This window comes from Ixodes scapularis, unplaced genomic scaffold (genome assembly GCF_016920785.2).
Source record: "Ixodes scapularis isolate PalLabHiFi unplaced genomic scaffold, ASM1692078v2 PGA_scaffold5__190_contigs__length_132052651, whole genome shotgun sequence".
In the NCBI taxonomy this organism is placed as follows: domain Eukaryota; kingdom Metazoa; phylum Arthropoda; class Arachnida; order Ixodida; family Ixodidae; genus Ixodes; species Ixodes scapularis.
Window position 1 is genome coordinate 111768016 of NW_024609880.1, and position 72089 is coordinate 111840104.

At 43.8% G+C, this 72089-nt stretch overlaps 2 protein-coding genes across 2 annotated transcripts; both read right to left on the reverse strand.

The window, feature by feature from the left end:
- Positions 1–4840: 4840 nt before the first annotated feature.
- LOC115312195 lies at positions 4841–14846 on the reverse strand. The gene is made up of 5 exons (XM_029971102.2): positions 14751–14846; positions 13884–14044; positions 12193–12278; positions 8811–8891; positions 4841–4986 (listed from the first exon to the last, which is right to left on the reverse strand). Exons 1-5 carry the CDS (start codon positions 14844–14846, stop codon positions 4841–4843), a joined length of 570 nt encoding a protein of 189 aa, XP_029826962.2.
- Positions 14847–20763: 5917 nt separating this feature from the next.
- On the reverse strand, positions 20764–41788 carry LOC115312203. The gene is made up of 5 exons (XM_029971109.2): positions 41690–41788; positions 39748–39905; positions 33788–33873; positions 26833–26913; positions 20764–20897 (listed from the first exon to the last, which is right to left on the reverse strand). Exons 1-5 carry the CDS (start codon positions 41786–41788, stop codon positions 20764–20766), a joined length of 558 nt encoding a protein of 185 aa, XP_029826969.2.
- Positions 41789–72089: the final 30301 nt, after the last annotated feature.

The following is a 72089-nucleotide window of genomic DNA, read 5'->3' on the forward strand; positions in this document are numbered from 1 at the left end:
CTTTCGGTTTCGCTTTTCAAGCACGTCGCGCACTTTGCTTAATAAATGTTGTTGAGTTGATTAAGCTTAAGTGGCAGCGAAGGCCGCCTGTGACTCCGGCTCCCCAGTACAAAGGTGCGGAACATTTTGGCTGCATTGCCGTTTTTACCCTCTAACTTTGTCAAACGAGGAAACGAAGCCGCTAGAAACAGCGAAGTTCCGGAGCACTGCCAGCAGCGCTACGTACACTGGGCTAAGATGGCCGTCTTTGGATGGCGGACCAAGGAGTGGATGTTAACGACGTTATGGAAACCGCGGAAACTGCTTCCAAGACAGGCAGGTTTTCCTGCCAGGTGACTCGGTGCCTGCTGGGCTGAGTCCGGTTCTGTTTTCCGATGTCGAGCACCAACCGGGAGTCGACATGGTTCTGTATTTCTGCGTGTCAGTAACATAGAAGCCACATCGCTGTGGCAGTGCTGTGTGTTGTGAACAGAAGACTGGAATTATCGCCGATGTGACCGTGTGTTTGCGTAACAGTGGTGAAACAACAAGATGAGATGACGTGAAGTGTCGGGCATTGATGCCACTGTTCGGGCCGTGATCGGAGAGGGTGTTGTGTCGCAGCCTGACATTCCGCTTTACGTCAAAGAGTATTAACACCGCTTGAGAGATTACGGTGCAGTCGATCGACCTGCGGATAGTCATGTTGGAAGGCTGGTCTGAACCGTAGCTCCTATTGTGCAGTGGCCATAGTGACTGTCGTCTGCGATGTCCTGTTGTCTCCACCCTGAGGGCGATTGCGCTCTGGGGAACAGACTGAACAGTATGGAAATATGTCAGAAAGTACGTATATTTACAGTTTGGAACTTTAGTACTAAAAACGATAACAGGTGAAATCCACAAAGAAAAGCTATCCGTTAATTTGCCTTTTTAATATGCTACGGTTCAGGAGAAACTGCCCTCCTAGTGGCGCTGCAATGAGTGCTAGAAGATTTGGAGCTCGCCACGGGTAGCTCCTTACTCTTGACACCTGCCGCAAGTCTTGGCTTTGACTGTATTCAAGTTGATGAAGAAGCGATTTCTCTGCCCGTGAAGCATCACTTACTGCTGAGTGAATACCCGCTCTACAGAGATTAATTAAAACAACCATAACGGCCGCACGCGAACAACACATATAGAAAAAGAAATACTTGAATACAAAAACTGGCTACTACGTGCCGTGGGGGAGCAAACACATGGCTTGGAACCGCAGTGGAGCGCCTTGCTTTCTTGGTTTTTGAATAGGAGTAAAGCTTTACGCAATAGGTCGTGCATCTCAACCGGAAATAGCTATACGCACTATGCGAAACTTGTTGGGTCTCGTATAAAATGAATGGTCAAAACTAGTTTCTGAAGCGGTGGCGCAGCAGAGTGGAATGGCGTCTGTTTCATACTCATTATACGCAGCGGACCCGGGTTCAATCCGCAGCGTGAGCTTAGTTTTTTTTTTTTTTCGATAATTTTTTTTAGGAACATTTGGTGATAGTTACATTTCTTTTTGCATTTATCACTGTAAAAGAAGCACCTATTGTCGAACAAACTTTGCTGCACTAAATTTATTTATTTATTTATTGTTCATACCCTCAAGCGCCGAAGCATTGTAGAGGGGAGGGGCAAAGCAAACAAAAATAAAACAAACTGACAAAACAAAAAAACAAAAAAACATTCGGCAAGAAATTTAAATATCAAAAACACACTTCCATTGGCAAAAGCTGTAAGCAATATCTGTTACAGACAAAATAAACAAAATAAAATGACTCATGTTGGCTCACCAAACCGAAATGTAGACAAAGATTGGCGAAAAAGAAAATAATCAGGTATAGTTGCGATATCTGCTGGAAGGTGGTTCCAGTCGTTTGATGTATGCGGTATAAATGAATAAAAAAAGTGTTTGTTCGGCAACGTGTTAATTCAACTTTATTCGGATGGTCCAGACGGGAAGAGTAATAGTTAGGCAATGTAAAGAAATGGTCTCGCAGCGACTGATGATGGTACACTTTATGAAACAAGCAAAGTCGAAAAAAGTTTCTGCGCAATGACAAAGAGGGTAACAACAAACTGGACTTCATTGATGATATGCTAGCTGTTCGATTATAATTAGACAGAATGAAACGAACGGCGTTATTTTGAATTAGTTCGAGAGCTTTATGCAGAAAGGCGTGGTTAAGATCCCAAATAGAGGCTGCGTATTCCAATTTTGACCGTACGAGAGTGTTATAAAGAAGAAGTTTTAAGTTAACTGGGGAGGTTCTGAAGTTTCGTCGTAGGTATCCTAACAGGCGGTTAGCGTTGGCAATTATTATATCAATATGAGGCTTCCAGGTTAATGTCGACGATATAGTAACACCCAGATAACGATATGAGTTTACAGATTCAAGTTGAATGTCGGTTAGTGTATATTCTGAAGGGCGTGCCCCTTGCCGGGAAACGCGCATTAGTTTTCATTTGTTAGGGTTTAGTTCCATATGCCATTTTTTGCACCAAAGAGTAATATTATTTAAGTCAAATTGCAAAATGCGTACATCATCATCATCATGAACTTCCCGATATATTACACAGTCATCTGCTTATAAATGCATGGAGGAAGAAACACAACTTGGCAAATCATTAATGAATTTTAGAAAAAGAAGCGGGCCTAAAACTGAACCTTGGGACACGCCCGATACAACATCATTCAGGAATGAATTAATGCCATTTAGAGTTGCATATTGTGAGCGGTTGGTAAGAAAGCATTCCTGCCAGGTTAACAAGTTAGGATCTAGGTTTAATAAAGAAAGTTTAAGCATTAGTAACTTATGATTAACCTTGTCGAATGCTTTAGCAAAATCGAGAAAAATACAGTTAGCCTGATGGTTTTTGTCCAGTATAGCATGCAAACAATGGGTGAAATGAAGCAGCTCCGTTTCACAAGAAAATGAGCGACGGAAACCGTGTTGAACAGGGGCGAAAAATGAATTGGATTCTAGGTAATTAAAAATATGAGAGTACAGGATGTGCTAAATTATTTTACAGAAAATACTTGTTAATGAAATGGGTCGATAATTTAATGGAGAATGCTTGTTACCAGACTTATGCAGTGGAACCACCTTCGCAGTTTTCCATTCTATTGGGAGCGTTCCGCACTCAAGAGATTGCTGGAAAATTTTGGCCAAAAAAAAAGGATGAGTACATTTTAGTTTGTCTTAGAAATTTTGAGTTAATATTATCGCTTCCACATGACGATGATACTTTCGAAGAATCATACGAGACTTCCTTTCCGGAGGTGCAATGGGGGACGGCGGGCTTGGGTTGTCAACTGGACGCCGCGAAGCGGCGTGTGCGGAGGGCCAAGTGGGTTAACAGGTTCGTGACTTGCAGCCACAGACTGTCGCCGCGAAGCGTTGTGAACGCTGGGGGGTTAACGCGACCCCCTGATACACGTGCCGTCCGAAAAGGGTGCTTCAAATGGCCCCAACTCTACGCGTCCTGCGTATAGCTATTTCCGGTCGAGATGCACGACGTAGTGCTTATAGCTTTACTCTTTAAATAATGACGGAATCAGCGTTTACTTTTTACTAAAAGATACATCCCTGGACCCGTTCAAAATGTTTTTAGAAGTATGATATTACTAGAAAAAAGAAATCAATATGCTGCCAGTATTATTAATGACTTACGTGGTCACCGAGGAAACCCGTACATTCAATACAACGAGTATAAAAGGCTGAAACGCAGAGCTTCGACGTAGTAATCTAGGTAGTACTGATGTATTGTGTGTGCCGTGTATGTGTATGCGTTCAATGTATATGTTCAACTGATGCTTGTAGTATGCGCGATACATCTACGTGTGTATCATAAAGGTGTCCGAAGGGCCCGAAGCCTAATGGTAGTGTGAGCGAATAAAATATGCTTTGTAGCACAAGCGCCACCTAACATTGCTACTTCCAATTATTATTACTCTACTTGACCCTGCCCTCTGGTGGCAACCGATTTAACCTTCTTTCACGCTTCGCGATCTCTTCTGGTTACAGCCAAGTAAGCTTTTCAATAACTGTTCAATCACTTGATCTGGACGAAAGTCGTTCAGATTAAAAAAGGCAAGGGGTAGGGATTATGATATGGCTGCCCGTATCCAAGAGCAACGACGGAAGACTACTGAGGCCACGCGTTCGCTAAATTGAATCCGATGGTAATGCTCAGGCATTTCCATCGGATGATACCCAATGATCGTCGAACATTTTTTTATATCTTCCCTGCCTTTTATTTGAAGAGCCCGGTCTCCAGCAGGTTGGCGCTTGCATTTTCTGCACACCTCCTCCATCATGTGTATTTTCCTTCTCGCAGCTTCATGACATACTCGGTTTTCTCCTGAGGTAAAGATCTTTCGTGCGAATACACCATCACGAGCTTACGCGACCGGCGCTTACATGACCCGCACTTACGTGACCCTGGCTTACGCGACCGATGCTCAATTGCTTACATGACCGGCTCTTCAGCAAAGGGCGCTTCAGCCACCAACGCTTCAGCCAGGGGCGCTTCGTAACCTTAATTACGCGACCTTGAGCGTTGCTGGCCTATAAAGCTGACTCTTTAAAAAAATATACAAAACTTGAAAGTATAAAAACAGCAAGGACGAGGACGGAAACCGGACATCTTTCACAAGATGTCCTGTTCCCGTCCTCGCACTCGCACTCGCTGTTTTTATACTTTCAAGTTTTGTATCTCTTAACCACCACGCTCGTTTTCAATTGTTATTGTTAAAAAAAGAACGCATCATTTCGCATTACAAAACGTACAGAAATACATGGGAGGCATTAATACCTTGACGGAAATTGTAAATTTAATTTTATTGTCTGCGTCGTTGTTTGTATTTACATTTGTCGTGGTACTTTATCTTCGTTGATTCAAAGCCCACGCACTTCTTGTAGACATTTTCGCACCGAGTTGGAGGATTCTCGTCTACTGTATAATAATCCATCCACAGCGTGCAGCCTGAAAGAGCAGAGAGAGGCATTGATGTAAATAGCCACATGTAGTACTCATGGTATGCACAAGTTGACAAAATATAATAGAACTGGTGTCTGGGAAGTGTACAATAACTATAGGTAGCATACAACGTAGGAGTATTCAAGAACGGGAAGGCATAAGAACACTACGCGTCTCGGTCGCACATTTCACAAACGTACTTACTTTGACGTACATGGCATACAGCACAAAAGTATTTAAGGGAAGACACTCAGCATTTATACTTTATGAATTTTTCAAAATCGTATTTAGGGTATTTCATAGAATACTTCGAGTGAAGTATAAATATTTAAAAATCAATTTTACACTTTTTTAAGATACGGGGTGTCTGAATTAGTCGCCAGGCTCGATCTAAAATGGACCGTAAAAATCGACACCTGCATGCGGCAATCTAAACTTTTCGTCAAAGCTGTATTTCACAAGTCGGTGTTTTCATGTAAAATTACAAAGCGTAGCTCCCTTTCTGTAAGCAATAGGGCCGAAAAACTTGCCAGGGTCAACGGCGGGCGGCGACGCGCACGTCCGAGTTGAGTGGTGGAGTGCGTGTTGCGCATGCATTGATAGATGGCGTTGGGAGCGGCGCCGGAGGGTGTAACCGGCCAGCGAAAGAAAGCAGACGACACGCAGACGAAATCCGTCGGCAGCAAAAGCGCCATCGTTATGTAACCGCGTATTTTGTTTTTACTTCAAGTTTTGGTACATTATAAAAAAGTTATGTTCATTTTAGTGAATTGTTTTAGTCGATCACAGTCGCCGCAAGCTGTCTCGATAAGGAGGTAGCGCCGTCTATCAATACTTGCGCCAAACGCACCCCGCCACTCGACTCGGTTGTCCGCGTCGACGCCGGCCGTTGACACTGGCAAGTTTTTTTGCCCTATTTTTTTACAGAAAGGGAGCTACGCTTTCCAATTTTGCAGGAAAGAACCGACCCATGTAATACGCCTTTTATGAAAAGGTTAGATTTCGATTTCCAGGCGCCGATTTTTATGTCCCATTTTAGATCGAGCTGGTGACTTCAGTCCCCCTGTATTTGGAAAGCCTTTTTTCCCCCTTTAATTACTCGTGTTACAAGTTGATAATCTCAGGACAAAAAAAAAAAAAAGGGGGAAGATCATACTGAGTGTTTTTAGCTGAAAAATCCCATGTTATGCTAATATGTATTACAATCATCCTACCATATATGGTCGCTTGTCGCATAAAGCGTTTTATAAAATAATGTTTTACATGTATACCTAACCATTGAGTGTAATAACTAAATTCCTAAAAGCGAAGACAAGAGGTTGGGGAGATGCACAAGTAGACATGGCAGTAATTGCATTATTATAATGAAATTACTGTAATTCAATTACCTTTTGCTGTAATGTGTAATACGATGAATTACATTCATATGCTGGTAATTTAGTAATGTAATGAATTACATTCAGACAGTAATTTTGAGCAAATTACTCGTTACTTTCGTAACTACTCTTTTTCCACAGCCCATCTGAAAACAAAACCTGAGACGCGGGAGTCGAGAGCGAAACAAACAGACAAAAACGGGGTCGAAAGGCGAAGGCGATGAAGCTTTCGAGTGGAGACATATCTAGAAGGCCGCAGTGGACGAAACTCCAATCAAGACGGATTCACGGCGAAAAGGATTCGGGGACCGTTCCAGGCTGCGATGTGGAGGGCACGTCACTAAGAAGATTACCACATTTTAAAACCTGTGACGATTCAGGTGTTAACCTTAAATCGTTTGCCAAGAATCCACAACTTCTCGCGAGTTTTCTTTTCCTTCGTAGGTAAATATGTTTTTGTATGCTGCATTCACCCTAAGCTGGCAGTGTGGTGGAAGCTGCGAGCTCGCTGAAGCTGTCGTGCGTGATTCTTTTGTCACTTAATCACGCTCCCGCCAATACCCACGCGCAGAGAGCAAAGTCAAAGTCAGGTGATGAGGAGGCGGTTGATTGGTTCGACGATCACGTAGCTACCACCGCACAATCAGCTTAGGGGTGAGCGGAATATATTCGGAAAAGGCGAAAAGAGACAAGAAGACTCACATTGAGAAGTTAAATTAGGGAAAAGCAAACGCGCAGATATAGGCGCTGGTTCCTGGAGGAGGGACAGATTTCTGGAGGTGCCCGCAACCATCTTCTTTCTCTGGTGGCGTTTCACCCCAGAAATCACTGCGGCTCCCTTGTGTGGCAAGGCGCGATAATTCGCGTTCTTCTGGTTTTATAGAGCAATACTCATCAAGAAGAATGTCCCGGAATGCTTTGACCAGTGCTTCTGAGAGAAACGGTTCGACTGCGTCCGAGTGAGAAGGAAGAAGTTTTAGGAATTTCCTGAACCTTGTGTAAGATGGACTCGGGAAGGATATGGATCCCCTTCGCCAAAGGCAACATAAGGGGCTGTGTATCACATCTCACAAAAGCTGTTGCGACTTCACGTAAAAACCCGACTAACCGAATTGCACGACTTCTTTAAAATCTAGAGGACGCAATCACATCAGCCATATATTGATCAAAATGAACAGCGAAATCAGTGAACTGTCTGTTTTAGTCATATCTTAAAAGTCTCCACCTTGTGTTCAGCGCTTCCGTCGTCACCTGCAAGAATTTAAAAGTAATTTCGAAGTCATTTCATTACTTTCAAAAAATATTTGCAATGTAATGTAATTACTTTAGTCTGCAGTAATGTGTATTTTAATTTAGTCACATTTGCGGATTTCTGAGCAAAGTAATGATTAATGTAATTTTACTACTTTCGGAAAGTAATTGTGCAATCGCTGCGCACAAGTATCTAAATCCCTTTTCTACGAAGAAGTGATTATATCTTTTAAATAAGGCCCCCGCAAACAGAAATGTGACGTGAACCTCCCCCCGCACGCAGGTTCCCCTCTACATGAGAGAATATCCTTCTCTCCCTCTTTCCCCTCCCGCAAGGCGACGCCAGTCTTAAGCGTGACCGTGCAACGCCTCTAATAGCAATTTCGATCAACTCGCACCTGAACTGCCCTGAAACCAGAACAGTGGATTTTACCGTTCTGGTGTCAGCCCATTTTTACTTTTTTGGGGTTCATCAAACAATTACCGAGAACCTATTAAACCATTATTCGGTTAACCTGCCGATTTATTATTTAATGCTTCATTGGCAGTTAATATTTCTAACCGGTTCATGGGCAAAATATTGACGAACCAAAAAAAGTGCAAAATTAAACGCATTCGCCTCCCAGGCGTGGACGAGTACACCTGTATGAAGAAGAAACGTATAGGTAAAATGTTAACCTAAAGTAAACTACTGTAGAGGTGAGATGTGTAACTTCAGGCCACTACAGAGGGTTACTCGTGTCCCGGCAACTTCAATGCCGTGCAGGTGTCCGTTTAGTTCAGCAGACTAATGTGTACAATCAGAGCAGGTCGTTCTTGTCGGAGAATATCACCGAACCTCCTTGCCTCACGCAGCTGAAGTAATAACCTGGCGAGAGTGTCCTTTAACTAATAGTTAAAAGACACTCCCCAGGTTATGATTGATAATCGATATTCTATATTGCGCTGTTTATCACATATTCCGCAATATATATATATATATATATATATATATATATATATATATAAAGTTTTGACTTAAAAATATGATGCATGGAGATGAACGAGACCGACTACTCAATAATTCATCAATTAAAGAATGAAGATTATCCGGGTTCAAAGTTTTTATCCCTGCCCAGCCCTACTTTTCGGTGTTCTTAAGTATGTTACTCTGCTTCTAACTGAGCTTTGAGGTATATTTAGACATCGAAGTTCGTCACTCACCTTGGCTGGTTTTATTATAGAAGGTTTTTATAACTTGGCACTTCTCCGTGGCGTTCAAATAAATAAGTTTCCTATTTTGTTCTGTTTGACACAAGAAACAAAAACACGTTTATAACTTGTCTTCAGGTTATTTCTACAAGTATTACTCGCAAGACGAGCAAGTACGCGGACTAACTGGTATAAAAACATGTTAATCTACACCCGTTCTTTTTATTTTTATTGTCTCAGTGCAGGGAATAGCAGTATTTCAAATACAAGTATTTGAAATACGTATTTAAAATATTTTGTGTATTTTGCATTTGTATTTAATTACAAATTGGGTAATGTATTTGACGTGTGCGTTTCAATACTAAAACGAGGGTATTTCAAATACAATTGTAATTAAAAACAATTTGTGGGCTAAAATATATCCCTCAATTTTATTGTCACGGTCCAGAGCAGGAAGAAAACTGTGTTCTGCACCGAATGCAGTGTCTCTCAATCAAGCACAAGCGTTTAGTGACTTTGTGATTACGGTGCTAGTCCAGGGCAAGAAGAGTGACGAATGGCGAAGTCGGCGTTCACAGGCAGACTGGCTAAATAAGTGCCTGTGACAACTTGTGATGCTTTCCAGCCTGATTTCCATCCATATCTTTTGCCTGGAACATTCTAAATGTGCGGGTCATCCAGATTTCCGTAACTGGTGCGAGTTCCAACAATAAAAAAATCTCCAGCTTGTGCTGCGCGTCTTGGTCGTCTCGGTACTTTGATGGTCTATACCAAAATGTATAATCGACAAAAGAAGCTGCTTGAAGCTCTGTACTTTTTTCACCTATTACGTCCAAGCTGATTACATTTTTTGTGATTATATTTCTATCACGCTACTAGATCCTCGCACACTAACTCCTGAGTGTGCGATGCAGAACACCGTTGCAGGTGCCCTAAAGTCGCTGACGCAAATTTTGAGGAAAGTATTTGGAAAAGTATTTGGAGGAGACCAAATACATTTGGTTGTATTTGTATCTTGTACTTAAATGCTTTTTTTGGAAATGTAATTAGATTTTTAATTAAATACATTTTGACGAAGTATTTTGTATTTGAATTTTGATACATATTTGCATGCATTTTGCCCATCCCTGTCTCAGGGTTCATACGCATGGAGTACCTTTTTTGTATTTTGTTTTACTCTCGGTTGAATACCGTTACAGATAGGACCTGGGAAACAAAATGACAGTCACAAAATGAGGTTGGAAAAGTTTGAAGGAATAGCCAAACTGCGGCAACTTTGTATAGTATTTTTGCAGACAGCAAACAAGTGCTTATTTACAGATTTCAAATTTGTTTACCTCCAATTCCACATATCTCCGGGACTTCACGTTTGACACTGGCACACTTCACTGTTGTCTGAAGAGCCATCAAGCAAAACTGAAGTATGCAAAAAGCCTGCCCTCTAGCATGACTAACCAAAAGATATCAACCAAGTGTGCACGCAAAAAAAATATTCCTGCGGCCACCTGCTCATAGCAGCATAAAATAACACTGAACACTCCAAGTACAGGCCAGAGTAAAAGAAGCCGGGGTCGCATTAATCTGGTATAATATTTATAAAAACATTTTACAATATATATATATATATATATATATATATATATATATATATATATATATATATATATATATATATATATATATATCTTGCCGCGTGCATGGCTCAGAATTAACGCTACTTCATACTTCGAAACATGCGACACTCGAACATTCTAGAGCGAATTTTCGAGATACCAAGCATATCAGATAAGGAGCCCAGCGTGGCCTTGCCGTCGCACTCTCGCTCTAAGCAGCTGCCACGCCGACACCCCAAAGCTCACTGCTGCTTTCCCTCTAGTCCTTCTTTCTTTTGTTTCTGGAACAAGTTCGCTGAGTAAACCTTCATTTTAAATCTTACGCTTGTTGATCCTTTTGCATCCGGAACAACATACGTATTGTGGGGGATGGGGAAAAAGCTGTCCATGCAGCTTGACGTGTCCCAAGCCTCCATAAAGGTATACAGCGGCTCAGAAAACTACACTAGAGTTTGTATATGGATACTATTTCACACACGTACTACAAAGCCAGAAAATGTCAACAAACAATAAAGTGAAAACGCTTTTATAAATCGGCATTACCGCCACTTATTTGTTTATAATAGTTGCAAAAAGCTCTCAAGAAATTTAGATATTTTAGCGTAAGTTCGCCTTGAGGAAAACTCTGCAATGAATATCAAGTCCTATTTGGAAAAACATATACAACTTTACGCAAACTTGAATAAAGTATATTGATATTTAAATCTATGGAAGTGTTTAATGGTCTTTTGGTAAGATTTTTTCTAACTACTTGAATTCGATAATCTTTGCGAGATGCCTCTACAATAAAGAAGTCTGATTGACGAGTGAAATGTGGCAGGCTTTTTCTTTCCGGAGTGATGTCAGAGTTAACAAAGAACCATTATTATCTATATCTAGATATTCCAGTCTGTATTTAACGCTAAGCCTGTGTCTGTAGTGTGCAGTAATTTATAATACCCCCAATGTAGCAGAAAGTTGGTATGTGCAGAAAACATACAACAAAAACCTGAGCGCTTTCTTTTCTTTTGCAGGAGGAATATTTTACGTAGATTTGCTTTTGTTGTGGTACACCAGACCAGGCGGCTATAGTTCAGCTGGTATATAAATGGCGTGTTGTACAAGAGTGACTTGCATGATAGGAGAATCTAACGATGTTTATGTAGCAAACGAAATATACCAGCAAGTGTTAAACTTGTATGGTTTATATGCTCAGTTCAAGACATGTGATATGAAAGCAAAACGTCCAAGGTCTTGAATGACCTCCGGGCTGAAGACGCCTTGTGTTTATTAGGATGTCGGGGACTATATAGACTACGCAGTTGTCTCATAAAATACGCTTATTCTGTAAAGATGTATAGGGTTTCTGGCAAAGATTTGAATCTTAATTATCTTGTTTAGTGTCGGTTTTACCTTAAAAGTAACCACATTGACAATACCCTTTTACTTCCATATTAAAGTGAATTCTACGGCTGTATTGTGTAAAAACAACCACGAGGTGGCTGACATTAGTAATACCGCTTCCTTTTCTATTTTTGTTACAAGCATGTTTGAAGCAAGTGCGGCACTTGCTCATTCATATAATTACTCAAAAATAGTTACGCCAGGGTTCAGCATGTCGTGCGGATAGTCTACCTTAAAAAGAAACTTTAAAAGAATAATCCGCCTGAACCAAGAAAATTAATCTAGTCACCGAGAAACTGGGATATAATTAATATTTGTCGCACTTCGCATTTTCTGTTGTTATCAGCTTGTGGAGAGTGAAAACCCACTAAGGAAGGCCCTTCGACGATCCAACTTACTTTTGTGATGTCTCCAAGCGTCATAGTAAAACATATCACTGCGTGTTTTGTCGAACAGTACTATCATCTCGTACTGGTGGCCGTATCTAAAAGACAGTTTTAATCAAAACTTAATTGATTGATGAATTTGCTGGACAATGCCTATTTATACTCTGAGAGTTTAAGGTTCGAAAAGTCTCCAACACTTAGTCTAATACCTTTTTATTTGTTATCACAAATGAGTTTTTAATATGCATTTGTTCTTCAGATACCTGAATGCTCTATAGGTATTCATTTGTATAGTGGCGAACGTTTTTAGAGAGACAACTTATCGGTCTAAAATTGCCTTCTTAGAAAACTTGCTTCTTTCGCAAAAAACAAACAATCCCCAGCATCGCTTCTTTGACTGAAGAGTGGGGTGACTTGCATATATTAAGAAAGACATGATTCTTGATACCCTCTATAAAACCAACAAATACTGAAGCTAAAAAAACGGTGCCACACTAATATAGGAAGGAAATCTAGAAATTACTATCGCCGTATCATTAATTTGATGCTCTTTCATGTTCTAAGCTCAGCGCTTGGAGCATGTTTTCCTTTGACAGACATGGCAAAAATATTACGGTTGCTTAAAAAAAGCGTGATAATGCATGAAGCACTCTATACGCCGTGCAAGTTCATCTGCTCTTTGCGCAACGTGTGCTTTTGTTTACCGCCAAATCCGTCCACGTACCTTTGTTTCCCCCGACCACAACCAATGACGGCGTGCTCTTGGCTGCGTCGTCATCGGTCGGTGCCTACACGTTATCTATGTTGGCCTTTAGTATGCCGCTCCTTGCGTCCTGATGCGCCAAAGACACATTTTGGAACAGTTGCTGGTCATATAGAGTTTGTAGAGCTCTTTTTACTTTACTCTTATTTGATTTTATCTTACAATTTTTTTTTTTTTTTGAACTCTCTAATCATGTATGATTTGTTCTTGTTTTACTCTTCGGGGGTTGTGAATGTCAAGCGAATGCATTTTATGCATTACCGCTATTAGCTTCTAAGTAACTCTTCATTCTTTATTTTACCTGGATATTATGCGCAGAACAATCCTTAAGGCACCTACTTTCTGTGTTGGAATACAACTGTTTGAACAACATCTTCGAACAAACTTGCGCGCGTTCTAGGTAACGATTTCGAGAACGCTCGTCATCCTGGGCTTTGGCTCAATGTGGCCCAATCGTGAGAGATGTTTTATATTTTGATAAAACTATAGCTCCAAGGCAGAATATACAAAACAAGGTCTTTATATAACTTAATGCTCACAATTTTACCAAAAAAATAACTTACTAAAATTATAAAATATTACGAAGGATGTTTCTGATAGGCCCCAATTTAAATACGAATATCTTCTACACTTACCAGCGCGCACTTGTGAGAAACATTAGACACAATATTTCAAATATATTTAGGCACGCGATACTTCAAGAAACAATTCTTCAGCTTGGGTTTCTGATAGATGTCCGAATAATAAGGCGAGCTAGAAGGTCGTTTATGTTACAGGTGCGAACTACCGGTTTAAAAAAAATGACCTGCAGTAGTCGAAAACCTTTTGAAGACAAATTTTCTTCCGAGCTATAGTTCAACTTTGCATTCAAAACCAACCTATGTCTCAAAAAAGTCACATAAAACAATTAAAGGCAAGCGATTTTCAAATGCACACTTACGGGTCTCCATCGTAACCTTTAGTCTCGTATCGGATTGTGATGGGATCACCTGGGCGCTTGTCAAGTCCTCCCCACCTTGACACACAATTGTAGCTTCGAAACGCCCAATCATCCATGTAGTTGCGATACTTCATATAGTACGTGCCTTTGGTATAAAAAGCCTAATAACGAAAATGCACGAGAATATTACTGATTGACGAGGCCATATCTATTTTTATACTAGCAGAAGCCGACTGGTGTCGCAGTCTCCTTCTCAAATCGGGGGTTGCATTCGGTCAGTCTGATTATGAACCATAAGATGGCGTTCGAAATTGTGCATGCTAATAATTGTTTTATACTTTAACATTCGAACACATGATTGTAGTATTTCCGAGTGCCTTACCCTTCCGATTCTTGTAGGATAGCTCGGGAGATCTTTATTTGAATGCATTCGTTAACACACCCTAAAATATTCCTTTGAGTCGAAGCCTTTAAACTGTCTCATGTCATATAAAACACCGAAAATATACTAACACACTTCTTTTTTATTTTTATTGTAACACCCTTCCCAGACAAAATTAAAGTTCCATCATGTGCTTATTAATTATTAGGGTTGCGTTAGCAAGCATAAATTACACTCTACACGATGGTTCCCCTTCCTTACAAACTTTTACTTCGAACAAAATTTGGGATCGATTATGCAATATAAACATATGCAACCATCTCGCTTGTATTTATTTTCTACAACCTTACAAATTTGGTTACCCGCAACTTGCCACCTTTTGATTCGCTTTTTACCAGAAGATGAAGCTTGCTCCCAAAGTGCAATCTGATCGCTATTCAACGTTGGATTAGAGTTATTTTGACAAAAGATTTCTGCCGCCTTACCTCAGTTGCATTATATGGCGGCTTTTTGGCATTCACCTCGTGCCAACTGTGCAAGACAGCCGCCAGAATAAAAAAGACGAAGAGTCCAGTGCACATGGTAGCTTTAAATTGAACTGTCGCCCAGGCACTTGATTTCCCAGCATACCAGGGAATCTGGTCGTAGACGGGAATTGAGAATACAAATATTTATAGTCCAGGTTTTAGGCGCTGCCCACCAGGTTATTAGAGCAAGGCATTGTTGTCTAGAAATATCAACCACTCACTTGTAGACACGTGGTATTTTTGCAGCGTTTATCGTTTCGTGTATCCTGATATATAAGATCTTGCAAAGCGCGTATAACTTCATTTGAATGTCGTTGATTGTTCTTATGGTATGGTGTCATAAGAGAAAGTTCGGCATTTTGTGACATTCATAAAACGTTTCTAATGTCGTGCGTAGGCTGTTGTGTTTATTATTCACGAAACCCTTATACAAGCCACGTTGACATGACAATGAACTCCGCCGCAAGATATATCGGCTTCAATACAAATTGGGAGGTAGTCCACGACTTATTCAAATAATTTTGTAATCGTCGACCACGTTAGATTTCTAAAGCAGCAATTTGTATATTAATTTAATTGCAATATTTTTGTCACGAACTTCATTATTATTACTTGTTACTTATTAAACACGTGTACATATTACGGTAATTAGCTCTTCAGTCAATTCACCAGCATAAGAAATAACCCAATACTAGAAAATATATGCAGAGCTCTACGATCGAAAGTAAATAACCTACCTGTTGTCGTACTGTTCCTCTGGCGCATTATCCGACACGGCATAGGCCGAGCCAAAATCTGCCAATTTCACCATTTATTTAGGAATGATCACATTGTACTCTACCTCGTTCCAATCGGCAAATAAATAAGAAGATAAAAGCAGCAGAAGAAAACAGAGAGCTTATCAAGGGCGCCGTGCCCCGGTTTTTTACCTACTTTAGAAAATAAAGAAAGTCTATAAAAAGTGATGGCTGCAGCGAAGCGGCTCACGTGGTGCGCCGCATTTGCCCAAGCCAGAGGTGCGAGCCTTAGTTTCACTACAGCTTACAGAAATGGGGGCATTTCCCTTTCCTCGTGATGCCCTAAATTGGCCGCAATGTGAGCCGCTGGACTAAAATTGTCACAGTGCGGAGTAGCTCGTCTCCGACCGTGGCAAGGAGGATCGGCGCCACCCTGTCAGACATGATATAATAATTATTATAATTCTTTGTTTCCTGTGCCCACAAACAACTTTTCAGTTTCCACCGTGGTGGAGACTGAAATGTATATCAGGGGTTGTATAAAATATTCCCTTCGATTGTGGTTTATATTATATTAGCCAAACTAAACTTCACATAAATTAGAGCTATGACAACACACAACAGTCCTCCTCTGTTTAATACTTTCTGTTATCTAGTACATCGTACCAACAAGCTCGTTAGGAATATAACACAACAGATGTATCAAAAGTAAGGACCCACAAAGACATGCCTTCATGTGAAAATTCCGTCTCAGTGGTCGTCGCTCCACCAAACTTTTCAAGATTAAGTTCAAGTTTATTATCTTCAAGGACGTTCGTTCGAACTATTACATGAAAAAGAGGGAGGGGGAAAGAAAAAATCAAAGTCAAAAGCGCAGAGTACATTGGCAACAAAAACAAGTTTAAACAACAAACTTAAAACAGGCTATACAAGATTATAACACTTATTTAAGCAGAAATATACTAGTAACCGCAATTACTACAAAACTTTAAAACACACGGGGCTTAAAACAATATGCTTCCCACCATCGAAGCCAGGCAGTTGTCGCGAAATATGATTTTGTTATTCACTGGCTATATCGTTAGGGAGGCAGTTCCAGTTGTCAATAGATAATGCAAGAGTAGAGTATTTGAATCTATTTGTGCGACCGAATAGAGGTCAATTTTTAAGGAGTGATCGTGACGCAAAGAAATCTATACGGCAGGCTTGCAGCAGGTGAGCATGAATGATGGCGTGTCGTAATAATACTTGTAAAAAAGAGTGAGACCAGATAGTTTGCGGCGTGAATCAAGGGTAGCTACATTAGAAAAAGCCTTCAGTTCCCATATGCTGGTTATTGTGCAATAGTTACGATGATTGAAGATGGCAGCTTTTTTGTATGGACTTTATTCATGAATTATTGCTGATGAGGGGAACATATTGAGTTGGCATATTCTAACTTTGAACGAACAAGGGTTTTATATGCAGTAAGTGTCCTGTCATGTTGTGCCAAATAGAATTGCCTTCTAAGAAATCCAAGTGTTCTTGATGCTTTGCTTACTATGTTATCAATATGAACATTTCAAGTCAGATCTTCGGTGAAAGTAACACCTTGGTACTTACATGAGTGCACGGATGTTATAGAAGCGGAAAGAATAAAATAGGAAGGAACGCGATGTTTAGAACAATGAAAATAAATTAATTATATTGATATTAGCAACATTCATATTTATTTACGACGATAAGCACCATTGACCCAAGATTTCAATGTCACGGTGAAGATTCGCTGAGTCGTTAGGATGAGAAATTCGGCGGTACAGAACGAAATCGTCGGCGGAAAGCCTTTTGAATGACGTGATTAGTGAAGGTAGGGCCTTCATGTAAACGAGAAGCAAAAGTAGTCCTAAAATGCTCCGGAATTCACCATAATGGGAGATGATGAGGAGTCATCTATAAAAACAGACTGGTTGCAATTAGCAAAAAATGATAAAATCGAACTGATAACGCGACTATTAATGTTTAGTTGAGAAAGTTTCAGGAGTAAACGTTGATGAGGGACAGTATCAAATACTTTAGCAAAATCGATAAAAATGATATCCATAGCACAAGAGTCATTAAAGGTGTTATAAACGTCTGTTACTAATTCGAATACCTGAGTTTCACAAGATAGATGTTTTCGAAAGCCGTTTTGGTGAGGGAGAAGATAGTTGAAGCTAGTAATGTAGTCCATGACTTGCGAGTAAATGACTTGCTCCAATAATTTGCATAAGATGCTTGTAAGAAAAATAGGTCTGTAATTAGATGTGGATCATTGCGGTCTCCAGATTTATACACGGAGATATTTTTTGTAAATTTGCAGTCGTTGGGCAGTTCAGATGAATCAAGTGATGCTTGAAAGAAGCGGCCACAAGGGAATTGCAATTTTATTTTAGTCATGTTAAGAAAGGTTGCTGTGATGTTATCGTTGCCCCTAGACGAGTTAGCACGCAAGCATTCGGTGACGTTAGCGATTCCGCGGGGTGTGAATACCACGTTATCCATACTAGTAATGGCAGAACATGGCACCAACGTCAGTGGAAACACTGAACTAAAGAATGTGTTAAATGGGGATGATGAGTCATGAGGTGACACTATGGTTCAACTACTGCCACGGATAAAAGGAGAGGGATTTAGCTTTCTTGTCCGGACAGCCTGCCAGAATTTTTGAGCGATGGTTAATAACACGTTAGCCAGGTCATGACCAAGCAAGTAAAATTTTCTTTTTATAATTTCCAATGTGTAGCTTTTTTTTCCCGCTTTCATTGTATTTGGACCATACTTCAGAGGTGTTCCTTGACCTGACTAAGGAAAACAACCGTTTATTTTGTTAAGAAGTTTATGATAGTTAATAAACGAAAGGATTGTTGGGTTCTTGTCAGTACAAACCAGGGGACGCAGTCCTTGACGATTTCGCTGATTTTATACCTAAGCAGACCCAAGTTCTCAACTACAGACCGCGTGTCGAAAAGGGTCAGGAATTTCCTTGAAAAGGAATCAAAAGAGCACAGAAGCCTGTTGCTGTCAACCTTGAAATAATTTTAAAAAAAGCTTTGTCTAATGACATTGCTTTGAGCCGGAGAAAATATTGACTCGAAAAGGTGAGCCCTGTGATCCCTAATATATTCTAGATTATGGCATGCGGAAATACGGTTAGGGTGAGATGAAAATAACAGATCAAGAACGAAATCACATCATGTAGAATTTAACACAATTTGAGTAAGGTTGCAAGACTGAAAAACTGACAAAAACTCACTGCACACCGACGAATCACGATAGCCCGAGGGAAGCGAAAAATTGCTCCAATTGATACCTGGATAGTTAAAATCGCAGGCAAAAACTACTGGTCACTTAGGGCTGCTGCGGTCTACATAGTTAATGTCCTCGTCTAGGCGGTCGCAGAAGTGACCAGAGTATGACGGTGGGCGGGAACAGACGCCGATTATAAGGTAGGAGAATAACAATTTCACATGAACACATAGTATGTCTAGGTCGGAGTTGATTGCGAGCGAGTCACATGAGACCGCGTTTTTCAGAGCAATCATGACGCCGGAACCACTTGACTGAAATCTATCTTTACGAAAAATAATATAGTAACGGAAGAAATTCATTGTCATCTATACCTTTAGACAACCAAGTGTCAGTTTCTAGGGTTGTGTGAGGGTTACACGTGTCAGTGACAAAACAAATGTCATCTTTAGACAAGATGCTACGAAAGACATTAAAAGCCAAAGACTGGAAGAGTTTAGTGATTTGGTTTTAATGGCCGGATTTGCAGTTTGAACGTGGTGAAGGGGGACGAGCAGGTTTTTTGCGTCACCGCGTGCGCCCTTTCTCGGAGTCGTTTCCATCATCGAAAATGAAACACTGATTTCCAAAGAACACCTTCTGAAAGCGCAGCCTGAACGCGGCATTCATGTTTTTCGCATACTGGTTAACGCGCCTGCGAGTGTAAACTACTTTATGCGGAAAAGTTTCGCTGATTAGAACCTTCAGGCCCTTTAGCTTAGGAGCGCCTAAAAAAATCGCTTCTTTGATTTTCAATTTATTGAAACGTACCACAATTGGAACTTGTTGAGAACTTGGAAATGGACCCATTCTATGCACCTTGTCAATCAAGCTAGGCTCCAGTGCCACTTGCAATGACTCGGAAACAAGATTGAGAACCCTAACTTCCGATTTCTGCCAAGTTTCATTTGGGTTCTTTGGGTACCCCCGAAAAGAGCAGATTGGTTTTTCACCGCCAGCTCTCAAGGTGATCTTGCATCCTGTAAATTTGATAGGTAAGCCTACCATTTTCACTAGCAGTCACTTTAACTTGGTTCACGCCATTTTTCAGCTCATTGACTGTTGTCAGTTCTTGTTCCATCTTGGCCATCCTTGTGTCAATCACGGCGAGCGCGTCGTCAGCTTTCTCTTGTTTTAGTTAAACGTCGTGAGCGACCTGCAGAAGCTTCTTCTGACTGGCTTCTAATCTAGTTAGAAACGCGATAGTTTTATTGTCCCTTCCCGATACACTGCTCAAACTTTCCGCTGACAAATGTTTAGCGTCAAGAGTGCCGGGATTTGTTTCAACATCACCCGCGGACAACAAACGTGACTGAATGGCAGCAAAAACGCTCAATGAAGAATCAAGCGCAAAACCAATAACATATTGCAGGACAAAGGGCCATGGCGCCTCAAACAGTAAAACGTTCCCGGATCAAAATTTAGAATGCGATAGGTAACTGAAAAAAAAAAGAGTAAGGTGGATATTCTTCCGGTGCCAAACCCCGAGCGGCATGAAGTCGCGGTTCCTTCTTTTGTAGCCATTCAGTCGTGTCCGATGTCCCTGTTTGCCAGATGCTGAGCTGTTGAAAGCGTTGACGTTGGAAAGCAGGTAGATCGCAATTCCTTTCGCAAGGAAAATCCGTGGTCGAATCTGGCGAATTTGACGGCACCGCTTCCGAAGGCGAAGGCAAAAAGGAAGCTGCCACGGTTAAAATGCATGTCTGTAGCCAAAACAAGGGTAAGGCACACATTCTTCCAGTGCCAAGCATTCTGGGGAGCGATTCTGTAACACTGAAACAACATTACTTACAGCACGGAAGCGTACTACAAAAAAAAGAGAAAGAAAAGAAAACAAGGCACGCATCCTCTTCGTTTTACAAAGCTTAGAGAAATACATGAGGGGTGTTAATTTCTTGACGGCAATTGTGAGGATATTTTTATTGTCTGCCTCATTTTGAAGGTTTGTATTTACAATTATCGTGGTACTGGACCTTCGTTGAACCCCCGCAGCTCTTGTAGACGTTTTCGCACTCAGCTGAAGGACTCCCGTCTACTTTATAATAGCCCATCCACAGCGTACAGCCTGAAAGAGCAAAGAGATGCATTGATGCAAACAGCCACAAGGAGTGGTCACGATATACACAAGTTGGCAAATCGTGAGGCATAAGTAGTGTCTAGGAAGTGTAGAATAGTTACAGCATACAACGTGAAAGTATTCGAGACCGGGGTGCCACCAACAACACAACACCACCCGGTAGTACAACTCAAAAGCGTACTTCCGTTGCTGTAAAGAATACATAACAGGAGTATCTAAGGAAAGAAGTCAGTATTTGCATTTCACTGGGTTTCGAAAATGGTATTTAGGCAGTTTTCTTTTATATATAGAGAAGTTGAAATATTTTGAAATCTAATTTAGAAACTTCATAACATATTTTACAGGCTTTATTTATTTTTTTAATTACTCGCCTTGCAAGTTGATATTTCTGGGACTGGGACAAAATTAAAAATCGTAGACCATAGTTAAAAGGCCTCTGAAAAAAAAAAGTTTTTTTAACAGTTTGGTTGAGACCCGCGCGTCAAAAAAATTAATTTTACGCGAAAAAAAAAAAAAAAAGTTAGAGCAATATTGACGGCGCGAGACGCGATTGAGCCGCCAGTCACCTCCTTTCCACTTTTCTTCTCTCTCAGCATTTCGGGCGCGTGGAGGAGTGCGGGATCGGCTTCGCCTTTAGGTCCGAGATGGTCATTCCGGAACGACCCGTGACGTCATGGACTTCGCGCGCAGAATTTCAAATAAATCTCTCGCCGTCAATATTGTCCTAATATATTGTTTCGCGTCAAATTTTTTTTTTTTTTGACACGCGTGTACTATCCAGGCTGTTTAAAAACTTTTCTTTTTCTTTTCAAGGGCCCATTAAAGTTTTGTTTTTGTTTTTGTTTTTAGAGCGCAGCAATTATTCGCCCGTTTCTGCTTGAGCGGCGTCGTCGGCATCGGCGTAACCGTGCGTTGCTATATGGGACGTTTTCCATAATAACGTCACACGTGACGTCACATGTGACGTCACATGGGGTCACGTGTGATGTCACCCTCGTGAGAGTTAGGAGGGTCACCTTCACTAGGATAATGAGGGTTACTTTTACGAGGGACACCAGGATTAATCTCACGAGGGTCACGATCGGGTTACCCTCACGAGGGCCCACGAGGGTTACCCTCACGAGTGTTACAAAGGTTACCCGTTACGTGGGTTTCCTTTTTTTTTTTTGTAAGTTTGGCTGGTAACACTGCTGATGCAAGGCAGGCGGCGCTGCGTGGATCCACAAATGATGACGTTTCAGAGGAAAAGGCACAGGTCTTGTCTTACTATGTGTAATAGACCGTAAGCGAAATTGTTCGAACGTCTGGCAACATTCTGTGCGCTGCCATCTTTGTTTCGACGAGCTTCCTCTGCTGTTCTTCAAGATCGTAGCGTTGTCGATAAAATCGAGGCCTACTGCTCACCGTCATCGATACTCACCCACACCTTCGAGCTAAGGGTTAGTATTGTTTTACGCTCGTCTTGCGCATGTACGTGCTCGTCGCCCCGCCGGTCGCTGGTTTCTCGCCGTAACCATCATGGCGGACGTACGCTTCAACTCGAAATTTTTCTGCGGGCACAGGCACGGGCACGGTCGCCTAGTTATCAAAAGCGCTTTCTCTGCGCGAGTGCTTCTGCGAGCGAAGGATTTTTCAGAACTACGCTTTCGCGACCTGGCCTTTGCCAGCGCCGAAGCCAAAAGGTGAGAGGGAGAATGTTCTTCGGCGCCGCACTAGGTCACGCTGTGCATTTCGCATTTCGTCTCCTCATCACCCGCTGTTTTGACAGATGGTATCAACCAAAAGGCAACGTCACAACACCCTTTTATTTCAATAAACCATTTACTACAACTGTTGCTACATAAAATCCATTTTATGCACTATTGTGAATGTGCCCATACACCCGGCTCCCGTGGCGTGTTTTATAAATTTTATTCTGGGTAGAAATATTTATTGTAATGTTTATTATTATGTATACATGTTGTAAACCTTTCGTAAAGTAAATGTAAAAACTAATTATTACTTGTACGGTTTATGTAGTCTAATTTATGGTTGTACAAGGCACCCTAGAAAAACCTTGGCAAAACCAACAACTCGGGTTTGGAAATTTTATATCTACGGAATCACTTCAACTACAACATTCACATCTAGCTGAGTGCTCCTTCCAAGAACATGATTTTCATAAATATATTTAGATAAATATAAGAAAAATACAACCCAGACCATCAGTGAACCATCTGACGTGAAAACACCCTGCAAACTTAGGGAGAGGAGGACATTCGTGCGCGCGGGTGCATTCACAGCACCGCGTTTTGGTTGGAGTTATTGATGACTAGATGCCAAGCTCACTGTTCGAACACGTTAGGACATGCAGTGAGTAGAGACCATGGTGTAAATTCTAACACCGTAGTAAAGGAAAAGGCAGCTAGCTTGGCGCCTACCGACTGATTATTACATTGTACTACAAAATGGGACCGGAGCGGCTACCGTGAGGCATGTGGTGTAGATCGCGATGGGTATCGACACAAGCGCATCATAAGTAGAGGGTCAGTGTGGTGGTGCTTGTGCACGTGCGCCGCGTGCAAGCACACGGGCGATGGCAGGCGCGGGCTGCAGCGACTTTCTGCTGCTCTGCCGACTGCAGCGCCGCGATCGTTGTCTGCAGGCGCAGTCACACAAGCTACCATCGGAAACACTACCTTGAATTCTATTCCACTGTATAATTATTCCAACCAGAGTTCCGAGTTCCGACATCCCCGGGCGCTCTACTCTTATCATATCTCTCAGTTTCTATCTGCAGAGTCACTGTAAAGATGAGAACGAGCGTTACTATACTCGTTTTGTCCTAAAAAATAAAAAAAATATAGGTTTTTGTTTTCGGAAAAAATAAACTACGCATCACCGAACGCTGATTCTCGGTTCAAATATAGCGCCAGAGGTCCGAAATAGAGGCCAATAGAGGCCTAAGCTTCAGTACTAACCGTTATCTTAATAAGTTATAAGTGAGTTTCTGACATTTTTAATGGGAAATTGGGAGCCGACAGAGCTTTCGAATACATGGAGCTATATGGCGTTACCCAAAGTGGGCACAACTGCACCTCATTTTCCCATTGCAAATTTCAGAAAATCTGTTGTAACTCTTGAAAAAGACTCCGGTTCGTGCTGAAGCTTTGGCATCTGGTTCGGACCTCTAGCGCTACATTTTGGCACACAATGAGCGTTCAGGGGTGGCAGAGTTTATTTTTGCATGAAGAAAAAAACACTCAATATTTGAGGAAGTGATTGTATACGGGTACGAATCAATTTTAGAACAGTTTTTAATGCCGGGAATTTGAAAAAAAAAAAAAAAAAAAACCCCTATAACTGAGCAATATTATCGTCTGCGTGACTGATAAATGTTCCAAGCTATCCAGTAAGTACGCAGTGTTTATGATATTTGCTCTCATAATGAAGCGCAGGAAGAAATTGCCCCCACTTTTCCCATGAGAATGCATTTTGTCGGAAGCCAATTTAAAACTTGTTGCTGCCTGCTTCAATTTGACATCTCACATTAACGCCAGTTGGACCTCTAGCACACATTATAAGAACTCTGCGAAGACGCGTTGTCGATTATTCCGACGCAAGCTCACTGCCTGGATACGCTTTTGATAACGAGAAAAGGCGCTGACCTCGTCACAAAGTCGTCCTTCGATTATTCTTTCTTTTTCGGTCGTTTATCGCTCGTTCGAAATATAGTCAATGGATCCTCAGAAAGTAGCGCCATTGCCTTAGCTGTCTATTAACCGGGCACAAACAGACACCAATATACACACGGAACAACCTCGTAAGCTAACTGGCTGATTTATTTAAGCTGCCATGGCAATTGCTATTTCCGTACACCCAACATTTTCGAAGCTACGAGAGGGTCCTTCTGAACCCGTCGCACCAACATCACTACGGAGCATCATCGTACTGAACGCGTTCCTCACTAAAATAAGCGTCTTTGGCGCTGTGCATGCAATCCACTTATTAATCATACATATCTCTACAGATCTCTCGCGTATTTTAAAAAAATTAATTTATTTTTCGTTTGGTTCAAAGATGTGCGCTTATTTTTCCGGTTTTTGGATTAAAAAAATCTCAGTATTTGAGAAACTTCACTTTAAAACTACGTGCCATGGGCTTCATCGGCTCACTAAAAACAGGGAGGCCAGGGAGAAACTGCTCATTCCATGAACCATAATGGCACGACTTCCCCAGGATCCAGGGTCATAAGGACGAAAGATTTAAAGCAATTTCGTGCAGTTGGCCAATACGTCGTCGAACGCAACGAGCGAGCGCTCACTTCGGCGGCTGAGTCAGGACAGCCAGCCGGCGGAATACACTAAGTCGTGTGTGCACGTAGGCGTTGTAAATGGAAATGGGGCGGGGGGGGGGGGGGGGGGGGGTAAGTGAGAGCCAATTATGTACGCGCACAGGGCGTATTTGTCACTGGCCCTAGGCGAGCCGATCCTCGAGTAACTTACGGCTGTCAACTCGGGAGCTGATTGGCGGCCGGCCCCACGCCGTACGCTTCGGAATACGCCACGCCGAAATACGCCGAAGCCCCTGGACCTGTCTTGGACGGACCACCAAAAAACGCGCGTTCTTCTCCCGACTTTGAGGTGCCGATCAACGAAGCGCTCTCGTCCTGAATCCCGCTACACGTCTAGATTACGCACGCTGAAATGTTTCTAAGAATGCCGAAGATACGGCGTATTTTGGACGTATTTACTGGCGTTTCGGCGACGTAATCCCGACGTATATAGCGGGTGTCGGGACGAGCGCTTCCTCGACGTCTGAAGGTTGGCGTAATTGCGCGCCTATTTGGGGATCTGACCGAGACAGATCTCGGCGTTTCGGAGTATTTCGGCGTCGCGTATCCGGAAGCGTACGGCGGGGTACCAGCCAATCAGCTCCCGAGTTGACAGCCGGAAGTTGCTTAAGGATCGGCTTGCCTATCTTTGCGGCCGGCTGGCTGGCTCGACTCAACCGCCGAAATCGGCGCTCATTTGTCGAGTTCAACGGTTAAAAGTGCATTCGCACACTTGCAACCGAGTACGACCGAATGAGACAACATCGGTTATTAAGCCTATTACGACAGAATGCGCTGCTGCAGAGCTGGTCATAAACCGTTTCAAGGTGCTTAAAAAACGGTCTTGTTTCAGCTTGTATAGTGAACCGCAAGTATGTGAAAGCGCCTTAACGGCGAACTGTACGAAATCACTACATCTCTTTCGAAACAGCGATCTACGACTGAGACAGAAGAAAGGACCCTCTATGTGGAGGGCGATGTGAAGAAAATTATAAAAGGAAGGATTTTGAGCAGGCTATTGCAAGGAACATTTCTGAGAGAACCGTTTGCAAATAAGGCTCGGGTGGTTGATTATCATTTAGTTACTTATGTCCCCTGGCGGAAAGCATTAATATAGCAATTTATCTACATCTTGCCTCGTTTCATGAAAAGCGTGAGTCGGGGCACACTCCACCAAACGCCGAGGAGAGGTCGTCGTCGACGAAAATGCCGTGTGTTGTTTAGCTACAATCCTCTCCTCTCTTCTGGGAAAAAAAAAAAAAAACGCCCGCCAAGTGCCGTAATTACATCCGCTAAACCGCACGCAAATATGTTGAGAATACGCCTCCTCTGGGTCGGCTTTTAGCTGACGTATGTAGAACTTCACACATAAAAACTTCAAAGACGACGCAACGTGCTGTACTGGAACGCGAGAGGTCATAAACCAAATGGTCACACTCAGACGCAAATAGGTGAACCAATCTTTAAGGGTGAAAGGAGCATAGCACTGTTAAGAAGTGATGGTCGCTGCTACGCTGTGAAAACACACCATTCTCTCTTCTGTATTCTTCAATGTGTGAATCCGCCTATATTTGAGTTTTGAGGTGCTTATACATCACGTTTGTGACTCACCTGAGTTGGTTCTATTGTAAAAGGTTTTTGTAACTTGACACTGCTCCTCGAGGTCCATGTAAATCAGTTGCCTTTTTTGTTCTGTTTAAAACAAGCGACCACAACTAAAGCATTTATAAAACATGAATTCAGAATATTGTACGATTATTACTTGCATGTACAGGAAGTATACCAACGAGATGGTAGGAATTGTACTAATCTGAACAAGTTATTTTTATTTTTTTTTTCTCTCGGGGTTTATACGTATTAGGTATACGTCTTCTGTTTTCTGCTCAGTAGATTATGGTTACAGCTAGGATCGGAAGAACAAAATTACATCGCAATATGCGATGGGAAACGTTTGCAGGAACAACAATACTTTAGCAACTCTAATTCTTTTATGAACGTTTTAAACACTCGCCAGATTGAGCCTTCATCGCCGACCCTGTCTTACCCAGTTGCCGAGCCGCTAAAGCGGGCGTTGACGAGACTCCACAAAGGCCTACGCTGGGGAGAAGGACGCAGTAGCAGCTGAAGTGGCAATAACCTATCCTGCTGTGGCAATGATGAAGTGAAGCGAACAAAATACACGAGTACAGTTAAGACTGCTTACGCTAGAAAGCAGCCTTAAATATCGCTAGAAAAAAACCTCGGTGCTCGCTGTTTTCTTCGCTAATGTTTATGGGTTTTCTTAGCTACCAGCGCGACTATATACTTGTGTTTTAGGGTGAGCGTGGGGATAAAGGGAATGCCGCCTTTTACTTTCTATGTTTGCGCTCCCTGTGGTCGGTTACAGGTTGAAAGGGGTTTCCGAGGGAAAACAATTAGGTAGAGGGGGAGGGTGCAGGCGGAGCGCTGAAGAGGAGGAAACCTCCTCCTCTCTTCAGGATTTTGTCTGCTTCCTGCTCCACGGCCAGAAAAAGTTTCTAGACCTGTCACTGATTATAGACACGGCAACACCAATTTTGTTTTAGCATGTTTAAGTATTGTTACAAACGTGGCCCACTGTGTGTGGATTTGTTTTTGATGTCGACGTGTGTCTTCATACTTGCTTTCCATCTCTCTCTCTTTCTCTTTCGATCTCCGAAACGCCTTGCAACTTGTATTATCTCTTCACTTGAAATTCAGAAGGCTCTGTTTGGAACGTCAAATAAAAGCCTCTACTGCTGTTCACAATTTTTTCTACGTCTACAGCTAGAGAGCCTAGATCGGAGAACAGGGTCCATTTCAAACCATGGTATCGCTTGAAATTTAATGGTGGATGACTCCTGAGGAGATTATTCGCGAGTGCGCATGCTCTTTGTTTGCGCATGGCGATGAAAAAAGCAGGCGGAAAGTCGGAGACGTTGGCTGACGATACGCTCGCGGCAAGTCTTCGCAGCTCATATTGCGAACGTGGCCCATATCAACCACGTGACTTAAATCGAGCAATTGGACTGAGAAACTGCTCCATCATTGAACTCATTGCCGCATGGCAAGGAATTTGAGGAGAAAATTGACACGAGGCATTCGAACAACGAATATTGTGGTGACTCGTGCTTGCGGACTGTTTTTGAATGAAGTATGAGTACTATTAAGTAGTGTGAACCCGGCTTTAGGCGCGGCACCATCCTGCATCAGGGTTGGAGACGTTGGACGTTATGGTTAGCTTGCCTGTGTCTCTTTTACGGGTTCAACGTAGGCACTCGACGCATCGCATCATGTTTACGCGTTGGTTCGATAAAGGCGTTCTCGGAGTCTTCTGCCAGAGTGTGGGGTCTATTATTGGTGTTCCGTGTACGCGGCCGTGACCAAAAAATTCCAGGACTGAGTTTGTAGCATACAAAGTGTTGCAGTAGTCGAAAGCGGGGACCTTCTTGCGTAAGTATGCCAAAGGGCGCTCGCTCCGTGAACATTTGGAACTCCGCTACGCGAGTTTGTTTGATTACATGCACGAGCATAATGGCGATCTCTCAATAGTCAGCTAACCAAAACGAAAACGAACGTCTATTTTACGTGAAACCCGACAAATCTGAAACAGAAACCTTTGAAATCATTTAGAAGGCTTATATGTCAAAAAGCAGTCAGGTGTGCGAGGTATTTTGAGCGGCACTCGCGCCGCAAGAATGGCAGAATGTCACTGAAGTCAAAGAGAGGCCGGGTAAGGTCGTCCAACTGATCTTCGTCTTCAAGCGATTTTCTGTCGTTCCTGAAGCGCGAGTGCGGCTTAAAACACTTCGCAAAATTCACTGCATGTAACACAAGCCTACTGAATCATTTGAATGGTATCTGTCTTTTATTTGCCGAGTTTGACGCAGACTATGTGTTCGCTCCCGCTCTGGTTTGCAATCTACGGTGAAAGCGCTATTGCGCCCGTGCACGTGGTCACACAAACTCCTGTAGCGCAGCTCCAAATGTTGACACAGAAACGTACTTTCGTATAGCGTGACGCGAAGTTCCAGTCGTTCGACAGCTGCGCGCACATCACTATGCCGCCCTCTCTTTTTATGCTACAAAATCAGTACCGGGACTTTTTGATCACACCTTGGAATAAAACCCAACCGCAGAAGCTTGAGAATTTCGAAAATTACCCGAGGCTATGGTCTCGGGCATTTGTTTAGAAGAGCAAACTTTTTCCGAGTGCAAAATATGAAACTAGTATAACTTTATATCTATCCGAGTCAAAAGCAGTAAAACTGTGGAGGGAGGCGGGGAAAGTGTGTTTGTGGGCTTGTATGATTGGGAGGGGGGGGGGAGGTTCAGTAAGGAGCCGCGAGCCGCACTTTAACACGCAAAACGCCGCATGCGGGTCGCAAGTCGCGGCCTGGCCACCTCTACAAGAAGTAGTTGAGACATGTCAGTGCTGTCACGTTCTGCTGCTTCTTCCAGCACTTCAAAACGAGAACCCCCTGGCCTGCTAATTCAGCGAGAAAAAAAAACACACTGACAGTCATGTCTGAAAGAGATGCTTTGGCAGCTCTCTGCCTGGTTAGGGGGTCAGATAGAGGAAAATAAACTCCAACTACAATTTAATACACAAGCCATTTTCGCAAACTCCGAGGCAGGCTGGCTCCTCTTTCGGTACCCATTTCCTTTGTGTTGTATAACCTCGCATGACGAAAACAAAATTTATCATTTGCAGCTCATTACATAATAATGGAGGGGTGCGCGAGTATCGAATAATTGTAATAACATCAAATATCAATTTGAATCAAGAAAACAAACCCAATAGATTCAATAATCAATTTATTTTACATGATATAAAATGTTTACTAATTCTCGTGCGAAAGAAACAGTGGCTGTGCATGATCTGGGATCCAACTTCTCCTTTCGGGCCATAACGATGTTGCTGGCCGTAAAAATATAAAAGAAAAGGACTTTTGCTCAGAAAATAAATAAAGCGTGGTGAATGCGTCTTTGCGTGTTTTTTGTTTTTTTTTTCAGCCTACTAGAAAAGTTTATGACAGTTAAAATTGAGTTCATGATGGGGCGGGTGCGTTATCACAGGGTATTTGTCATGTGTTAGACTTTTTGACTGGTCAGAAAGCAAAAACATACGCGAACCGTATCCCGTTGCAAAAAGCTATTTTGTGTGTTTCTCAAAAAGCTCTACAACTTTCCATCTGGCATTTCGGCGTTAACACAACATTTAAAAATTATTTAATTAGTCCTCAACGTTTATTAATTAGGCTTAAAAATACTGCAACTCTCGCAAGACAAAACGGCGGCTTGGGCGAGTTGGTTATCCATGTCTCAAAAATAACCGCACAAGTACGGAATCCACACAAACAGATGTCGCTAAGTCAATAAGTGTGATTGTTTCTTGTGTCCGGTGGTGACGTGTGTTTGTGTGGATTCCCATCTTGCGCTGTTATTTTTGTAGATTCTCGCAAGACGCTTGCTAACGGCACACAGTTTGCTTACTTCCACAGAGCGATCCACTACTGAAGAAAGGAAAATCAGTGCGCATTATATGGGTATACTCGGTATTTACGTCTGGGTGGCTCCAGAAGGGAAACATGGCAATGTTTTGAGTCATGATTTATTTTGGGAGAAATCGCGGCAGCCTGTAGAGCGAGTAAATAATACACGGCAAGAATATGACAGTATTAAAAGTGTGATAACCGTTGAATTCATCGCAAGCCAACATATTTCGGACTTATTTTCTTGTTCCACAAATGCAGCCCGTTGATGTCTACGCGATTTTACGTCGTGTTCCTCAAACTTTGGGAAAACAAATCGGAATTTATATTTACATCGAAAGGTCCGTGCACTGAAATATCTGTACATTAAAATGTCCCACACCGTAAAGTCCGTGCACCGAAAAGTTCGTGCACCAAAATATCCGTGAACCGAAAAGTCCGTGCAGCGAAAAGACCGTTCAGCGAAATGACTGCACCGAAACGCCATGCACCGAAACAACCTACACCAAAATGTCCGGATCCCGGTACAGCCATGAAGGTAGGAAGCTTGTGAAAGCGACATCACACCACTAGCCTTGAAGCCGGTTGAGACTTCCGGTTCGGAGAGACAGGCCCACAGCGATTATCAAAAATGAACAAAACCAAAATACGATATTCGACGGAAAAAAAAAAGTTGGTGGGCATTCCCACCGATCGCGACCTCAACTTCAGGCTTCATTTGGGATTTTCTCGTTTAGCTGCCTTGAGCCGCCTGTAGCGTCTTCTTCTTCCTGCCTTCATAATGGCAGCAGAGCCGTAGGTAGCCTTCTAATTGCAGCCGACGCCGCACGTGGCAGCGTGTCTGCCCGCACGATTAGCAGACGGTGTCAGGCGGCAGACTAGACCATAGCCTCCTCTATAACTCACAAAGCCTGGCAGTTCGACCACGGAGCCATAGAGTGCCCGGTTGCCGATTTGGAGCGCGAGGATCTGATAGCACAGAGCATCAAAGTGTCATTTCTCGGAGAAACTGGACGTCAGCGCACAGCTTTTGCAGCGGCGAGGGCCCGAAACACATTTGTTGTTCGCTCGGTAGAAGTGTGTTTCTTCGTCTCGCCGCAGCGGGGCGCCAGTCACGTGGCTCTCCTCTCATCCGTTGTCTGCCGCTCCAGCTTTTCCATTTAGGCGGCTGCTTCTCGTGGCGATCTGCCAGGCTTTGTCAGTATAGAGGAGACTATGACTGGACGCACCAGGCGACTCAAAAGGGAGACATCAGGCTGGCGAACGTGTTCAAGAAAACAGCTAAGCCAATTAATGTGTGGAGTTACAGTTTTGTGCACAGGGCCTAAAGCAGTTGGCGAGCTTCAGCTAAATATCGCCAAGCGTAGTCAAAACTGCGCAAACACAAATGTTTTGTGTTTATGCAAATTAAGGGAAATATTACGTTTCTCAATTAAGCCCTTAACACTTTTTCTTACATGTCAGTGTCTTTATGAGGATCGAATATGATCGCGAAATTAGTCAAATACGCAGTTGAGGAACTTCCGGCGACACAGAAGTAGACCTAGCAATCTCGTCGCCGTCGCATTTTTATGTAATTTCAATGCCTCACTGAAAATTAAATTTCAAAAACTTCCGCCTCGAAAAATCATTGCTACACATCTATGGTAATTTTCGAAAGTGTTTTTCTACTTTTATAATCTTGGCACATAATCACGGTTGAGCATAAGAAGTTATGTTCTTAACATTAAATTATCACAGCCAAGTTTTACATCACGTTAGTATATGTAGAATGCAACTACTACGGTTTGGTCAGAATGTAGGTTTTATATTTATCAAAACTTAAAGAAACTTTTAATAGCCTTTTAAAATGTCCTTTTTTTCTAGTTGTATATACAGGGTGTCACAAATGAAAATTTACACGGTCTTTTTTACCGCAAAAATAAGCTAGGCGTCGCCGAATGCTCATTCTCCGCCCAAAGGTAGAGCTAGAGGTCACAATCAGATGCCAAAGTTTCAGCCCGATCCGATAACTTAATCAAAAGTTATAAGTGATTGTCTCAAATTTTCAATGGGAAAATGGCGGCCGACGGCGTTTTCAAACACATGGGGCTCTATGGCACCAGAAACCGAAAACGGGCGAAAATGGGCTCCATTTCCCCATTGAAATTTTCAGAAAATCACTTATAACTGTTGATTGAGTCATCGGATCGGGCTGAAACTTTGGCATCTGGTTGTGACCTCTAGCACTACCTTTGGGCGGAGAATGAGCGTTCGGCGATGCCTAGTTTATTTTTGCGATGAAAAAGACCGTGTAAATTTTCTTTTGTGACACCCTGTATTTTGAAATATACGAAGTCTCACACGGATTGTTTTTGTTCTGCTTTGCACTCAGTAATTTAGTAGGAGCCAATTAGCCTATTTTACATTGTATTTTTAAGATTGCGTTGCCATGCCCCACGCGTGCCCAAACCATTTTTTCTCGTGTGCATTGCAAAACAGCATAAAAAAGCGTTATAAAATTAATATCAGTTTTATATAAAAAGTTTAAGCAATATAAACTAAGAAATTAATTCAGTTACCTTAAATAATAATAAATAATTATATACGACGCCTTTTTTTATACATTTACCTCGTAAATAGGTATAGTGTTTCTGGCAAATTTGTAAATTTTAGTTATGTTTTAGTGTCAATGTTACTCTATTTAAAAAAAGCTTTGAAAATAGTCTCTTACTTTCATAACGAAGTTCACTCCCCTGCTGTATCTTACACGATCAACCACAAGGTGGCTAAATTGAGGTAATATTACAAATTTTCATATTTATTCTCGTTACAAGCATGCTTAATGCGAATGCGGGAGCAATGCGTGCATATAATTACTCAGCAATATTTACGCCGAGACACGGGCATGGCGTGTAATTAGTCTACGTGAAAACTTAAAAAAAACTCCTCCGCCTCGAGGAATTGCAACCAAAACATTAAGTCACCAGCGAGATGCAAAATAATTGGTTTTTGTTGTAGTCCAATTTTGTATGGTTATCAGAATCTCCAGAACGAAAACCCGATAAAAAAGATCTTTAGACGAGCCAACTTGCCTTTGCCCTCTTTCCACCTGTCATAGGCAAACTGGTCCATCTGATCTTTGTAGAACAGCACCGTAATTTCGTACTGATGACCATATCTAAGAGAAAATTTTAATCAAACCTTCAGATATGGATGAGTTACCTGCACACTGCCTATTACTTGTTTGAGAGTTTGAAGTTAGAAAAGTCCGCAACAGATCTTTCGATCCCTCTTAACGTATCATGAGAAAAAAAGTCTTTAACATACGCGTGTTCTTAAAGTACAAGAATATTCTATAAAACTTTATTCACAAAGTGTCAAACATTTTTCACAAACAACTTATGGGCTAAAAATTACTTCTCCAAGAAGACTTCTTTTATGGAAGCAAACCCCAGAATCAAATAGTGCGCTTGAAGAGTTGTGCATTTAAGTCATTTGAAGAGAATTTTTTTTATACTGTTGAATACACTAACAAATAATAATGTTAATAATTGTCACCACGATAATAAAAGAAGGAAGTCTAGAAATCATCAAGTCCTTATTCTTCATTTGCTGCTCTTTTTGATCTTCTAAGCACAGCGTCGGTACCATGTGTCCTTTTAACTCATAAATATGTAAAATAAAATTACGGTTTGCTTTAAAAATAAGCATGATAATTCATGTATTGCATTCTGCTGTGAGTTTTGTAGATCTCGTTTCGCATGTATTCTTATTTTATTTTATTTTACTTACTTTTTTTAATTAGTTGAACTCGTTAAGCTTAGATAATTTGTTAGTATTCTAAGCTTCTGGGTTTGTAAATGTCAAACGAACGCATTTTATGCATTATCAAGATTTGTCACAAAGTAACTGTCAAACGTTTATTCGAGTGGTAGATTATGCGCAACGAAAACTTCGAAGGCATCCACTTTCTGTGTTAAATACATTAGCTTGAGGCACACTTTCTATCAAGTGTGCACGCTAATTAGATCGCTCTTAAACCCCGACCTATCATTGACGTTGTATGCCCTTCTGATCGGATCGTTTGCGAAGCGCCTAAAGAAGTATACAGCCTCCTGCAATATGAAAAAGACTCGAGGTACACCTAAGCACTTCTTATGAGTTGGTGCATGAGAAAGCAAGCATGCCGCTCCTCCGCTTCCTTATTTCGTCTGCGGCGTACTTGCGTCGGCGGTCGAGCGCGCGCGCTCTCCTCACCGCGCTGACCTTGGGCGTGCAGCGGTGGAGCCGCTGCCTCGCGAACACGCAGCGCCTCGGGGTGGCGATCGTTGAAGCTGTCGCGCAGCGGCCAATGGGAGCCTCGTTTCTTGAAACTATGACGCGCGCCAGCCAATGGGACCGAAGCCGAAATCCATCAGATTTCGGCTTCACTTGAAAAAAGGAGTTTAGGTGCCGTTTCGCGCGGCCTCAAACCCGATGACGTCGGATCACTCCATGGGACAGTTAATTCTTTCGCATTTAAAACCCAGGGAGAGCACGTGCCTAAGACGTTGGCTGCCGGGGGCGCTGGACGCGCCCCGGGCGATTCTATTATATTCCGTGCTGAGGACTCACACGGGGCTCAGCTAAAGCGCAACACGTGGTTATCAGTTTTGGTTTCGCAGTGGAGAGCAGTTCGTCAGCGTCATGCCACGGCTATGTCCTACTAACGCCGTATGTGCTGTTCGAGATAAACCGGCCTGAGCCAAGGCGATTATTCTGACCATCTTAATGCGCGAGATCTGTGCCATCCACTGATCTCTATGTTTATTTGCTGGATCGCGTTTGACCAGCTCCGCCTATGGACGGGAATGCGGCCACGGTCGGCCATCTTTTTGGTAAAGTTATATTATTCTTGCCATCATAGTAATATGGCGGACAGCGCTGTGACGGTAGGCTGCCATAAAAATAGCCGTGGGCCTACTGTGCTGTACCGTGGGCGATATTTTGTGCTTGATTGAAATTGTTCGACGAAACATATTCTTGAAACCCGGCGTGAACGGAACGAAAGAAGCATCGAAAGCAGACGCCGGTGCGGCGTCTGCTTTTGATGCTTTTTTCGATGCAACTCTCCATACGAGCTGTTTTCCTTTTCCCCGGCGCTGCGATTTCATGAAACGTTCGCCGGGTCCTCAAAGATCGGGCTACCGTTCACGCCGGGTCTCAACACTATGTTTCGTCGAACAATTTCAATCAAGCGTGAAATATCACCCATGGCTATTTTTATGACAGCCTGCCACCACAAGTGCCACAACGCTGTGTGGCATAGATGATGATAGTGGTTGCACCTGCTGCACATTGGCTAGAGGTTATATAACTCTACCAAAAATATGGCCGCAGCTGCCGCATTTCTGGAGCGGGCAAACACGATCCAGCCAATAGGCATAGAGATCAGTTGTGCCATCCCTCTAGCCAATGAACGCGCTTTCCGGCCAACTTTATTTACTATAGACTAACGGACTAGATCATATGTATATTGATTATACATAGGACGCGGGGTAACACTGATATTTGTCTTTTTTGCAGTGCCTGTTTTGGCCTTATAGACTAACTTTCTGTTTAAAAACAAGTCAGCGCTTCCCCATGATTTCGTGTGGCTACTGCCTTTGCGGAGAAACCCGATTCGTGTGAGGTAAAGAATCTGCGCATGCGCATTGCCGACAGCAGCGCCATCGCAGCGGCTTGACGTCAGACCCGCCTTTTAATATACGCAAGAAACAAAAAAAACAACAACAAGAAACATAAAAACAGCGACGACTTGCTTGACTCGAGCCTTCATTACTCTGGGTATGACGCTGATGAAGCGCGCTTTTCCCCTACACGGAAACAAAAATCTGTTAAGCGTATTGAGGCTCAGTTGAGCACCGAGTGAGTACCCTCCCTTCAAAGGAGAATGGAATCGCCTAAGGCGGGCGCAGCGTCCCGCGCGCCGCCGTCTCGGAGACACACTCCCACTGGGTCTTTCATATTTCAGGAGACTGTATATTGGCTGCGGTGCTACCACTGCCACCGAAATCGATGCGGGCTTATGTAACTTGTTGACATCACGAAGCACGCAGTGGCGTTCTGGCATCTTTGAATTCTCTTCGGTAGAATGAAAAGGTCCGCAAACGCTTAGTAACCAGTGTTCAGTTTGGCCGAATAGTGTGGAATGCTTAAAGGGGCGGTGCAACGATATTATAATAAAAGAAACTGCATCTCGTAATTTTTACGTAGTTTATCGTGTCCCGGAGGATAAAGAAAACACCACCTCCTTTATTAAGAATGTTGCGGTTCCGCTGCATAATCGCAAAGCAAAAGTCGAGCTTTTTCCACCACCTGCAGCCCCAAGTGGCAGCCGAAAGAACTACGGCGAAAAGATTACGTGACCTCGCTCGGCTCTAAGCTGCAGCATAACGCCCGCTAATGTCAGCAGAGAGAGGGAGAGGAAGCGTCCTCCCAGACAGCACACGGGAACCTATCAACCTACACGGCACTCCGAATGACGTCACTAGGAGGGAGACCAGGCAACACATCCTAGAAGACAAGGCCGTAGCGCTCTTCTCGTGACGTCGCAAAGGAAGGCCATCGGGGCGCGCGTCGAAGCGAAGGCAACGCGCGTGGATCGACCGTCGTAACGCGTTTTTAGTCACATACGCGTGTCATATTAGCTAAAATGAAAGCTGCACATAACAACGGGTATAGAAAACATTTTATTACACGAGCAAAATATTAAACCGCTAAATAATCGGTACTAAATGGCACGAGGTATGCGTAAGACGTCTATAGAAAAATGTGATTGTTTTAAGTCGAAAACATTGAGTCATGCAATTACCGTTGTAGGAATGCATATTTTTTACAGAAATACTTCGACAAAATGGCGAGACACGCAGTGATTTGGAAACAGCAAAACAGAACAGTTAAAAATCAGGTAGACGTAGTCAACGCGGACAAGGCAAGACAAGTGTTTCTCACGATCATGTAAGCGACGTTATCGCGTGCAGTCACTGAATTCTTGCATCATACCCCGGCCACATGGCAAAATTAATGTAATTTCGATCGAATGACATTGTGGGGTCGGCAAATCCGCTTGCGGCGCTCGTATAATTACTCAAAACAGCGAGCTGATTAAATCATATATAACTGAATGAAAATATATTAACTTTTCCGTGTGGCAGGGGTACTAAACGTATTAGTCTACTAATTTACCTCTCCCTATGTGCTCGAGCTGCCTTAGAACAAAACATAACTTATTTTGTATATAATAATACTATTACCTTAATAGTTAAGATTCTAGTATAAACGCGGTAAAGGCAATACAATAACCTTAGTATAAATAAACACAGAACCACAAACAACGCACTTTCAATAATCACACAAACGTGTTATTTACCTTCCAGTAAAAACTAGATTACCGTGCATATTTACAAATGTCGACGCAACTGCATACGAATAACGACGAAGAACAAAATTGCAATCTATCATGCTATTAAAAAAAACGATTGCAGCATTTTACTTGCGCCCTACATGACCAAGAAAGCCCGTAAATAAGTTGTTTCTCACCTGTCGATCGTATCCATACGTCTTCCAATATCCGTGACGAACACATTTGAACGCGAACCCCAAGAAGCCTCTCTCCGTCGAGAGAGGTCTATCGATTAATCGACCAGTCTTTGTTGGCTAGTTGTCACACATGTCACTCAAACCGTAGCAGGACTTGTTTCACGAATCCACGTAAATGCCGTAGTATCATGCGAACACAAAAGAACTACCCGAGACTACGGTGATGACAGAAACACGACGGGAAACAAGTCTCAAAAGTACTACACACGAGAGCAGCGGCGACGAAAGGCTTAACGTTGTCGACCCATCTCTTGCTGGTGTGCGCTCCCTGCGACAATGACTGGATTTCTTTTCGGTTTCCTTCCTTTCTGAGATGTCACAGCGTTCGTTTTCAGACAGTCAGCTGCTCACACACAACCTAAATTTACCAGAATCGGAGCCATGTGGCATCGGCAGCATCGCAGCCGGTCCTTTCGAAAAGTGTGGGATGCTGCGGAACTGCGCGTAGTCCCGCGGTTACGGGGATACTCATAAATATAAATTTGGTACTCTCAACCTTTGCAGCGCGTTGTATATTACGTTTATATTATATATATAATAAATTGTACAAGACTGCGCCTTTAAAACGTATATTAATGTCGGATAAACGCGCATGAACGAACAGCACCGCGCCGCTTGTCAAGGAACATTTTTTTCACGTCGATAGCGTATTCTCACGTAGTTGCGCCATGGACTTCCTTCCTCCGCCATTGTGACGTAACCTCTCAGAGCGCTATGGCCTTGTCTTCTAGGAGGTGTTGGACCAGGTGTGACCCTGAAGGCTGGGAATGAGTTGAGGGGTGCCCGAAATGCCAATATTTATCTTTTTTTTTTACGCAACAACTAGGACACGCAGGCGAAATCGGTTTTCTGTTCTTTACTTCAGAAGTGTCAGAGGACAACTTGCAGAAATCTTTGACCAATGTCCGGAAATCGTTGCACCACCCCTTTAATATTTGGGGGAAAATCATAGCTCCAAGGCACAAAGACCGAAACACCAGAGGTTTCAAAAAACTTTTGTGTGCAATCCTGCAGACATTGACTTTCGAGAATAATAAAAAAAGGTCAAGCGATGAATGTTTCTAATAAGCCAGAAATTTAGGTATGTTTTTTCATAAATTATACTCACAGGAACGCACTTTGCGAGAAATAACAGACAAACATGATAAATATATAGGCACATGATAGTCAAGCATTTATTGTTCAGCTTGAATTGCCAACTAAACCTTGAATTATAAGGGAAACTGGAAACTAATTAAAATTCACGTGCTAATTGCCGTTTTCAAACACTTTATCAAATATATAAAACTTTACTGAAGACTCACGTTTAGTTTTCAGCAGTGGTTCAACTCCACATTGCAAACCAATCAATTGTTCACAAGTGAATCAAATACCGCAATAAAGGGCAAAGGATTTTCAAATGCACACTTACGGGTCTCTGTCGTAATTTTTGACGGAGTATTGGATCTTAATGGGATCACTCGGGCGTCTGTCACGTCCTCCCCACCTTGATACACACTTGTAGTCGAAAAATACCCAATCATCCCAGTAGTCACGGTACTTCATGTAGTATTCGCCGCTCAGAAATGCCTAGGAATGAAAAGTCAGGAAAAGATTACCGACTTACGGGAAAAGATACCGCTTTTAAAGTGGCATTTTGAAACATGTTATGCTCCAATTTTTAAATGCTTCCCAATATTTTTTTGTTTTTGTTTTTTAATCAAACAATCCATCGGCCAGAGTACCCCAATGTATCTGAGCTGACAAAAATATTAAAAAATTGAGAGTTGACTTTTTTTTTTATGGCTAATATTTGGGTTACCGATAGATTCCGAGCAATTTGCGAATTCTCATTAACTCGCCCCAATATTATTCAGAGAACCTCGGGTTCGTTCCCCGACTATACAAAATAATATTCTTCAAGATATTTTAAACTAATTAAATTGGAACGGTCTACGGTCTACGTCTCTGCAAATCTAGATTGTTTACACTGACAAGCCACGAAAAGATTATCAAAAAGACATAATTTGTATAACGGTGTGTTTCATGCTTTATCTCGTCGAGAAACAAAGGTGGGTTTAAAATGGGGGAGGGGAGGAATACCCTCCCCCTCTTTTTAAGCATTCACATTGAAGGGGCGGTGTGACGATATTCGTTGGGAATGATTTTCACTTTAAAACAAGTTTACTCGCACTAGTGGAACAGTGCCCCCAACGTCACTGATCAATAAATTCCTTTGTTCCGGTGTAATTTCAAGGACAAAAGCCAGCGTTTTCCTTCATTCTCTTTTTTGCAAAACTTGATGACGTACGTGCGGTCGCAGTACATCCCAGTGACGATATTTAAAGACGGGGCTCATAGATTTGATCTGAACTTTACGTGAGCACTCCATGTGGACTCGTGATAATGAATAGCTCAACAATTATTCGGGTAGCCGCCCGTGTCCATTCGCTGTAATGACGAAAGTAGCCGAACCATAACAATGTCTGGAACTCAGCGGGTGTACTGTGTTTTGCCAACCCCAGCGCGTGGCTATGATCAGCATTAGCGGCACATAATCGGCTCCAGATCACGTGGCCGCTTGTTCTGGCTACAAAATAAAATAACAAACGCTGCTCTTTTTTTTTTTTTTTTTTTTTTTTTTGATTGGCACATTTGAAAGGCCGCTTTCTGTTGGCTGCTGTGAATTCCCTGCACGATGGCGGACAAAACCTCAACGCCTCGGCATACTTCGTGCGTTTGCTTGGATTAGAAAGCAGAAACGCAACCACAGAAAAAGGTGATGAGCGCAGTGACGCTGCACTTTCGACGATATTTGATTGGTTCGCCGGTTGCTAGCGTTGGCCGTGCTCCGACGTTTTCTATCTTATGAAATGGCTTTCACGTTCCACGATGACGCTTGTTTCGCCATTGTGCAGTAGTTTGATCCTTCTAATAATCGGTACGTAACTTTCGAAAGGGGTCTAGTAAAGTTGTGCTGCCCGCAATCGAAATATTCCATATTCGCTCATTGCCTGCAGAAAACAAAATTTTGCTACGTCAATACAAAATCTTATTGACCGCAAAGGCGCGCTTGTTTTTATATCAATGTAAATAAAATCATACCAAAAAAGGGTTCCTTCTGTGCAAACCTAAAAGTTGTCCGATATCTCCGGAAAATCCGAAAAACACACTTTTGGTTCAATCACAATCGACAATGATTAAAGTAGTCCAGAAATATGCAGAACAATACGTTTGTTTTTATGTTTTGTTAGCCGCGCATAACTGATAAATAATATTGCATCTGAGGCACATTCATAGCAAGCTGGGATAAAAAAAGCTTATTTAGCAACCAGTGCTCTAGCAGTTTGAACATAAAATAGTAGCCGTCTTACCCAACTTGCATTAAGTTGTGACGTTTGCACATCCGCGGCATGCGAACTGAAGATCGCCCCCGCCAGGATAAAACAAAAAGCGAAGAGTCCAGTGGTCATGGTAGCTTTTGGTTGAGCTGTCTTCGCGCCAAGTCGACTCCCAAGTATACTAGTTAAGTATACCGTAGACGCGGATGAAACGCACCGACTTTTATATCCAAGGTTTCGAGTGGTGTCAGGCAGGCTCTCCGAGGGAGGCATTGTTTTCTAAAAAAAGAAATAACCCACTTGTAGACCCACCTTATTATTGTTCTGTTTATTGCGTCGTGTATCTTGATGTATAGGACCTTGCAACATGTAAGATATATCTCAAGGCCAATCTTCTTATTTTTTTTTTGTGTTGTAAGAGCTGTTAAAACCCGTTTGCTCTACTGACGTCTTACTCCTGGTTAACTCAGTTGGTGGAGCGCTCCACTGGAAATGAAGAGGTCACTGGTTCGATACCGGAACCAGGCGGATTTTTTGGGTCGCGCACCAGTCACCAATAGCTATGTTCGGAGATCTGCGTTTCTGATTTATTCTCATTGTTCCCCTTCTCCTGGGATTATTGTTGTCATCACTGTAGATCATGCTCGAAAACCACTAACTCAAGCCATTATAGAGAGATATTAAGCATGTAAAGCATTTAACGGCGTTGCGAAAAAAAAAAAAAGGCTCGATTTGGACAGGTTTTAGGTTAGGGCTACCTATCGCCAGCGGTTCTGCTGCCCTGTGGCTGAAACGCGCGATGAACATGCTACATACTTCCAGCCTCCGAGAGAGGCGAAGCGGTAGCTTGGCGCCTCCGCCACGTAAAGGGCAAATCCGCTTCATTTTTGATATTTAAAAAAAACTATGTAGCCCTCTTCAGTATTATATAGGAAGACCACATGTTACATATTAGGATCTGATTCCCTCTATACATTTAATAAACTGGCCAGAAAACTTCCAAAGGAGCCAAGTCGCCGAAATCTGCCAACGCTAATGTGCGACGTGAGGCGCATTCATTAGCGCAGTCAACGCCACGGAATTGGAGCAGTCAACATTGAGCCACTACGGCAAAGACGTGACTACGTCACTCTCACGTTTTTTTTTCTGTTTTTATTTTTTTTTTTTTACTTTTAAGAGCGAAAATGAACGATGACGTCATGAGTTTCTTCTCCCGGTGTTGGCTCAACGGCGTCCGCGTGATCACCGTAACACGGATGTGCTAGTTTGCGCGGCTCTGCGCGCTTCCCGGAGCTGAGAGGTGGGAGCAGTCTGTTTCGTCTCGCCGCTGCTCTAGCTTGAGAAGCACGTTATGTATACGATACGAGCGCGGGCCACATCTCCGATGCCTAGTTGCGATGAATGTCGAATGATCCATAGGCTCACGATGTTGTGTTGTGGCCTGCTCGAATTCCCAGTTGACCAGCCAGGGAGTTGTCTTTCACAAGTGTCCCCACGATGTTGTAGCAAACTACATCGGCGAGGATTGCGGAGCAGACGCTTTGCTCTACGTTTGCCCGCGGTCGCATAGAGGATCATGTGACCTTTGAGACTGCGACGACCCCCATACGGGAAGCACAGACGCGCTGTGGTGGGCCCACGCTGAGGAGAGGAGAGACGAGGCGAAAACGATATTTACTGTTTAATAATAATAGGAGTCGGTGCTGGTGCCGCCCGCAGCTCACCGACCGTCGTGGCGTTCTGAAGGGGTGGTGTCTATACTACCCACAGACGTGTGCACTACCGCGACCGCAGCGCGTTTTGACGCAGAAAAAAGCAATTTATTTCAAAGTTACGTTTTGCAACCATTAGTAGGTGAAGTTAGGTAAACCACTCGTAATATGTTGCGAAGAGTGTGCCGGGCTCAATTTTCGCCGGATTAAAACAAAGCGTAGTACTTTTTTTTGTTCTTGAAATAACGTTGTTTCTAGAGTGTTTCGTTGCAACCACTATTCGCGTTTAAGATATCTCACGAAGCGCTCCTAGGCTGTAATCTAGCTTGATCTTTCTCCGTTTTCTTGATTATTTCGCACTTGTAGAGTTTTCGTGGGAAAGGTTCCATCCATGAGACCATGACTTACATTGCGAAACGAGTGATACTTCTAAAGCTCGCTATCAGGAACCGGTTTGACAGTCGTATATCACGGAGCTTGGAAATGTCCCCGTTGAATGTACGCTCGCTCTATGCTAGTTCGTGTCAATTCTGAGTCCTAAAGCCTGTTCTGTCTAGAACGTGGCATATACCGTGTGACACGGTGTATAAAGTAGGACAAATACGTCGACACGATCGGCGCGTCGTCGCGTCGTCATGCGTGTGTCGCGCTCGAATAGCTTCCTTCGTGGTTTATAAGCCGTTGTGCTTGAGTAGTGTTCCACGAACCAGGTGTTCTTTTTTTTTTTTTTCAATTGTGCATTTACGACCAGAGAAATACAGAGCATTTTTATATTGCTTAAAGGCTTTTCGTGCTCCGTATTATGCTGGCCACGGAAGTACTATTTACACGTATATTTCTTTAGTCAGTGATCAACTTCCAATCGGTTACTGTTTTCTGCATAAATCAACGCACACATCCGCATATGTAGCAGATAACACGTTTTTCAAGCCTGCAACAAAATTAACAAATTTTCACCATTTATTTATTGACACAATACGTCTTTTTTTTTTGTCATAGCAATATATATACTACAATAAAATCATGTCGCACAATCCACATACAAATATAACAGAAATAAAAAAAAACTGCATAACACAGTATGTACAATAGCTAGTTCACTCATAGCAATAATCAGCAGTAATAAATCTAGCATAACATTTGGGGACCAATAAATGATTCACTGAAGGCACTTATTTCCTACAAAGTCGATGTATGATAGGAAATATTCCGAGATTTAATGTGTTAGTGCCATCGTCAAGGAAGCAGAGCACGCTTGTAGTACACATATTGAAGTCCTGTTTATTCATATGTTCCCGATTTTGCGCCTATGTCAGACGATGAGAGCCTGCCGCTAGAAGCAGAACTTGGAGGCTTGCGGCAAGGGCCCATCTACGTTCCTGACCCATATTTATTCAACCTCCGTTACCAGCGAGGGAACGACATGCTCGGCAGCAGCGGCAGAGTCAGGAGTCACAAGTCCGGTAAAACTAATCAGTGAATCAGGATACTGGCAGATGTCAATATTTCTTTAGTTATCAGCATCTGCCTACCTTCCTCAACTAACTGTAACCTGCGAGACTTATCACAAGCGGCTCAGTGCGAATCGAACCCCAGGCCATGCGATCCGCAACCCGACGCCTTTACTCGGCATGCGGAGGAAAAGAGGAGGAAAACGTAAAAAGCAGGACCAAGTATGTGTCACGAGAGCCTGCGTAAACAGGCGACCGTCGACGCTAGCAGCTGGCTCCGGAATGACGGAGCGTATCTTCCGACGTGATCCCACAACGTTACGGGGAAAATCATAACGCATAAACGGATGCCGCAATGGGCGTATGACGCAACGACTTGGCGCAGCAGCCAACAAACAGATTAGCGGAGGCGATAAACCTCCTCCTCTCGCAATTACTTTTTTTACCAAAAAGTCAAATTTGGGGGTGTTACGTGCCAAACCAACGGCGGGCATCTGGCACGCCCCAGCGGAGGACTGAGGATTAATTTCGACCACCTGGGGGTCTTTTGACGTGCAACCGAAAGCTCGGTTACACTGCGTCTTCTCCGCAATAAGCCTCCGTCAGATTGCGGGAACCTAGGCCGGGATTCGAACCCGCCACATGGGGATCCGTAGGCCGACGCTCTCGCCTCAGAGTCACCGAGGTGGCTCTTCATTTACCACAAGGCACTCCTCCCCATCCAAGAATACTATGGACTTGAGGCGAGACACGGACACTCGGAAGAAGCAGGACCGAAATGCTTGACGAACCCAAATGCTGTCGCAGTGCAATACTCTGGAGGCAATGCAATACCCGTCGGTCGGCACCATAGGTTGAAAGGCGGCAGCAGAACGGGGTAAATCCTGGCCACTGGCATCGGAGGTCCCAAGAGGAAGAATGAGAAAGAGCACCAGAAGAACGAAACAAGAAAGCGGACAAACGGTTAGGGGTGTCCGTTTTGCGGCGACGAGTTGAAATTGCTCGAGCGCTTGTCAATGTTATTAGTTTTTATACAACCCGCAATGTTGATGTTTTCCTGTCAGGTAAGCTACAAATGAACTAGGTACAGACCTTACAGGCGTCGTGTTTCTGCTCTTTCTGTGTATTAAGGCGTCACCAGCGATATGGGCCCATCGAGAGTCGGAACCATAAACTGGGGCAGCCGATGACTGCTTCTCTGCCCCACAAGGGGATGCAGCAGAGGCACGACCAATCGCGTCTGACTTCAATATTTGACTTGTTTACAAGTGAGAACTTGTGTCTGTGCGACCTTTTCCTGCCGTTATAATTGTGCCTCGCTGCCGAATACAGCATTCACCTGTCATTTTCTTGAAGATTGACAGATTTGTGTGTGTTTGTTTGATTGCCTATCATGACCAAGGACGGAAAAGCGCAGAAAGAGTAAATGAAGGCTATAGAAGACCTACGTTGCGAAATAAGGACTGAAATGCGAGGCTTGAAAGAGAGCGTGAAATTCACCAGTGACACGTATGGTGATGTCAAAACGATCATAGCCGAACTAAAAGAACTAATAAAAGAGGTGAAGCAATACCACGAGCTCCGAGCAAAGAACTTACTGACAATTGAGATTCAGGAAATTGAGCAGTTTCAAAGAACTAACAGCCTGGACGTAAAAGAGGTGCCCCTGAGAGGCGAATCCCGCGAGATCGGTAAGGCACTATACGCAGTTTTGGGAGAACCCATCCCAGACCACGTCATCGATTTCTGCCTGCCACCGAGTCCTCTCTTCGAGAGTCGCCGAAAAAAACCTAATTGTACGCTTTGTTCGTCAAACAACACGAAATGCGGTTCTGGCAAAGGCCAAAAAAAAAATATAGATTTGATACTAAACTACTGTGGTTTTGAGGTGGAAAACGCCCAGTGCACCTAAACAAGCTTCTAACTCGGCAGAAGAAAAAAAAAATAGTGGGAGCCGCTTTTACTCGCAAACGAGTTTTTGGACGGAAACACGTGTTATCAACTGTTGGGAGGGTTTGACCGCGCCTAAATAACAACATTGGTTTTATGAAAATTCACTTCCTATACAGGATATAGAAAATATGATCGCTTAAAATGATAGGGAACAGATAATCGCGTTGCATCGCTTGTTTTGTAATGGCTGGAAGCCCACTTATTCAGTGCAAATACTATTAATACCTACTTTTCAACACCTTTTAAAAAATCACAAAACCAGTTTCCCCGCACTTTACATGAACATGCGCAGTGTGAATGGTATAGTAGTAAAGAGCAAGAAATGTGGAGTAATTGATCAAGTTTAGCGAAAATGTGGCGCAAACCGATTGGAACGACGTTTTTGAAGAGTAAAACTTGAATTTAGTTGATGATGCCTTTTCGTCCATGCTTCAAGAGTGCTAAGACGCTGCATTTCCGCTAGTTACATCTAAGTCAGAAATAAAAAAAATAAGAAAACCGTGGATGAACGTTACCTTATTAAAATTAATTAAGAAAGAAATCGCATGCATCATAATTTTATTAAACGACATGACCCAAACGCTGCAGCTGAGTTCAAGACAATAATCTGAATGCAAGTCTTAAGAAGTCAAAACGAGAATATTATCCGCACAAGTTTCCAAATATATATATTGATACAAAGAAGGTGCGGGAAACAGTTAACAATCGAACTGGAAGAGCAAATATGCGCAGCAGCCTGGAGGCCATCAATCTAGGTAACAAAGTGCTGACTGTCCGATGGCTTGTAAAGGCAATAAACACCTACGTTTTAACGGTATGGGCATACACAACATCAAAAAAGTGGCGGAATCCAGAGCTACGCATTGCCAAACATCGCCATTAACGAATTCCATTATGTTATTTCAAACCGACTCCGTACGAAGTTGAAATAAATGTCGGAAACCTAAAACATAACGCGGCAGCTGGTTTCGACTGGACGAAAGCTCTTCAAATCAAATGTGCATCGTCCGCGCTAATCCACAGTATTGCGCATTTAATGAACCAGATGTTTGTAATAAAAGTATTTCCCGACCAACTCAAAATTCCCAGAGTAACTCCGATTCGTAAAGGCGGATGACTATTCTGCAAAACTACGGGCCAAAATCACTTTTACCACTTTTGTCCGAATTATTTGAGTGTGCAATCATCAACAGGTTAGAAAGCTGTTTCCCAAAGCATGCTATAATAACGGAAAGCACAGGTTGGTTTAAAAAAAAGATAGGTCCACTGACCAAGCACTTCTTCAAACAAAGGATAAAATTATTGACAACATAGAAAACAAGTTATATACACTGGAAAATTCTCCTCCTAGGAAAACACTTTGATGCAGTACAACATGGTATTTTATTGGGAAAACGCGGGTGCTATGGTATATGTGGGACCATTTTGCAATTAATAATAAACTATCTATAAAATTGCTGTCAATGTGTTACTGTTAGAAACATGTCGTCAAGCTAACTACTAATCGAACCTGGCATGCACAAGGCTCCATTATGGGCCCATTATAATTCCAAATAAGAGATTTTTATATAGTCAAGATTCCAAATTCAACAGACATAGTGATGTTTCAACCTGATACGAATATATTTTTTAGTAGAATAAGTTAACAACTTCTCGAAGATATTCTGAATTCGTCCGAGTGGCTAGAAATAAATACAATGCAACACAATTCGTCTACAACCAAATACGTTATATTCAGGCCAGTGAACAAACGGGACGATAATATGACAGTGATTAAAACCAACGATGCCACATTAGAACAAGTAACACAACAAAAATGTCCCACTGTTCTGTTCCACAAAGAGCTCGCGTGGAACACGTATATTACACATCTGAAAACACTACCGTCAAGAGCAATCGGAAGCATCTACAAAATGACAAATATAATACTGCTCTCGTTGAAAAATGCTTTTATCATTCGCTATGTCAAGCACATCTCTCATATGGTATGTTCTGGGGTACTACGACAATTGGAAACTATAATCAACTCTTGGTGCGGCAAAATAAAGTGCTCCGTATCTACGCGGACTACTACGGAAACGTGTAGGACTTCCTCTGTGAAGAACTTTGCACTGTACATAACATGCTAAAAAGAAACGAGATATAATATTCTAAACTGGCAAAATACCTACGCAAAAATCAGCTCTACAGAAAATTTCAAAACATTCTTACAGTCTCCTAAACAACAAAACGGCTGTCGCTCAGAATTTTAATTATGGTAAACAAAAATAGGAATATCAGCTAACAGGCATTTTTTCTATATTTTGGACGACGAAAGCAATTATCTAAATTCCTTTCTCAGGTATTAAATGTTGTAAAAAGTGTTCTCATCAATCAAAACATTACGTTTCATACATAATGTATTGATGTTTACTCTTCACCGATCTAGTTATGCATACCTGTAGCAGTGACAAACCTCTTATTTTGCTATTTTAGAAACAAGTCACCTGAGATGTGTTATCGCTTAATAACATTCCTGTTTCTTTCTGTAGGTGCGTACTATAATTTTTATTTGTTTCGAAATTAGTAGTGTCTTTCAATGCTTGTTTTTTCATTACTCATTCGTATGTTAGTTTCTATGCACTCTTACTGAATTTTATTCTAATTTTCTTATGATAATAGTGGATATGTTGTATACAAATGGCCTTCTTTATTGTTTATGTATTCTATGTATTTTTTATATTTATTTTTAATATATCCATCTGGATGTATTTAATTTGGTGCTCTTAAACTGCAATGAGAAAAAAGGACTCGTCAGGCTGGTATGCCTTTTTCCTCTGCCGCCCTGCCGGCCTCGGCCTGCAGAACCAATAAAGAAAGGAAGGTATAGTCAGCGCTTGGACATCCGGTCTTCCGTCGCTTAGGTTTAGCCGATCACGGAGGCAGTGCGATACCCGTCGGACGGCGATCAGGGACGCGCCCCAGGTAGCACGCCAGAGGAATGCCCAACTTGGGCAAAGGTCTGGCAAACATACGGGCCCAACTTTGGCGCAGTTAGGTTTTTGCACCATGGCATTCATCAGTGCCAAAGTGCGGTGCCTAACTATAGCCTTAGTTGGGCGATCCTATGGCATGCCAATGTTTGGCTCTTCTCCGGTACGCCAGAGGAGTGCCAAAGTTGGTGCCATACTTGAGCCATAACTGCCATAGTAAATCCTAATCTGGGAATTCAGGGCATGCCAAGGTTTGGCATTTCTCTGGTCTGCCAGAGGAGCGCCAAAGTTGGTGCCATACTTCAGCCATAACTGCCAGAGCAACGCCTAATTTCGGTATTTGGGACGTGCCAAGGTTTGGCGTTTCTCTGGCCCGCCAGAGGAGCGCCAAAGTTGGTGCCATACTTCAGCCATAGCTGCCAGAGCAACGCCTAATTTCGGTATTTGGGACGTGCCAAAGTTTGGCTTTTCTCGGGTCCGCCACAGGATTGCCGAAGTAGTGCAATACTAGAGCTATAACTGCCAGAGCAATGCTCAATTTGGGTATTTTGGACATGCCAAAGTTTGGCGTTGCTCTGGTCCGCCAGAGGAGCGCTAAAGTTGTTGCCAGATTTGAGCCATAACTGCCATAGTAAAACCTAAACTGGGAATTCGGGGCATGCCAAGGTTTGGCGTTTCTCTGGTCCGCCACAGGAGCGCCAAAGTTGGTGCCATACTTCAGCCATAACTGCCAGAGCAACGCCTAATTTCGGTATTTGGGACGTGCCAAGGTTTGGCGTTTCTCTGGTCCGCCAGAGGAGCGCCAAAGTTGGTGCCATACTTCAGCCATAGCTGCCAGAGCAACGCCTCATTTCGGTATTTGGGACGTGCTAAGGTTTGGCGTTTCTCTGGTCCGCCAGAGGAGCGCCAAAGTTGATGCAATAATTCAGCCATAACTGCCAGAGCAACGCCTAATTTGGGTATTTCGGACACGCCAAAATTTGGCGTTTCTCTGATACGCCACAGGAGTGCCGAAGTGTGCCATACTTGAGCCATAACTACCAAAGCAACGCCTAATTTCGGTATTTCAGTCTCGCCGAGTTTGGCTTTTCTCTGGTCCGCCACAGTTGTGCCAAAGTAAGTGCCAGACTTGAGCCATAACTGCCGCAGTAAATCTTAATTTGTCGATTCGGGGCATGCCGAAGTTTGGCTCTTCTCTGGCTACCCACTGATTTGCCAAATAAGTGCCAAAAGTGGCAAAGAAAGCCGAGAGGCCAGCCCAAGTTTCGAATATCTCTGGTGTGTCACAGAAGTGCTCTTTTACGCGTCCCAGAAGAGAAATAAAATAAATAAGCGTTGGAAGCACGATAGTAAGATGTCATCACCTCCGTTCCCAAGCAGCACGGCAATACTTTGCAGTATTGTGCCAGTGCCGGCCGAAAGTCGGTTCCAATATCGCTCAACTGTCCAGTTTTGCACCACCGTTTGATACCCGGCAGGTATTGCCGTACAGCTGTTTCGCCCCGGCCTAGGGTTCGCGTAATATTGTGCGAAAACTCTACGATGCGTCTGCTTCGTATTGGCCGAACGTCGTGCAAGTATGTGTACGTTGCATGTCATTTGTTGCACATCCAATCACTTATACGGACAAACAAATTTTTTCAATCGCTCCCAGAAGTTTATTAAACAACTATCATTACACGCAGTGTATTCTCAACATATTTACAAAGGTCACACTTCTCTGTAAAACGAAAAGCAAATTATAAAATACAATTAACACTGTCCTCATGCCAAGCAAAACTCATCACACGTAAAACCGCGGAGAATGAAAGGAAAGCAGGACGACTATCAGAATCATGCTTGCAGTGCACTTACTAATAAAAGAGCGATATCATGTAATCCTTGATAGATGCATAATCCAACTCAGGCACCCCACAAACACATTCGAGGGAGAAGGTTGCGCACATTCAACTGACGTCTCGTCGTCGGCGAAGAGCAGTTTTTGTCGAAGCGTGTCCAACGAACACATCACAAGTATTCCACGAACTCCGGTGCAAAAAATGACTGTTACCGAAAAATTGGCATGGACGTATTCCGACCGTTTACGACGAAAAAATACGGCCGCGTCTGCAACGCACGAAAGCAACAGAACACTGAAGAGCCCAGTTCGAAAACCGGACCTACGTGGCCTGCTTATTTCTATAACTAGGCAAACGGCGAAAACGACAGCCCCAGAGATCCCATCAGCGTGACAGAGAAAGTCACGTGACAAATTTTCGTCCAAATGTTTTCGTCCTACGCGTCCTATGTAGAGAGGCCACGCTAAGTCACGCGTTTCGCTTCATCCTTTTGATTTGCTTAAAGCGGCTGTCGCGCTCGCTGACCGCCACACGAAGATGCAAAAGCAGGTGGGGAGGATTTGCAAAAGGCGAGGTCGAAGGGGCATCAACAACGCATAAAAGGAAAGGCCGCTTCTGCCGGTGACCTTGTCGCCTTGCCTAGTCTGTCAGCGTTCGGCTTCCATCAGAAAGATAATCTCCTTTATTGAGAGCGAAATGGACGGGGTGGTTATGTTTTCCGGGCTTGTCGCCATCCGATAGGCCTCAATTATTTCTCTCCCCATTTGCTCGCAGTGGCCTCCCATGGCTGTCGTGCCGGTGAAATTAGGAGCGCAAAAATACTCCAGAAGCCGGGCGAAGATGTGATAAATGTAATAACAAAAACGGCTTGACATAACAAAAATAACCCCATGCTGGAGGCATCTTCAGTAGAGCGCAGAGCGAGTGAGAGTCGCACAAAAAAATTCGGTTATTTAGGCATAAAGTTTGTGTACACGTCCGGCAGGGGGCCACGGTTCTTGTTTACCAGCAATGAATCACTTCCGCGTTTGTCGTTCTGGATAAAACAAGATTCCAGCAGCTTCCTCGGTTCCCACCTTTTATCCCCCTCCAAGGTCGATGCCTTGTCAATGTCAAATTGGTGTCCTGACGTCCATGCGTGGTCGACGAGTTCGGACTTGAAGCGGATGGCGATCCCGTGCGTGTTCTTTTAGTCTCGTTTTTCTTTTTCGTCCCGTCGCTCCAATGTAGGAAGCGTCACATTCCTTGCACTGTACCTGGTAGATCACGATCCTTTCTGCCTCTGGCGGGGTCGGGTCTTTTGGCTTGGAGATAACATTGGCGATTGTTCTGTGGGGTTTGTATACAGTTCGTACCCCCAACGGCCTAAGGCCGCGTCCTAATGCCTCCGAAACCCTTAACGTAACGTGTTCGTTCGGCTCGATCCAGGCGCCGATGGGACATTTGTTTGTTGGTCAACAAGAACGCATTGCTCTTAATGAGCTGAAGACAGACAGCTCCATCATGATTTTAAAGGCCGACAAAGGAAAAAGAACCGTTGTGCTTGATAGGGATGACTACATGAAGAAGATGTATGAAGTTATAAACGACAGTCACTATTTCGTGAGGCTTTCAAGAGATCCCGCTGCTAAGTCCGAAAGAGAGTTAGTTGACCTCCTTCGAGAGCTGAAAAAGAAAGGACGCATCAGTGACGACCTATACCGTCGTCTCTTCTCCTTCGACGCCGCGACACCCAAGATGTATGGACTCCCCAACATTCAGAAACCGGGTTGCCCCCTACGCCCGATTGTATATTTTATTAGTTCATCCACTTACAGCCTTTCCAAATATCTGGTTATGATTCTGAGCCCTCTTACAAGAAAAAATGAGTTTAGCGTCCGGAATTCCCATGGCTTTGTTGAACTTATACGCGCTCAGACCCTGCTATCGCACGAGGCTATGGTATCCTTTGATGTGATTTCATTATTTACGAATGTCCCCAACGCCCTGGCGGTTGATGTCGCCCGTGACCGGTTGTTGGCAGACCAGTCGTTGTCCACTCGCACAACCCTCCTTGTTGAAGACGTTATACTTCTTTTGCGTTTTTATCTCAACCAGTGTAATCTTAGTTTTAATGGGGACATATATCATCAGGTCAGCGGATGCCCTATGGGGAGTTCAGTTTCCGTAACCGTCTCGAATCTCGTCATGGAATATGTTGAGGAAAGGTAATGTCTGGCATTAATTTTCCCGTGAAGTTCTGCCGTCGTTATGTCGATGACACTTTTGTAATGGTTAACAGAGAGAACGTAACTGATTTTCACCGCAATTTCAATAGTGTCCACCCCTCAATTCAGTTCACCTGCGAACATGAAACCGATAGTACCTTGCCGTGTTTAGATGTACGTGTCCATAGAACTAGTGAACCTTTTTTTAAGATGGAGACATCCGTATATCGTAAACCATGCGACAGACAAAACTTTCTTGACTACCACTCTCATCACCCTACTCAACACAAAAGCTCAGTTGTAAGATCGTTACTTCATCGTTCAGAAACTGTCCCATCTAAGTCAACACTTCGCATTCAAGAACTTAGCCATGTGCGGGTGCCTTTGAAAAAACGTAACTATACCCCGACTGGTTTGTCAATCGCGTTAAGAAACAAATGTCCCGTCGGCGCCCGGATAGAGCCGAACGAACACGTGACGTCGTGTGCATCCCGGAGGCATTGGGACGCGCCCTTAGGCCGTTGGGGGTACGAAAGAACAATAGACCGATCTCACAAGGAGTTGCACGACGCCACCGCTGCCGCGGTGCATTCTGGTACCTGTAGTTCTCCCCAGTTTTCTGGCCGCGTCAAGGCGCGTTGTACGTCCGGCGTTTGGGAATTTTCAGGTTAGCACGAAACTTTTAGTCGGCCGTTTACTCACGGTTTTTAATGGGTGTCTTCACCCCTTCTGTGTCAAGGTGCTACAATAACAGCACCAGGCAAAAAGGTATCGGATTTTATGTCTTCCCGGAAGAAAGCAGCCCACGAAAAGAGTGTCTAAAACAGGTAAAGAGAGCGGTAGAAGAGCGGCAGGAAAAAGCGTTTTTAGATTAGTTTCGTTATTTGATTCATAATTTATATTCACCCCACTGCACGATAACTAAAGAGTGTAAGCTTACTCAGGGCATGAGACGTAGTAGGGCGTACCAAAGTGTTCCGTACGTTAGAATCTTTCAGAGCACTCGCTCCGTAGCGGTATATCAGAACTTCCACACTGCCTTGCGGCGACCGTTTTTAATACAATGTTTGGTTGACGCATTTTTATGGTTACAACTGTTGTTGATACGACATGTTTTGAGCACAACTGTGCTTCAAAAGATCAGTACAATCACCGAAGAAAGAGCAGCGATTCTCGGTATGTATATATATATATATAACTTGAAATAAAACGACTTTTTCAATATCAGACTTAATTTTTTTTAGTGGGCTATTATGCCACAATCTGATTTTGCTGGCGTTACTGATCCATTCTGTATTAACACCAATCGACACAGCGGAAAAAAGCATTCTCCGTCGGTCAGCTCTTACCGTTCGGAGCTTGAGCAAACCAAATAAAATTGAATAGAAACTGTACAAAAGAGCTCATCTCTACCCGAAGTTCTCAGGCATCTCTCATGGTTACGTTTCATTTTGACAAATCCGAGTCGTTACGGCTCGTCAGGCAGATTCTTTTTGTAGATCGTTTCTTTGTGTGCACGCTTCCCCCCGCAGTTCATATGTACCCTGTCGCAAAGGCTCTCAACCAGAATAGAACGAGTTTTAGAAAACTATTGCTCTCCGAGAATGTCTATTGAGCTCGTCTTACTTCATTGTCGAATAAAAGTTATGCCCAAGCCTGCGCACAACATAGCTCAGTGTTTCACCGACACGTTTGACGCTGTTCCGCGGTGCTACACCGAGCCGATGGTCCTTCGAATTTTGTGCTCTTTCACGTTGAGGTAGATATTCACTTGCTTCCAAGTTTATTGAGACGTAGGAGCACCCGGAGTGCTCGAGGGAGAAGGGGCCTTGTTGTTTTTGCCGCTGTTGCAGTAAGACCACAGCGTGAACGCAGTGGGTTCACGCGCGTTCACGAAGGCGAAGAAGTGGACGACGACGAAGCAGACGACAAAGCGATTCTAAAGCGATAAGACGACTGAAACTTTTTTTGCGCCTGATGACAAACTAAGACATCACACACAACACAATCTTATAAAGTACTGATATGCAGGAGTATCCAAGCTAACACCAGGGCTTCCCAAACTATGATGTACGCCCACATGAGCCCTTTTCAGCCGGGAAGCCGGAGAGCGATGACTACAAGAAGCATGGCGGCGGCAATACTTCCGGAATGCGCGCGCCTGCGCAGTTCGCTTGGTGGTATCGGTCTATTGTCAATGTTATCTCCATGCCAAAAGACCCGACCCCGCCAGAGGCAGGAAGGGGCGTGATCTACCAGGTGCACTGCAAGGAATGTGACGCTTCCTACATTGGAGAGACGGGACGAAAAAGAATAACAAGACTAAAAGAACACGCACGGGATGTCGCCAATTCCACGAACGCCACCCGCTTCAAGTCCGAACTCGTCGACCACGCATGGACGTCAGGACACCAATTTGACTTTGGCAAGGCATCGACCTTGGCGAGAGATATCAGGTGGGGACCGAGGAAGCTGCTGGAATCTTGGTTCATCCAGAATGACAAATGCGGAAGTGATTCATCGCTGGTAAACAAGAACCATGGCCCCCTGCCGGACGTGTACACAAACTTTATGCCTAAATAGCCGAACTTTTTTGTGCGACTCTCACTCGCTCTGTGCTCTACTGAAGATGCCTCGCACATTGGAGGCGCAACGTTTAATTAAATTGTTATTTTTGTTATGTCAAGCCGTTTTTGTTATTACATAAATTAGGAGCGCGACCGGGACATTTTCTCCCGTGAATGACGATCGGGTGCTTGGACTCCGAAGCAGCTCTTTCGGCGTCCATTTGATGTTCTCGGAGTCGTTCGTTGAGGCATCGCCCCGTTTGCCCGATGTACCTGGTCCCGCAGGACATGGGGATCGCGTACACTTCCTTCGCTTCCTCTCCTTCCGCCAAGATTTCTCTTTCCGGTACTCCCACGGAGCGGGCGGGTTTTGAGGTTGAAGCCGAAAATAAAGTTCGCTCTTTCCACTTTTTTTTTGCGTTTCCTCCTCTCCTGCCCTCCTTTCCTCCCTTCACCGCCCTCCCCCGAGGGGCCAACACGAAGAATGGATTAGGAGACGCCTCCGTTAATCGGGCATAACCCGCCGTAGAGGGGGCGTGCTGCTTGACTAAAGATTATCTCGCTGCACAAAAAAAAAAAAAATAATAAAAAAAAAATAAAAAAAAAATAAAAAAAAACGTCGCGTGCAGCGATTTAATGCGCTTTGCCAGATGCGTGACGCTTCGTCCGCCTTGAACAAGCTGGTATGCATTGGACTAACATTTTTCGAAGCGCGGCAGGTTTAGTGTAGGTCCTTTCATAATGGTCCTGCAAGACTTCCCTGTCCGCCACAGGCTAGCCAATAATTCAAGGACATAACGACGGCAGCGTATTCAAACGGTATAAAATAAAATGTATATAATATTTATAAGAACACCTTCGTCTTCACTGCTTGGCTTTCAAATTTTTAGCGCCGCAAATAATCGTAATCAAAATATTTTTATGATTGAAGACCCCTCGTCGTGCATCGAACCCAAAAATTACGCTTACGTGAAACATGATTCGGCGCGGGAGCAACTCGAGTCACCGTATTTTTTTTTTTTTTTTAACGTGGATTTTGTTTTTTAATCTAACTGAGGTACCACTGGCAGAACACGAATCGCATACTTGGAAGGATCTGAAAACTCATATAGCTGGTTGAGTGAATGCAATACTATCGCATTCGTTGCAGCTCGATTTATTGATTCGAACTTCAACAAATCACACGCACCCATTCTCCCTGTTTCTGTTTACCCAGTCATAGTCGTTCCCTCACGATGCAATACGAGTACAAGTAACGGCAGTTTATGCAATGTTGACGATACACAGCCGTGATCGCACGGTTTTTAGAAGCGCTATAGAACGAGCACAAGCGTCGAATTTCGGTACTCTGATAGATTTCTGTCTTCCCGCCGTGACACCACACGAGAAAAGTGATTTCGTTCTGTCTGTGAAACTAGGAACAAAGAAATCAAGATATAATCCCGTAATAAAACAACGCGAAATGGATCTCTGCAGCCAATACCGAACCGTTCGCGAGGTGACTGGGCAAAAGCATATATTACCTCCGTGCCTTTACCCTCTGCGCACCGCCAGAAAGAGTCATACAAACTCCTTTGCGCTATTATCAACATGACTTCGTTTGCAAGCCGGTAGTTTGACTCGCTGGGATTCGTCCCTTCTGACTTTCATAGCTCTCTATGAAACCAGAAAGGTAGATACTTTTCTCCATTGGGTTGGTTTGCCCGGGGCCTCCAGTTATTTACGGCCAAAATCACACTAGAGGCGCTTCAGCAATGTTCACTCTGGTCGACACATGTGCTCCTTAAAAATGCCTGTCGTCTACTCTTTCTCAAAAGATACTTGAAGAGCCAATCTGAGAGACCGACGGATAACGAGGCCTTAGACCTCAAAGAAATTATAACACAAATTTGGCGTCGTCATTCCCAAACTGGTTGCCGCACGAAATTCAGGGTTGGTAATAGTAACATAAGATAGGTACGGCAGAATTCCCTGCCATAAATAAAATGATTTGGCTAACGCCAATGTAACGCGAAATAGGTGCAAAGAGTTTTGCGATAGGAAGCGTAAACCGAAAAAAAGGAAAAAAAAGAAAGAAAGAAAGAAAGAAAGAAAGAAAGAAAGAAAGAAAGAAAGAAAGAAAGAAAGAAAGAAAGAAAGAAAGACTGAGGAAAAAGAGAAATTAGAAAACAAATCTCTGGTGACTTGGACAAAAAAAATTCTGTTCATGTGATTTTTCTTGTCACGTGACCAAACAAAAAAAAAACAAAAAAAAATAACACGAGAAAAAAAACCATCCCCTGCCCGGTTTCGAAGCTAGGCCCTCTTGATCGTGAAACTAGCGCACTATCCGTTGCGCCAACATAACTTTTTGTTTTCTTTCTTTATTGCAAGTTGCGCCAACATAACTCTGCCTGTAATAATCACGCATTCCCACATCATAGGCGAAAGCTTAGGTGCCTTCGCAGTTTTTCATGCATGTGTTATTTTTATTTGTGGCAAGAGTTCACGTCCAGAATGCTTTTAGAGTTTTCGACCAAAACGAGTTTTCTTCATCCGAGTCACCTTCTAGAACCAGTAGACCGCACTGGGTCGTCCGGCTAATCAAGCAGCTATTTTCAAATTCTCTGGCGTGCCCGTCCTCGGATCCGAGGTCGCCGTTTGACAAGCTTAACTTTCTTCCACCTTTAAGCCGGAACCCCCACGGCAGCTTTGTTCCGTCCCCACTCCCTCTCGAGAGGATGGCTCGCCGCGAGGCTAATCCCATTCTCTAAACCTCTTTCCATCCAACGCTTGACCTTTCCCTCCCCGTCCCCCAGCTTCTGGAGAGAAGGTTCTTCTCTGCAGAACGTCCCGTTTGTACAGCGGCCTTTAAAGTTCAAAGATTGTCCTGTCTTTATCGTCCCTTCTGTGTCTCCACTTTTTAATGTTTAAAAAGTATCAACACGGTAAAATAGTACAATTTCCGGGGTTTCATTTTCATCCCCCAAGTGTGATGCGGGAACCGCGCCATAGAGCCACGGTCGTTTCCGCACTTTGTTATCGCTAGGATTTGACAGTGCTCAATCACAATGCAAGACACGCACAGAGCCACGCACAGAGCCACGCTCGCTTTTGCAATGCGCCGCCTAAAGGGGTGTCCAAACAGGACACGACTCCGACGAATCGTGAAAATTGAAGCGGGCTTGAAGCGGCCGCGTCCGCTTCAATTTTCACGATTTGTAGGAGTCGTGCGTTTTGTAGTGTCCTGTTTGGACACCCCTTAATAATGATATCTTGTTGAGACGTGCGCACATCCGTCTTGCGCAGTGTTAGCTCAATGGCAGCACTTTCTGTAAAGGCGGATTCACACCGGGGATAGCAGTCGCGCGATCCAACTAAATCGCATCGCAAAAAAAAAAAAGAAAAAAAAAGTAATTAGTTGGTCAATTTGGCGTGCGCGATGAGCGAGTCCAATGCTTTATCTTCTTTCAACTTTCTATCATCTTTTCTATCAACTTTCTATCTTCTTTCAACTTCTATCAACTTTATCTTCAAAGAGTCCAATGCCTTCTTTGGCGAGTCGCGTCTCAAAAACTCTCGCTCCGAACGCCGTTGGTTGGCTCGGCCTCTCCGTGACTAGAGTGCATCGCAAAACGTCGGGTCAGCAAGCGACTGCTCAAAACCCGTCACTTTTTGCCCGCGATGGTCGCTATTGCGATGAAAGTTATGGCGCGACTAGATCGCATCGCCGGTGTGAACGCGCCATAATGTCGAACCAGTCTCACGGCGCGTCCCGATATTGGCTTGTGTACCTACGCGCGAGTAAAACATCTGGCACAATTTGCGTTTGCAAAGCCTGCTCCAGCCGCGTCAAAACATTCAGCCAACCTTTGGACTGCAGAAATCAAGAGACAACCAAAATAAGATAAAGTTGCCAGCCGAATAAAACTTGATTTCTATTTAATTAAGATGGAGACCACCCGCGTACATCAAATACCTCATCAGCCGAACTCCAAGGCAGTAAGCCTAGTTCTGGCACTTGTTTGGCACCTTTGGCCCGTCGCTGCCAGATCACAGCCTAACTATCGGGAAGCGAAGCCTAACTTGGGCACTCGCTTGGCGACATGGGCCCAAAGATGCCAGATCTCAACCGAACTACAAGGTAGTAAGCTAACTCTGGCACATTTGTGGCGATTTTGGCCCGAATGTGCTAGGTGACAGCCGAACTGTCAAAAAGTGAAGCCTAACTTTGGCATTAGTTTGGCGATTTCGGCCCGAAAATGCCAAAACTCTGCTGAACTACAAGGTAGTAAGCCTAACTCTGGCACATCTGTGGCGATTTTGGCCCGAATGTGCCTGGTGACAGCCGAACTGTCAAAAAGTGAAGCCTAACTTTGGCATTAGTTTGGCGATTTTGGCCCAAAAATGCCAAAGCTCTGCCGAACTACAAGGTAGCAAGCCTAACTCTGGCACATCTGTGGCGATTTTGGCCCGAATGTGCCAGGAGATAGCCGAACTATCAAAAAGTGAAGCCTAACTTTGGCATTAGTTTGGCGATTTTGGCCCAAAAATGCCAAAGATCTGCCGAACTAACGGGCGGTAAGCCTAAATCTGGCATTTGTTAGGCGATTTAGGCCCGAAGATGCCAGATAATAGCCGAACTACCCGGCAGCGAAGCCTAAGTTTGGCACTTGTTTGGCGAATTAGGGCCAAGATACCCAGACTGTTGCCAAGGGAGGTCAGGATTGGCACTACTTTGCCTTCTTCGGGCTTTTTAATGCCCAAACTGCCAGACGCAAGCCAAGTTTTGGCCCAGAACTCGGTGCTGCCTGGGGCGAGGCCTCGTCGCCGCTGCAACGCCTCGATATATTCCGTATTTCTACTGCTATCGTCTTAAAATTATGCCCATCGATGAGTTTCATCTCCGGAGATCAATTGTAACACATGTTTTGATCTGGAATTCCATCGATCGCGTGTGCGACTTTTGAATAAATACGTTCGTGTTGTTTATTTTTCACATTTCGTTCGGTCGGTTTCTTCTGTGTCGTTCAGTAGCATCAGTTTACGTCATGTTTAATTATTTTGTTGCGCCTAATTTAATATGTGAATAACAAATAAATTTGTTCCATTTCACAGTTTTGTTTAACCCCATTAATTTTTTTTTTTTTTTTTTTACATTCAAAACATGGGATTTATTTCATCAAACTCATGACGATATCACGCCTGAAACTTGCAGCCGTGTCTTATACGCAGCCTACCCTTTACTTTTTGTTACTTTAGTTCCTGATTTCCGTGTTTCTTTTTGCGAAACTTCATAGCTCGGTGGCAAACAATCGTGGCGCGTTATTTTTTTTAAAGATTTTCCGGGGAAATAAGGTTACAGGTCGAATTCCCATATAAACAGGGCTGTCTTAACAAACAATCCGTCGATTGACAGTACAATGGAAGTTGCTTACTCATATATGTGAAAATGTCAGGTCAAAAAATGTCAGAAAAATGTCAGGTGAATGTCAGTGCGAAATAGGACATAAACAATTGTGAGGTCACGTCAGTCCGGCGTTTTTCCACCCACCGATTCGAGTTTTGTTCTCGCTGAAGGTCCTAGAAAAAAAGTTCCTACATGTAGCGACACTCTCTGAAGCGCCGACTGCGTGGCGGTTCAGATTTTAGGAAGGGAATGGCGGCGCAAAGCAGAAGAGTGAGCTGAATGATGCCATTTTGTTCCTACTGAATGCACTTTGTCATTCGTATTAGTTATCGTTACTTGTTAAAAAAAAGCGTAAAGGGACTTTAGTTCTTACCCCTTTTTGGAGCTAACGTCAATCTCTCACTATCAAATGGGTGATGGGTGTAACAATTCTCCTGCAGTCGCCACAAATTCTACAGCCTTTACTGGCGCGGTAGGCCTTGTGGGAACCACGTGTCTTCCTATCTAGGCCTAGCACATGCATGTCGTGGGGACCGTGATTGCGGCGGCTTCGGGGATTCGAGGCGAGGCCGCATTCCTCGAAGAGGGCGGTGCCTCCCTCGCCCTTTTGGGTGAATGTGCCTCTTGCGCACCCTTTGGAATGGTCGTGGACTTGGCCCATCTGCGCGCTAGGCCAAACTAGAGTGCCTTCATGTGCATTTCGCATAGAGTGATGCCAACTGCCTGTTTCCCTTTCCCACACCCTCTTCCACCGCCATTTTGTTTCTCTCATTGTTTCCACGTGCGCCGGAAAGTGGCCTTTGTGTCCATCGGTAATCCCATCCGAGAGTGAAAATGCTAGCCCTCCCTCCGTGGGTTCCACAACGCTGCTCCGAACTTCTGAGATAAGGTGCTTGTTTCCGGGAGGTTTACAAGTCCCACGGATTATCGCCGAGAATCAAAATGGCTGCTGGTTTGTCGGCGAGTGGTATTACAAAGGGTGGCATCACCCTAGCAAAGCGCACATGAAGGCTCCCTAGGCCAAACCACCTACCCCGGGCGCGTTCATTTCCCGCAGGCTAGATACGCTGTCCCCGAAAAAGTGGTCGGCACTCTTTCGTTGGGGGCGGCTTTGGTCATCCCAGCCCCTTCCTTTTTGCAGCTTCCCTTTCTACGAATCTGCCCAGTAAGGTAGCCTGGGCCCCTCCAGGTGAATTTGTCTGGTAAAACAGCGCCGACCTTTTTAGTCTTCAATTTATTTGACCGACGAGCAAAGTGTGGTTTGCGAGATGCAAACCACACTTTGTAAGCTCGAGGCTATCCGGGAGTTTCCTGTGCGAACGGACGTAAGCACGCTCCGTCGTTATTTGGAAATAGTGAACTTTTGCCTTCAATTCATCCCCAACTGCGCATCACTCCAAGCGTGCACTCAGGCGGCTAGTCAGAAAGGTCGCGAGCTGGAGTTGGGGACCCGAGCAGGAGGTAGCTTTCCGCTGCACTTCCAAAGCACTTGCTGACAACTAAAGCTTCCCGGCTTGAACAAGCTTTTCGTGATAAAAACGGACGCGAGCAAACTGGGCTTGGGAGCGGTTTTTGCTCCGAAAGCACGAGGGTGTGCAAGGTCCGGGGTTTTCGCTAGCCGCCTGCTGGTACCGTCAGAGGGGAACTACAACACATGTGAGCAAAAGTGCCTGGCCATTGATTTTGCCTTAAAGCGCTTCGACATTTATGTCGACGAGACCACGTTCGTGATCGAATGGATCACCAGAGCCTAATATGGATGTCCAGATGGTTAGCGAGATGGGCCTTGCTGCTGCAGAAATACGACTATGCCGTGCGGTACAAGCAGACATGTCCGCATTACTTGAAAAATGCAATGGGTTACAATTGCAAATTACCGAGCCTCAAATGTAAGGGGTTACGGTTGCAATTTACTTTCGCTGAAAAGTAACAAATTAGTTTACTTGTTTCATTATGAATTACTTTCACGTTACTTTTCCCATACACCTATCAACCAAATAATAGAAACAATTTTAATGCTTTCAAAAATGTTCTGCATCACTACTTTCCATTTCTCATACTCCAGCATTAGGGTAGTCCTTGTAAAAATAAAATATTTTATTTAAAAAAAAGAGTGGGTGCACTCCGTTCACCCGTAAGCTGGCAAGGCAGCGAAAGCTGCAACCACACCTGCCGTCCCGCTAGCATACGGCGACCAAAAATAATCCCTGTACTCTAAAACAAAATTGAGAAAAAAAGAGTAGCAATGGCGCGTTTTCCTCCCTTCTATTGACGCGTCTTCAAATGGACGCGAGAAGAAGGGAAGAACGCGACACTTTTCTCTTTCTCCAGGCAGACGGAAGAAAGGTTCCGCCCTCCTGCTTCATCTTTCGGTTTCGTTTTTCGAGCACGTCACGCACGTTACTTAATAAATGTTGTTGAGTTGATTGAACTTCAGGCGGCAGCGAAGGCCGCCTGTAATTCCGTCTCTCAGTACAAACGTGCCCAACATTTCGGTTGCATTGACGTTTTTACCACTACTTTTTGTCGAACGGGCAAACGAAGCCGCTAGAAACAGCGAAATTCCGGACGGCTGCCAGCAGCGCTACGTACACTGGTCTAAGATGGCCGTCTCCGGATTGCGGAAGGAGTTGACGTTGACGACATTATGGAAACCTCGGAAACTGCGTCCAAGACAGGCAAGTTTCCCTGCCGGGTGCCTTGGTGCCTTCTGCGCATTCTGTGCTGAGTTCGGTTCTGCTTTCCAATGCCGAGTGCCAACCGACAATCAACGGGGTTCTGTGTCCTGCTTGTCAGCAACCTAGCAGAAACATCGCGATGGCAATGTGTGTTGTGAACAGAAGACTGGAATTATCGCCGATAGGACCGTGTGTGGTGAAACAACAAGAGATGACGTAAATTGTCGGGCATTGATGCCACTGGTCGGGCCGTTATCGGAGGGGGCAAGGTTGTCGTCAGGGTGACATTCCGCTTTACATTAAAGAGTTTTAAGACCGCTTGAGAGATTACGGTGCAGTCGATCGACCTGCGGGTAGTCATGTTGGAACGCTGGTCTGAACCGTAGGTGCTATCGTAAAGTGGCCATAGTGACTGTCGTCTTCGATGTCCTGCATGTTGTATACACCCTGAGAGCGATTGCGTTCTGGCGAAAAAACTATTCGCGACTCCAGCAGAACGGACGCCACCAAGCGGGAAAACTGGGAACCACCCGGACCAGGTCGCTCCGCGCCCCTCCGCGTCTCTGGTGGCTTTCGCGGACACGTGTTGTTGGCGCGGTGGCGAACAATGTAATTTGACGAAGGTTCGAAAATTTCTAAAGTTTGCCTGAGTGTTCATTAGTGTGGTGAAGCCTTAGTAGATTGCTTCCTTCCATCGCGTGTATGAATGCCGGTTTACTCCACAACACACGGTCGCGTGCTTTCGATTTCTTGGATGGAGAAGTGTCAAGGAAAAACGGTTTGATTTCTTGTCTGTCTCGAATCACATTCAAAGTGACGACTACTATTTGGTAACTGATAAGTGGTTTCTTTATGAGGATGTAGAATAGTGAACTGAGGACGACAGACGAGGTGTTTCATTGGAGGGAACATCAATGTTGCGGTCAAGTGAATGGGACGGTTCGATAGCTGCTTTTCTTGAGTTTAGCTGTGTTCGATTAGCTTCAAGTGTGAGCCACCCACGCCGGTCGTTGCGTCGGCTATTCATCTTGGCTGCTTTTCGCCGAAAAAGCCTCTGGACCACACTGAAGGAGTTGGGCTGATTTCGCTATTACTTGATTCAGGAAAACCTGGTCGCTGCATATGATTAACGAAGGGAATTATCTGCTTTCAAAAGGTAGGGGACGCGTCTCGCAAAGTTAGAAGCTGTCACGGCATTATGACCTATCGCGTCTCCAATATTTATATTATACCCCCGTCGAAGCCAGCAGCAATATACATTTTCACCGTTCAGGATTCGAAGCCAAGTTCAATGCCAGAGAGGTTCTGCGTGAATCTCCGATGAAGACTGTCTTCGTTTGTCCGCATTCGTCTCCGTGCTACCGGCTAGAACCATTTGGCTGAGTTTAAGTAGTATCTCTCTCTCTGCCAAATATACTTTTATTCAGCAGTTCACCTAATAGCTAGTCAACTAAGCTCATATTTCAACCCGAAGAATGTACTAATATCGCTTTAGTGGGACATAGTGTACGTAATATAATACATAATCCGTTCGTCAAAATGACCTCCTCGATTGCTACTAAAACCTAAAATACGAGGATCAGCTGTTTAGTGGGGCGCCAGCGGGTTAACATGCTCCTTGGCTCAAAAAGAGCGTGCTTAATTTTCGTAATTTTCCTGCAGCCTGTGTTGTTGACCGAGCAGACGAATGGAGCTGTTTGTTAAACGCGGATCCGCACAAAAGCTCGGACAGGTAAGTCGCATGGTGGAGGCATGCGAGTTAGCTGAAAATTACTCTCGGTCGAGCAATGCTGTGGTCATCGCCGCTTTCCTTAGATGATCAAAACTGATTAGAGTCTATTACCGTCTCTCCGGAGCGCATAGCTTCGGTTTTGAACGAAATATCCGAAACGAAAGTTTGACATGAAAAGAACGGAAAACAAAACTCTGCTCTGCACGTTTATGTGCACCGGCTACACTTAACTGTCTCAGTTCGAGTACCTATAAAATTGGGCATTAAACAAAAGAAAATTTTGTAAATTGGATGCGCTACCCGTTCAGGCGGTCCGGCCGAGCCGACGCGGCCTGGCCCAGCCGCCATGTTTGTTTGGTGGTGGCGCTCCCTATATGTCGCTGGAGTCGCGAATACAGTATCGAAATATGACAGAAATTACGCATATTTACAGTTCGGAACTTTAGTAATAAGGTAGGATTGTAAGTAGAATAATAAAAAAAAGAAGCTATCCTCTATTTTGTTGTTTAAATACACTATGGTTCCTGCGAGAAACTGCCCTGCAACTGCGCTGCAACTGCCTGAAACTGCGCTGGGGTGAAAGCTACAAGTTTTCGAGCTCGCCATGGCGTAGCTCCTCACAATTAACACCTGCCGCCAAGTCGCGGCTTAGGCTTTATTCAAGCTGATCAAAGAGCGATTTCTTTGCCCGTTGAAACATCACTTACAGCTGAGTGAATACCCGCTCTACAGAGATTAATTCAAGACGACCCTCTTAGAGAAACTGAGAAACTGAGAAACTGCACGCGAACAGAACAAATAGAAAAACGAAATCTACAATAGAAAAACTGGCTACGACGTGCCGTGAGGGGAGACAACGCATGGCTTGGAACCGCAGTGGAGAGGCTAGTTTTCTTTAGTTTTTAAATCAGAGTAAAGCCATACGCAATAGGTCGTGCACCTCGGTCGGAAATGGCTCTACGGACGACGCGAAATTTGTTGGGACTCGTATAAAACGGATGGTCAAAACTAGTTTTTGAAGTGGTGGCGTAGCGGAGTGGAAAGGTGTAAGGCCCTTGTATACTGAAAAGTAGCGCCATTCCTCCTCTCCCCGTGTTTTTCTCCGTTCCATCGACGGCAATCCTCCTTGCCCTCCGTGCGCGCTACGCCAACCGCCGCCATATCTCAGCGAGGCCCGCAAGGCGCGCCTAGCCGCGCACGTGTATGCTGGGCAAGACGGGTTGCCGGGGCCGTACATGTTTTTGCATATGGCGGACTAGAGATTTTTTCTTTTTTTTAAATATGAAGACAGTTTTGTTTTTCAACGTGAAGAAGCTAACGTTTGTGCCTCTATATTTTAGTTATAAAGCACGGGAGGACGTCTCTATTGGCAAATATAACAGCTTGAGTATAGTTGGAATCACTCTTGTGTAAAGACAAGCTTTCCCCAAATCCACTGACGCAAAGGATTAAAAAAAAAAGGAAATGTAGTTGAATGTTTCGGGGCAACGGCATGCACAGAGAAAATATATTTCGTTCACCCATTTATCGCAGGAAAAGGTGAAAGCAGACATGTACAAGTTACTCAAATAAAGTAATTAAGTTAAGCTACTGAGTATTCGAATCAAAAGTAATTTGAGTGGAGTAGAAATTACTCACATGGAAAGTTGTTGACAAAATTACTAATTACCGTAAGAAGTAGCGAATTACTTTTGAAGTTACTTTTGAAGTTACTTTGTAAGTTACTTTTATATGTTTTTTGAGGGAACAAGAAAGTATGTAGGTTTCGATCCGTTAGCGAAATTGTGCTAGCCAAATATGAATCAGCTTGTTTTTAAATAGAAATGCTTTAGTAGCTGGTTCTGCTTCGGCGTACCTTACTGTTGTTTACTGTTTTCTTTTTCTTTCGTCAATGATGTACTGCGAATGTATCACTTCTACTTTGAGGTTTAGCACTGCCTGAGCTTAATTTTTAAGAGAGCGTTTTCTTGTTTACTGTGCTGCGTAAAGAACACCTAAAAAGTACTTGACATAAAGTACAAAGTAAATTAGAGGTTATGTACTTCAAGTAAAGTAATAAGTATTCCAGGTGCAATGTACTTGGAAGTAAAGCACTATAAATACACTATATATGTTTTAAGGTAAAGTACAAGTACTTTTGACAAAATCTTTCGTGATGCACTTTTATTCCCTATAGACTGTTTTTTTTAACTGGTATGCACTGCTACAGGAGTGATCGGAGGTGTATCAGTTTTTTACCAAAATGGCAGCAGATACTGTATAAATTAAATCGCCGCAGTTTAGTTGTTTTACTCTCGCTGACAAGCTGTTTGACTCAATCAACTTATAAGGCATATCTGTTGGTCTTATAACCTCTATCATTTCACCAGGGGAAATGATCAGATGACGTCTCGGAAAAGCGCGTTTTCAGACGACGATACGCCATTTTTGTTTTCAAATTCGGGAAATGTACATTGAAGTCGGAAGTTTTATTTTAGGTACTAGAAAAATACTTTAGTAAATTATAAGTACATGCTCAGAGAATGTACTTCAAGTAAAGTATAGGTTTTCCAAGCAGTAGTACTTTAAGTACCGTGTACTTAGAGTACTTCGCAACACAGCTTATTTATTATTTTCTTATACAAAAACGTTGGGGGATTACAAAAGTTTCTCGAACGATCTTCAAATCTTTGAATATCTGCTTATTTAGAGTTGTGGCAGGAAAGGCAACGCAAAAATGTCAACTTTGTTTTGCCCTTTAGCGCGATTCTCCGAGTACAGCACAAACTACGGGAGCACCAGATCAGCTTCAGAGCGGGTGCTGCATTTTGTTACTTCCTTTGAGTGAGGAGGCAATGTGTACACTTTCTGTAGCGGGTGAGAGTTCCTACGTTGGGGAGAAGCGGGAACACGCCCTTTCTTCAAATGCCTCAAGTCTTCTTGAGCTTCAGGACATAAAGAAACGCCAGTGTTCGGCGCTAATCTTGCAGTTACTTGGCCTCTCTTGCGTCGTGTCTGTTCGTTTTTCGCGCCTCGTAGCAGTGTTTTTTCAGTGGGGGGCTCGTGAAAATTTTTGGGGGGTTTCGAACTTTCCAAACCACTTTCTCACCCCCCCCCCCCCCTCCTTTCTACGCCACATGCTTTGCCCTGTGCTAATATCAGGTGATCTTCCTACATCTTATATCTTTTTGTGCAGGGATGTTTGTTTATAAGCAAAATAAGCCCTAAAATTCGAAAGTAATTTGTAATCTGAAAAGTTACTCAGAAAAAGTAATTATAGTCAATTCCGGCATTAAAATGTAACTGAAAGTTACTAAACTACTCAGAAAAGTAGTTAAACTGCAGTAACTTGAGTAGAGTAGTTGAACTACGTACAAGTCTGGGTGGGAGTAGGCACACGATAGAATGCACCTCTCCTCGCGTGTTAATAGCGCTTCGCAGGCAAGGACTGCGTTGCTAGCAGTAGCTCGTGCCGTCGCCTTGAGTATAGATTAGACACGCGCCCGCAAGGCTCGTAATCTTTAGCGTACGCTCTACTAGGACTTCTGGTATCCTGAACGAAGTGCTTCTGGACAATCGGCATCACTCGAGTTAGGCAAATAAAAGACGCCACAACGCGTGTAAAGATAGGTCTTTTCGGTAATGTTTAGCATCACTGATTGTTTGGTACATCCAGCAGCTTGGTTTAGTTCATACACTTTTTATAAACGTCGAATACTACACATGCAACTGTGCATATGTGTGGAGACTAATGTGCGACGTCTGCTATTTACGCGCCTCGTGCACATAACTACCCACCAAATACACTCACTTGTATCCGCTCCGTTAAAATAAAAAACAAAAAAAAAATAGCGCGTACTTGGTTGCCTTGCCAACGCGCTTCTCATTTATCTCATATATTAGTGAGGCCTTTCCATTGTTGCTGTTTCGAGATATTGTTTTGACGTTCTCACGCGCAAGATACACAATTGAGTCCACTTGCTAAGCGTATAAGCTTTGCCGCACACCCGTGGGCGTACGTTACTGCGTGAGTTACAAAGTGAGGACAGAAAGATCCTTCAGCGAAGCCTTCAAAAGACAAGAGCAACTTATTTTTACTCTCAATAAATGATGTTTTGTTGATCACAGAAAACAAATCACAAACAAAGATGAAGACAAGGAAATATTTATTGCTACAAGGCAAAATATTATCACGGCTGGTGGCCAATAAACAATAAAAAAACAGAAAGAAATAAACGTTTAATGTGGCGAACTTGTGCCAAAAAACAAAAGGGTACAAAAGATAATAACGGAGCGTCGCGAGCGTCGAAATCGGCGTAGCGGCAGAGCCGAACGCTGGGCGAAAACTGACTCCGCTCGCCTTGCGTAATCCCTTATGTACCCTCGTGGGTTTCTGGATCGTTCGGCGTAGAAGGTTTCGATAAAGAACTTGGCGACTTCGACAGCAGTCCCTACAGGAAGGGCTTTCGTTTCGGCATACCGTGTGAGATAATCTGTGGCGACAATAATCCATCTGTTTCCTTGCGTCGATGGTGGAAAAGGACCAAGTAAATCCATTCCGATCTGCTGGAACGGTACTGTCGGGGGAGCGATCGGATGCAGGAGACCTGCCGGCTTCGTCGGCGGTTTCTTGCGTCGCTGGCACTCGTGGCAGGACCGTGTGTAGAAGTGAACGGTCTTCGGCAACTTGGGCCAGTAATACCTTTCACGAATTCGGGCCAGCGTACGGCTGTAACCAAGGTGTCCGGACGTCGGGTCGTCGTGACAGGCTTGGAAGATCTCCGCTCTAAGGTCGGGGGGGATTACCAGCAGCCATGGTGTGCTGTTGTCTCCGAAGTTCTCCTTGTAAAGTACACCTTGTCGGAGGACGAAAGTCGGCAGGGCTCTCGAGAAGACACGGGGGACAGTACCCCCTCGTCCTTCGAGGTGCTCGATTAGCCACGAAGCTTCGATCACTTCCTGGGAGCAACTCAAGGCTGAGTTGCTAAGAACGATCACGAACCTACAACGAAGAGAACGCGCGGAAGAGCTTCTTCAAGTGAGGATTCAAGGGGGGGGGGGGGGGGGGGGGGTAATGCCGCGTGGACATGCGGTACCCCGCACCTTCACCAAAATATCACGGCTGGTGGCCAATAAACAATAAAAAAACAGAAAGAAATAAACGTTTAATGTGGCGAACTTGTGCCAAAAAACAAAAGGGTACAAAAGATAATAACGGAGCGTCGCGAGCGTCGAAATCGGCGTAGCGGCAGAGTCGAACGCTGGGGCGAAACTGACTCCGCTCGCCTTGCGTAATCCCTTATGTACCCTCGTGGGTTTCTGGATCGTTCGGCGTAGAAGGTTCGGCGCGTTGAACGTTTTAACCTCGAATCAGCAAGACGGTTCTCGAATTCACCAGAACATCACATTACAGTGTCAATGAAAATGTGTAGCCGCGGCCAGGGATCGAACCTTGGCCTTCCGCGCGGAAGGCAAGCGCGATAACCGTTAGGCCACGCGCGCGCTGCCTACTTGGCCAGCTGCGCGCGCGGGGAATATTGCACATTCGGAAGAGGTCGGTGTGAAAAAATGGAACGAACTGCATATAGCTTGAGTTTCTTGAGGCCAGTCTTTGCCAAAATCACTGGCTCAACTGAACGCTTGTGATGTGATCCTGAAAATAAATGCAGCATCGCAAAATTTTAGTTGCCATTTGTGAAGCACCGATCGCGGAAAGATGTTGCACAAATAAATGCGCGAGGTGCTCGATCGTTGGTGAGTCTCCTTTCACTGGAGCAATATTCTCATGCTATCACAAGAAGCCTGTTTATTTTAATGGCACCCCAGTCTCTCACGCATCGTTCTCAACTCGGCCGACTCGGCAAGCGAGCTAAAAGTGAGCGAGTCAGTTTCTATGATCGAATACGCGCGAAAAGACGTGTCTAAGTTCTTCGTGCCGGTAAGTTAGTTCCGTGT

Bases quoted from the DNA above. Each gene is read 5' to 3' on its own strand.
- LOC115312195 (XM_029971102.2), bottom strand. From the start codon at position 14,846: ATGTGCACTGGACTCTTCGTCTTTTTTATTCTGGCGGCTGTCTTGCAC. The intron at 14,045-14,750 runs GTAAGGCGGCAG...TTTCGTTATTAG, and splicing joins CGCCATATAATGCAACTGAG to GCTTTTTATACCAAAGGCAC. The intron at 8,892-12,192 runs GTAAGTTGGATC...TGTGTCAAACAG, and splicing joins CGCTTGGAGACATCACAAAA to AACAAAATAGGAAACTTATT.
- LOC115312203 (XM_029971109.2), bottom strand. From the start codon at position 41,788: ATGACCACTGGACTCTTCGCTTTTTGTTTTATCCTGGCGGGGGCGATC. The intron at 39,906-41,689 runs GTAAGACGGCTA...TTTCATTCCTAG, and splicing joins CACAACTTAATGCAAGTTGG to GCATTTCTGAGCGGCGAATA. The intron at 20,898-26,832 runs GTGAGTCACAAA...TTGCTCTTTCAG, and splicing joins TTACAATAGAACCAACTCAG to GCTGTACGCTGTGGATGGGC.